Raw genomic sequence first — 72,089 nt, 5'->3', positions numbered from 1 at the left:
TTCTTCTTCCTTTGCATTATGATATGGATTTGTTCCACTGTAATTACTGTAATGTTCAGATGGCGAGTAATTACGATAATGTTGCTGTGGTTTACCATGATAATAGCTTGTGTTTGTGTCTGCACGTCGTGGTATGTGTTGTAGTCGTGGTGTGTTTTGTTCTTGTGTGTTTGTCGTGTGCGGTATGTGTGCGTCATACTCGAATGTATATTGGTTTCTGAACTGTACATTTTGACTGATATTTTCGTTACATTCAGACTGTGGTTGATCGGTGAATTTTCTCATGGGTGCAGTGACGGATTGTACCGCGTCACTAATCAGCTGTTTGTTATTAGTGATGTATTCCGCTACGGAGTCGTGCACAATTGTTGGTAAATTTTCACGTATGCATCTATCAAAATGTTTGTCTTTGCTCTCTACCCAATCATGAAATTCTTTATTAATATTTTGAAAATGAGCTGTGGCATCAGATTGTAATATGCCAGTCAGTTGTTGTTCAACATCGCCAAATTTATTCTGCACGTCAGTAATTCCTTTTTCAAGGTTGTCATGTACTGAAGGATATGTTTGAATTTGTTCAGTAAGAGCTTCACACGTGACAATAAGGTTTTTTACTTGTGTCTGTAAAAGTGCCACGTCATTTGTAGTCTTTTCTTGTCTCGTATTAAGCTTGGAAAATTTCGTACTGAGTTCAGTCATCTGTTTGGTCAGTGTGGCGTCTATAAGTTCCACACGTTTACATAAAGTGTCATTACATGCCTTGATTGCTATGAGGTCAGATTTAATTTCGTCATTTTGTGCCTTTAACTGTTCATTTTGAGTCTTTAAGGTTGTCAGGTTTTCCGCGTTCTGCATCCTTAAGGTTGCCATCTTTTCTGCGTTTTGTTTCATTAGCATTTGTAACATGTTGGCAATGTTTACTGTTTGCAAGGTCTCTGCCCCCGCCGCGTCATTAGACGTGACGTCATGTATTAACATGGGCTCTGACTGAGACTTTGAAATTTTTGTGGTGAACGGCCTATTGTTAAAATTTCCGTTAACACTTGCGTCAATATTTGATGAATCGTCATTACCGGTTGCTGTCGTAAAATCATTTTCTAACATTTGTCTCTCGTCCGAGTCGGATTGCGCCTGAATAGTATGTCTTTGCTGTTCCATCTTTGCGTATTGTTTTCTAGTTATGACCATGCCACACGTATGGTATACATCAAGAAAATAAAGTTTGACACTGGTTTTAAAATAAAATGCAGTTGAACATGAATCGCTCGTAGCAACAATGGCTGTTTGTTAATTAAAAAATGTAAACTGAATATCGGATTATTCTTAATGACTGCTGGCCATGTTACAACGCATCTTACGGAAGTCGGCCATATTGTACACTCGTGTATTGGTATTGTTGCGGAAGTTATTGCTTAAGGAAAAGCACTGAGAATGAAATTTATCACTGAAAACTGCTACGCGCGAAAGAAATACTACAGAATCTACTGAAGAGCTAATACACTGAATTATGCGTCTGGTCAAGCCTGCCAATGCAAAGATGCTGCGTCTTACCTTATTTTGCTGGAAGCTTCGTTGCGTCTTCCCGCAAAATTTTAGAATTGGAAAATACCTTCAGATTTTTGTTATTTCTCGTACATTCACGTCCAGGTCCAGAAAGTTGATTTTTTACATGAAACAGAGAGAACAATGTAACAAATGACAAAATAACAAGTCCGACACGCAGTCGCCAATATAAAATAAATAAAATATTAATTATTGTATATGTATGATAGTGATTGGATGTAATTAATAATTGCTTATCTGGAACGTGGACGTTTAATTATTTGGTATCAGACGCTTGACAATGGCTTTTTCGTAAATGCAATGTTATTCGTAGTTGACCGTGAAATGTGATTCAAATAATCGGACTTCGTATTTAAATCGTTTCCAAAGACTGCTGCGGTAGGTGCGGACTCAAAATCTAAATCTCAATATTAGAATAATTTGCCAGCCATGTCAATACGTCGTACAGAGGTGACTGTCTACTAAACATAAAAAAGTTTACACAGTTAGTTAAATCAGATATATTCAACGAATAAGCCTACAGTTAAATAATTCTACTTACTTTCATAAATATAAATTCTTTACAGAATCGAGTGCCTAGTAAGACTGCAACTCGCAGTGTACTTATATAACATCAAATATGGCGGTGTGCCAGTTAATAAAATATACGTGCTTCCAGCCTCGGCTATTCTACAAGACCTCCCTTCTTAATCAAACATAAGAGTGTCCAAATTGTATTTTGTTTTATCAGCGACATAGCACTGCAGTTCTGTGCCATAGGCTTTATTTATTTGTCAGAGATTAATTATTTAATTAAGATTTCGCGTTTCCGAGGAAACTCACGCACGGCATGCAAATGTGCCTTTATAGGTTCAATCCCGTCTCCGGCCATCGTGATTTAGGTTTTCCGTGATTTCCCTAAATCGCTTCAGGCAAATGCCGGGATGGTTCCTTTGAAAGGTCACAGCCGATTTCCTTCCCCATCCTTCCCTCACCCGAGCTTGCGCTCCGTCTCTAATGACCTCGTTGTCGACGGGACGTTAAACACTAAGCTCCCCCCCCCCCCCCCCCAAGTCAACTCCACAACCGAGATGACCGCCCTCTGCTTGTTTATTTCGCGCCGCATCGTCTGCTTCTAGCGGGGCACACCAGCCCGTCTTCAGTGTAAATTATAGTGGAACAAGAACTGTTTGCTATCCAGGCTTTGCTTCTGAATGGTAGTTGCAATTCAGTATCTGATGCCTGAGTCAAATTGTAAAAAGTCGGGAATTCGTCAATAAATGTGTATGTTCTTGTCATTAATCATAATCAGGATTTCAGTGTTCTTATCGCTCTCCTCTCATAGTGCTTATTTGTGTGGCCGTAGTGTCCGTGGTTGCTTTAATTCTTAAGGGTATTTTGCTCTCTCGTTGCAACTACAAAAATGAGTGATTTCTTTTTTCCACCAGACGCGTTTCTCTTTATTGAAGCAAAGCATCATCAGTGGCCTGTAATTAAGTTATTTACATTTTGATTCGCTTTTAGATCCAAAAACAGTACGTTAAGAGTAAGTTGATTTGTACTTATGGTGATTTTCGGTTGATTTCTCGCTTACATCGGAAAAAAAAGTTGAGCGCCAAAGACAAAGTAGTGGAAAGGTTATGTTGGCAACACTACAAAACACAAACCATAACACATACATAGACGTACAAAAACAAACAGAATACAGTGGTGTGCATAAAAGTGTGTTGTGAAAAACATAAGAAATGCATAGTGCTGCAGAACAACTAAAAATTAGGCCAAATTTATCAGTCTCTAACGCAGAAAAAAGACGATGTGCTAGCAGACGGCATTTCTCGACCTAAGCGAGAAATCAACCGAAAGCACCCTAAGTACAAATCAAGTTACTCTTAACGAACTGTTTTTCGATCTAAAAACAAATCAAAATTTAAATAATTGAATTACAGACCACTGTTGATGCTTTACTTCAATAAAGCGAAACGCGTCTAGTGAAAAAAAATCACGTATTTTTGTAGTTGCAACGAGAGAACAAAACATCCTTTCATAGCGTTTCCCTCAGCGGATTATAAACAATTGAGGATGGTGACGAGTAAAATCTCCTTTTATTGTTCTATCAAAAATACGATGCAACAGATCAGCCTCAAAGAAACTTCTGCAGTTAGCTCCACCAACGTACAACTGCCACAGCTCGGTTACTGCCTGTGTTCAAGACGCATCTGTGTTATGCAGAAACGTGTCTCCCTCCACGTACACTGACGGAAAAAAATCGCAACAGTATATTGTAATTCATGTGGAGTAATTAAATTTAGGGGAAACATTTGTCTATGTAACATATTTAAGTGATCAACATTGCAAAATCACAGTTTAATGTAAGCGCGAGATAAGCCATTGCGAATATGAAGCGCTGGTACGTTAATAGCCACTGTGACCGCCAGAATGTTGCATGTAAGCATGCAAACGTGCATGCATTGTGTTTCACAGGTGCCGGGTGTTAGTTTGTGGACTTCCTTGCGCGTTGCACTTGATTAGTCAACACAAGGATGGTCAATGCTTTTTGTAGGTGACGCTCAAGTTGCCGTCGATGATGTCCTGTACGTGCTCGGTTGGAGATAGAGCTGATGTTGGCGCAGGTCAAGGCAACATATCGACACTCTGTAGAGAATGCTGTGTTACAACAGCGGTTTGTGGGGGAGCATTATCCTGTTGAAAGACACTCCATGGAATACTTCCGTGTCTGGAATCACAACAGATTGAATCACCTGATTGAAGTACAAACATGCAGTCAGGATGGGTGGGATAATCGCGAGTGTGTTCCCCCTTGGTGACGCTATTTTTTTCTGTCAGTGTAGATAGTGCTGGACAGCTGCATTTAAACTCACAGCCCAGCCGAGTATATCATCGGCGTAGGAGGGTCACGCAGGGTACCTGCCATGTGCAAGCAGTCGCCACAAGATCTACTGACAGAGCCTTGGAGTCTACGCCGTACCGATAATTCTGCTGGTCTGCCAATGGACCAGAGTTCCTGCACGACGCTGTCACCTGCCGCAACTCAAGAAGATGGAACTGGCTGCCTCGTGCGAACAGCAGAACCGTGTGAAGTGCTTTGGCTGCATCCGCCGAGTCTGCACCCACCGATTCAGCATTCTCGTTGTGAGCTGCCTGCCATCCGGACACAAGTCGCATGCCGCGTGCTGTTTTCCTACATCTACCACGTCTGCCGCGCCGAGCGGAAATATTACATCAGGCTGCACCAGAGAAGAGGGCTCACCTAAATGTTTGTCCAATGATATAGAGCTGTTTTGTTCACGCTCATGTGTCCCTCCGGTCACCTCCCTACGCCGCTATGTTCTAGAGTGACTCCTGTCTCCCTCGCCGTCATATGAACCCAGGATGCCCACAGGTGGGTGTCGAGCACATCCTGACGCACATTAGAGATGGGTAAACTCGTTCATCCTTGGGAACTAGTTCACTGGTTATCGCTCTTTTTTGGGAACCGTTCATTTTTACTCGTTCGCCGTTCATTTGTGCTTGGTATCCGGTTTTTATGAAAAATTGAAAATTAGTAGCATAGGTGATTGATGATGGATGGCGCCAAGAGGGGGCACTTGCCTCCGCCCTGGAGTACATTTTTTTTCCTACCGGAATTCTCACACACTTGTAATTTTAGTGATTCTGCAAAACCTGTTGTTTAGCCAGCTGTAGCGTTATGTGGCTGAGCGCAGCGATATAATATGAGGCGGCGCACGAAAAACCAGCCCCGAGTACAGACTGCTCGCTAATTACGCAGGATTTTTGACTCCTACGAGCTGAATAGATAAACATGTAATAATTAGGCAGTGAAGAAATAATAAATAAGCTAATGCAAACAATAACTTCGAAACGAAAGATGACGATTGGTAGGCGACAATGAGCAGTCTAGTATTAGGGGCCAATTTTTCGTGCGCCACCCTGTACCACTGAAGTAATATTGTAGAAGTTATCATATTCTCTTCACAAAAAGTGACACTAGACACTCGATTATGGAACTCGGACTTTATTCGGTTGTTTTTTTAAATCGGTCTGCCTTCCATAACAATGGTTCAAATGGCTCTGAGCACTATGGGACTTAACATCTTAGGTCATCAGTCCACTAGAACTTAGAACTACTTAAACCTAACTAACCTAAGGACATCACACACATCCATGCCCGAGGCAGGATTCGAACCCGCGACCGTAGCAGTCCCGCGGTTCCGGACTGCAGCGCCTAGAACCGCACGACTACCGCGGCCGGCTCCATAACAATGAACATGCTCTTTTACCTTGGATCAAAAAGACGGAAAATGGGCACTCGTGTGTGCCGTGCCGACTTCCTTTGCATGTGTAATAACAAAAAAATCTTGCCTTTTTAGAATTATTTCTTATGTTGTTTATCGAAATAGTGAAGTAAGCTGATATTCCATTTTGTTAGCTGAAAAAATGTATGTATTACATACCACGTAATTTTATGTAATTTACGTAATTATAAAATACATTTTAATTACCGGTCATGGACGCTGAAGAGAATACGAAAAGAACCAAAAGTTCAGAGTTCAAAAAAGATTTGAAACAGACCTAGAATGGGCGCGCGCAGCGAACGAAACGAACAACTCTATACTGAACTAACTATGAGCAGTCAGCAGTGGAGCTGCAACGAGTGGCCACGCGAAGAAGGACGAGTCCGGACGAGTGAGACCGAGACGGATGGGATCGTGACCGAGGGTGGAACGAGAACGGCCGACGTGCCGTTGCGAGGACGAGACCGACCGTTTCCCGTTCCCGGGAACTATAAGTAGAAATCCGCGAGCGAAGTGAACTATGGAAGACCGTTCCTTAGAATTCGTTCATCGCTCGTTCCGTTCATTTTGATGGACCGTTCCTTTGAACCCCTTAGTTCGCGAACGACCAATCTCTAACGCACATGCAGATGGCTCCCGCCAACTAGACATTCAACTCTCACACTGTCTAACGAAACTTCTCGAAAATTCTACTTCTGTAAAGAGGTTTACCTTTCATCATACTTACCTAAGTTGATAACATGACAGCATGCCTGCACGAAATGAACAAAGCATTAACATTTTTCTGTTCTACACAGCTTGCGTAGAGCACAGTTTATGATCAATGACAGAGGAGTTCAGTAAGCGAACGGATAACCAGAATCAGGTCATGAGCATTGCAAAGTCGTCTTAAGCCAGGGAGCGATCCAAATCAGAAACATAAATCAGGAAAAGTCAAGACTCTACTATATAATGGCACGTAACTGAAGGCTTCAGAAGCCAGCGAGGGACTGAGTGGAAAGAACCGGGCAGTGATACTTAGCGGTAAATGTTCGTCAGAGGCGACACCTGACGTGTTTGCTGCGGCTGCTGCGCCTTATACTGGCGCAAGCTGTGTCTTTAGTCTGGAGCCCGTGTTATCTCTGACCCGTTCTCCTTATCGATACTTGAGTTGGGCTGTGAATGTCGATCATGGAAACTTACATGATAATCCAGCCAGATAAGTGCTGATCGTTATAGCAATAAAACAGTTTAACGCAATCACATTTCATTTGACGGAAACATTTATCTTGCTATATAAAAGAGAAAGTCATTATGCAACAAAACTGCTCAACCATTACTTACATTGTTCCTCATTCTAGGCAATAAATCAAACTAGAAGTAAAAGAAGAAAAAAGTTTTCAATGTAACTAGGAATAAATTAACAGGTAAAGTGTGTACCCAAGGAATTTTGAGAAAAAAGAAGCATGCAAATTTTCCTATTTCCAAGGTCGCAGTATACCTCGAGTATAAATTTCTCTTGTTTTTCTATAAATCTTGGGGTGAGTGAGGAAATCTAAAAAGATTTTCTATTTATTAGTAGGATATCGAAATCTAAGTATTCATATGTGTATGATAAGCACACGCTTTCTCAAAGCACCTATGGACAGTCTTCCATCTGCCAAAGTGGCTCTATCTTTGGTTGACAGCTGAAGTGGCATGTCGTAACCACGCTATTGAAATTTTAAGTCAAGCGAGCCAAAGTATTGCTTTGCGTGGAGATCAGATAGCGTGGCCCCACGTGGCTTCTGGGCCAGAGACGCCACTTCTCATTTCCGCCCATTGCCGAGCTCTGCTTTCCCGTTGGTTGAATACGCCGAACTATTGAGTACAGGCAATTGTCTTGTGATACTGAAATGGGAACACTGAAGCGACATCATCCAAGGTTTTGGTGAGATGGTTGCTTGCTTGCACTTCCTTTGCGTAATTATCCATTACGTAATTTTCATATTTATTCCCACGAGCTGCTTTTAAACTGTATTTCATACGCGTATTAGAAGCGGCTTACCAGACCACCTGACATTACCATACCGCATATTGAAGGACATCTTGTCTACAGACTGTTAAAATGGTCCACAGTTTTAATTCGTTATTTTTGACTTGCGAACGAAGAAGTTTCGACACTGCTTCCGGCTCTACTGGTGAATTGTGTAGCACTATCCAGTAACAGTAAGCACTCAGATTTCAACGGTCAGCGTGAAGGGACAATCCACAGTCTAATGAAAACGCAGCGACATTTCCAAATTTGTGCCAGCCTCGGACTCGAAGCCAGATTTTCCGCTTATTGTGAATAGTCGCCATAAGCGTCAGCCCATTTGAGAATGCTTCTAGGCCCTGATTCAGACTTTCATTTTCAATGATGTTGAGACCTACGATTTGAGCATACTGCTGCCAGAGGGTCACCTTTGACGTATGTGAAAATAGTACCACTGTGGATACGCAGTCGGTGGAGGACTCTGGCTTCTCTTACGTAACGACACAGTAATAACACGTACCTATTTGTAACAAAAAAGTTTCATTATCTCTTTCATTTATCTTATTTAAGGATTATTCTTTCACTTCTTTGCCGGCAGCGGTGGTCTAGCGGTTCTAGGTGCTCAGTCCGGAACCGCGCGACTGCTACGGTCGCAGGTTCGAATCCTGCCTCGGGCATGGATGTGTGTGATGTCTTTAGGTTAGTTAGGTTTAAGTAGTTCTAAGTTCTAGGGGACTGATGACCACAAATGTTAAGTCCCATAGTGCTCAGAGCCATTTGAACCATTTTTTTTCACTTCTTTGTACAACAATTCCATATTTAACGTTCAGTAAAAAGTAAACTCTTTGTTTTCTGCTGATTTCTTTCATTTATGTGCCTTAAAGTTCAAATCTGTTAAACATATGTACTTTCTGTGCGGAACACATTTAGTTTTGATCATGGCAGTACCAACTGCAATAAAAGGTGACGGCAGCATCCCGTAGGTCAGGCTCTGAATACTATCACTTCTGGAAAAGTTTTCTGGAACTACTAGCAATAACTTTAGGAATATTCAATAAGCTAAGAACTAAACTCCTTCGGAATGGGCCTCAAAGCCTAATGGTACTGAACGACCGCCATGTCATCCCCAGCCAATAGCCGTTAATGGATGTGGATTTGGAGGGCATATGGTCAGCACACAGTTTTCCCAGACGTTGTCAGTTTTCATGACCAGAAGGTATATTCAACAGAACTTTGTATATCAACATACATGGCTTACCAAATAAAATGAAACATTCAAAAGGAGAGGGGGAAACGAAGTGAAACTTCACGTGTCAAGAGGATATGTGATGTTATTTCATTGATTACGGCAATTACAAAATTAACAAAGAACTTGGCAGTATGAGCCCCTTATTAGATGATGTTACAATCTGCTTCGTCTGGGCTCATGCACTGATTCTGTTGGAAGCGGTGTCGAAAAGCCGTTGTGTCTCCACTTGAGACAAGCTGGCGCACAACATCCTGTAGTCTGGCTGGCTCTGAGCACTATGGGACTTAACATCTATGGTCATCAGTCCCCTAGAACTTAGAACTACTTAAACCTAACTAACCTAAGGACAGCACACAACACCCAGCCATCACGAGGCAGAGAAAATCCCTGACCCCGCCGGGAATCGAACCCGGGAACCCGGGCGTGGGAAGCGAGAACGCTACCGCACGACCACGAGATGCGGGCTGTAGTCTGGCTGTGGGATGGACGTGATATGTGAGTTGGTCCCACACATGCTCTATCAGGGATAATTCTGGGTATCTTGCTGGTCACAGCAGTACCCCTTCATCCAGAAAGTTCATAGAGACACATACCATATGTGGACCAGCACTGTACTGCTCATAAATGACATCACAGTAATGTTGTATGAACTGTCGTGCCGTCAGAGATCCCTCAATCATTACCTGTCATGACATCAATTCACTTCCTCCAGGAGTAACGCTACAATGCCTCTCCAAAATTATGGAGGAGTGTGAGCCCTCGGCCGGCCGGAGTGGCCGTGCGGTTCTAGGCGCTACAGCCTGGAACCGAGCGACCGCTACGATCGCAGGTTCGAATCCTGCCTCGGGCATGGATGTGTGTGATGTCCTTAGGTTAGTTAGGTTTAATTAGTTCTAGGCTACTGATGACCTAAGTAGTTAAGTCGCATAGTGCTCAGAGCCATTTGTGAGCCCTCCCCAGTTCACCGCCATACTCTCCGCCGGTGGTCATCCATGATAGCACAGAACCGAGATTCATCACGAACACAATACCAATCCATTCATCAGCAGTCCATGTCTCCACAGCGACGACACCAGTAACAAAAAGCAGTGTTGAAGTGTTAACGCGAGCCTTCGCAAGGGGCGATTAGTCCTAATTTGGCTGTTGCTGGTCTCTGACCAATGACGCAGGATGCCACAGAATGTTGCGATGAGTCCATTATTTTGAAGTGTTACTACCTGGTTCTTAGTGAGATTAGTAAGAGGACATACGAAAGGCTCAGAAGACCATTGTAGTGGCGACCGTGAGCTGGTAAGTGCACTGAGGCGACATGCGGTTTAGAATAGTACATACGCAAATGGAGTGTGAGATAAACTAGCTGTGCTCAGCGGGAGCTTGCAGCAACCGGAAGTAATGGCCGAGACCGGCAGGGCGATGTTTCCGCACCAGTCAATGTCCCTGTTATGACTGGGAGCTTGAATAGTAATGCAACAAAAGCGCCTGCGAGCAGTATAAATGGGTATGAATTTTGAGGCAGGTCCATTCAAAGTCCAGCAGCACCATCAGGACTCCAGATCCATGCTAGACAATGAGACAACTGAGCACTTTCAGCTGTAGCCATGGGCTCGATCGGGTTGGACACATCGCCACCTGCACTGAATCACCTCGTTGGAGTTGGTGCCACAGCGCCGCTGACCTGCTGTCCATGCCGGTCGTTGCCAGACTCTTGCCCAGGGACAGCAGGTCGTATATCTTGCGTAGTAATCTCAATATACCTACACGGAGGGTGATTTAAGGTGCTTGAGTTGCCGAGAGCAGCCGTTACACAGAAGAACATCATTGCAGCAGAAGTAGAGGAACGCTGCTGTCGTCAAGGTCGTAGCCTGCTGTAGGGTTGTCAGTTGTCATTCTGCCTGACGTCAGCAGTCAGCCACTGTGAGCCGACGACAATCATGGTCGCCAAAGTGAAGTGTGTCTGTCTCACATTTATAACGGTGTGATGTATGTTTACATTTGAATAAAACATTTCTTTGGTCAGCAGTGTGTGTATGGGCTCACCAGCCCCCCCCCCCCCCCCCCCCACTCACCCTGTCGCCTATCGAGTGTCAGCAGAGTGTTTGCAAGCTTATCGTCACGCCATTTGGTGATTTGGTGACAGCAGAGGGAGTCGAAACTCCAACGACCACTATCCATGGATGATGGCGGTGAGTGCAGTCTTTTTATTTTGTTTCTTTCTCAGTTACGAGGTCATGGCAAGTCAGTGGATTGTTCGAGGGGTTAAGTTAAGCTTGTAAATTCTGTAAGTATCAGGCGAATGCAGACAGTATTTTCAGGAAGAGTAAATATAAGATTTAGTTTTTGTGTGTGATATGCAAGAGGTGTGGCCAATTGTCTAGTAGTATATTGTATCGGTGTGTAGTTGTAATTATGAGCATCCACTAAGGTGATAGTAATTAAGCTGTAGTAAGAAGTAATATGATAGTGTTATGGTTAAGTGTTCTCGTAATTTGATTTTGTTTTCTGCCAAGCAAGGAATATGAATTGGTATTTGAGCATGTGAGATTTTGAGAAGTGTCAAGATAGTGGTATGGTTATCTGTCTTTTTTTTCGTTTGTGTCTTTGTAATTTATAAGAGCTAATCATGTCGAGGTCAGTACAACAGTGAGCAGGTTTTTCAGTGCCACAAGGAACAACCGAAAGGGAGATATTGAGAATGTTAAGGGGAGAAGTAGATAAGGTGTGACCGTACAATGAAAAATCTTCTAAGAAATCAGAGGCAAATAGATTATTGCAAAACTGGGGAGTGTAGAGAGAGATTGTGCACGGAACAAGATGACTGGTTGATCGAAAACACACCTCGGGATGTGAAGAATATGTTGATTATGGGGAGAATGAAAAGAAGGGAAAGAGAGCAAGCAGAGAGAAGGGAGGAGAGAGAAGAAGGAAACTGGATGGGAGAGGGTGAGGCTTATGTATGGTGTACTTGTTCCTGCAATATGTCCTACTGTCGTTAAAGCAGTTACATCTGTGGGTTCTGTGAAGATTAAGGAAGAACGTCGGGGTGGGACTGACGATCTTTTGAGCGTGAAAACTGAATTAGCTGTAGATGGTGTCGTGGTTAATGTCCCTGAGAATTTACGTAAGGCACAGAATGATGACATAGTTGAATTTAAGGAGAGTCATATAGAAATACCAGGTCTGATATCCAGCACAATTGTGAAGTCAGAGAGAGCAGGAAATAGTATAGAGTGTACCAAAGACATTAAGTGTGGTGATAGCAACGTGTGACTTAACAGCAGTAGTACCCGCCCCATCGGGTGATAATTGGTGATTTGTTGAGGCTGGAGAGCCGGATCCAGATGCACAGGGAAGTGCATGAGTCAGGGATTTTTGTGTCGTGCAGAGTGGAACTGCAAACGATGCCGTTGTTGTAAATACTACAAGGGGTGCACAAGGGGGTTTGACAGTTGTATGGCACATAGGGTGGTGGGAACGGTACAGGCACATACATTTCCTGACAAGCAAGGCGATTAGAGGAAAGGGAGGAGGAGTGGATAGTCAAATCGGCGGGGCTGAATCTGTTTAACAACGCACGCCAGGCGTTCAGAATGCAGCACAAGCGCAAGTATTTGGTCACAGCCTTGCATGATGAGCAGCTGAAACGCTCAGCAAGCCAAAGTCTGATTAGCACATCAGGTATGATGTGGGTGAAGGGTACAATGTGAGCCTGAAAGTAATCGTTCTGACTGAATATTTCTGATTGAATATTTAGCGACAGAAAGCTGTAGCCAGTGCAGACCTGTCACGTCTGTTGTGCAAGACAAACCTATTAAACTGCGTGTGATTAAACTAAGGAGTAATTCGTATGATATTGTGACACCAGGCATAGGAAGTTATTTTGGGTGAACGGGAGTACCATAAAACCAAGCATTTATAGTGGAATTCAGTTTGTAACGAGCGTTGCATTAGGAAAAATAAGCGGGACTACTTTCTGGAGTGTTGTGAATTGTAGTGCTATATGTGGCTTTCTCGTGAGGATAGTTCTGTAGATATGTGTCCTTGGGAACCATAGGGTGTTAGATACCACCAGACAGACAGACGAAATACCAATCATAAGAATTTAATAAAGCCAGACCATGCTTTGTTAAAGTTCATACATCAAGGACAGATGCTTTGTTAAAGTTCATACATCAAGGATAGTTTATTAAGGAAAAAAATATTGTCATTCTCATATTGTATGTGTGGACAGAGAGTTGTTGGGTTGGTGCATAAGTTCGAAGTGTTCCTCCATAAGTTTTATAAACACAACAGATTAATTTAGTCATCGATAATATATTCTTCTTCACTATTTACAATAGTCTGCCAACGCTGGGGAAACTTCGATTGTGCTATTGTAGAAGTCATGTGCTTTTGAGGGAAAGAGGTCGTCGAGCCGTGTTCGGAGCGCATTTTAATCTGGAGCGAAAGTTCTTTGAAGGTTTTCGATAGAGAACGGACAAAGGGAAAACTGAGGGCACAAGATCAGGTGAATAATGTGGGTGGGGAATGACTTCCCAAACTAAGGCGATTATCTTGGAATAGCTTCACTTTACTCAGTCTTGTTGGTCGTTGTTCTAGGATTTCATATGGAAGACGTCTCAGTTGTTGACAATAAATGTCAGCAGTGATAGTTACAACTCAGCGAAGCAATTTGTAGTACACTACATCATCGTGTTCCGCAAGATGCAAAACATTATATTTTGTGGATGAGTGCAGGGCATTGTGCAGGGAACTTATGCTTAGTTTGGCCTCAACCATTCCTTTCTATATCTTCTGTTACCATAAAGACACCATTTCTCGTCACCAGTAACGTTGGCGTTGCTCATGAGCCAATTGATCACGAGCAAGCAGAGACAGATGCATGTATGACCACCCACTGATTTTTGTGATTTTGGCATAGAGCATGCGGTGCCCACACACTCGATTTTTCAACCTTTCCCATTGCATGCAAATATCGTACGATGGTGGAATGATCACAGTTCATCACACGTGTCAGTTCTCGAGACAATGACGTGGCTCACTGTGCGTTTAAACGATGCTCATCAAACGGCGAAGGTCTTCCTGAGTGTGGAGTCACTAATGTCAAAACGATCGTCCTTAAACCGAAAAAGAAAACATTTTCTTGCCATGCTCTATCCAGTGACATTAATCCCATATATCGAACAAAAGCTTCTGGCTGTCACCTCTGCCGTCACCCCTCTATTGAACTCAAACAAAAGAGTATGTCGGAAATTCTCCGATTCTTCCACTTGGCACTGCTTTTCTGGCGTCCACAGCTCCACTCACTATCCCCAAATGAAAAAAAAGTGATAATATGTAGGTTCAAATAGCAAGAGTGAACAACAAGTAAAAATGATAACGGGTAAATAAACCCATAACAACCAGAATACCAACATGCAAAACAAAAACGCTGCGAACTTTTGCACCAAACTGATAGAAGTTGTTCGTGCGTAAGCGAGGCCTGGCAGTGTAATGTGTTTCGTGTTATTTGTGTTAATGAGCAGGAAAAGTGAAATGCAAGAGGAAAACTGAAATTAAGCAACTTGAGGTGAGATGCCAAGGTGGTGATGACCACGGTAACTGTATGAAGAACATTGCAGTATAAATATCGGAACAAAGTGAATTTACTTGAGCTTAGGGAAGATGGAAAGTTCCTGAAATGTTTAATGTTGTAAGCATATAGCCTTTACGATTTGCCAGTCAAGTGGCGTGTACTTACTTTATAGACCAAAGATGGAAGTAGTCACAGTGAAGAAAGGCTGCGGGCTGGGTCTTCTCTATATTGAGGGGCAGTGTAGGGTCGCTACCCAATTTTTAGTGAGATAAGTAATAAGTTCCCAGAATGAGATTTTCACTCTGCAGCGGAGTGTGCGCTGATATGAAATTTCCTGGCAGATTAAAACTGTGTGCCCGACCGAGACTCGAACTCGGGACCTTTGTCTTTCGCGGGCAAGTGCTCTACCATCTGAGCTACCGAAGCACGACTCACGCCCGGTCCTCACAGCTTCTGTAAAGTTTGGAAGGTAGGAGACGAGATACTGGCAGAAGTAAAGCTGTGAGGACCGGGCGTGAGTCGTGCTTCTGTAGCTCAGATGGTAGAGCACTTGCCCGCGAAAGGCAAAGGTCCCGAGTTCGAGTCTCGGTCGGGCACACAGTTTTAATCTGCCAGGAAATTTCAAGTAATAAGTTGTGGGAAAACCGCTACGGATTACTGCAGTGGCACCTGCAGAACGGTGAGCGCAGTGTGGCGATATGTAAGTTAGGATAACATCGGATTGAAAAATGGGCTAGCGGTACTCAGTGGAAAATTACACCACGCATTAGCCGGCCGAGGTGGCCGAGCGGTTGTAGGCGCTACAACCTAGAACCGCGCGACCGCTACGGTGGCAGGTTCGAATCCTGCCTCGGTCATGGATGTGTGTGATGTCCTTAGGTTAGATAGGTTTAAGTAGTTCTAAGTTCTAGGGGACTGTTAACCACAGAAGTTAAGTCCCATAGTGCTCAGAGCCATTTGAACACCACTCATTGATAACATATATATGGCTCTGAGCACTATGGGACTTAACTGCTGTGGTCATCAGTCCCCTAGAACTTAGAACTACTTAAACCTAACTAACCTAAGGACATCACACACATCCATGCCCGAGGCAGGATTCGAACCTGCGACCGTAGCGGTCGCGCGGCTCCAGACTGTAGCGCCTAGAACCGCTCGGCCACGCATTGATAACAGCTGAAGCGGGCAGGGCGATGTCACCACACTAAGGCTAGGCCTATGTTGTGGGCTAGGTGACTGGTGGCTGGCAAGTAATGCATAAAGGCTCCTCCGAACCATGTAAATAGGTTTTAATTTGAGGCACATTCATTCAGAACCAGAAGCACCACCCTGACGGCAGATCTATGCTAGATAATGAGAGGACTGGGTACCGTCAGCTGCAGTCTTGGGCTCGACCGGGTTGGTCTTTTGGGGACTTGATGCCACAGCACCTGACCTGTCGTGCGCACCTGTTGTCACGTTGCGTGGGGCAACGGGTGGTGTCCTATGCATGGCAGTCTTCACTCGCCTCTGCAGTGAACACATGTGTAGCTTGAGACGCCAGGAACAGCCATGCAGAAGAGGAAAGCTGTCGCAGCAGAAGTAGGAAAACACCACTGACGTCAAGGCCATGGTCTACAGTTGGGACCTACGCTGGGCGGAAATAGTGCAGCGAACCGACGACACCAAATGCCGTCTGTGCTCTAAAATTTGGTCTCGGATAGCAGGCATAAATATGAAGGGGTTTCATTGTGCATCCCTACGGTGGCCCTCCCTTGTCGTGGTCAGACATGGTCGATGCAAAACTTCATGACCAGTGTCCTTGCCCTCACTTTCCGATGCAGTTCACACCCAAATGTCCAATGTATCTGGATATCGCATGATTTGACCAGACAGCCAAATAGTAGCCCACAATGAGCCTCCTTTCAAACTCTGATACGGTTGTCTCATATGAATATGTGACGTCAGTATCCTTCACAGTGACTAAATTCTGACGATGTTCATTCCTCTTAAATGCCCTACGTGGTGTGTAACAATACCAACCATGGACAACAATAACGCACTCTGGTTGTCATTCTGTTTTTCACAGACTTGAGACTCTATAATCATTTGCATATCCGCCTATAGCGTTTATGAGTATGGAAAAACATTGACATTCGACAATGTCTTGTACATGCTTCACTTTTCTTTATGAGGCAGGATAATTTTATTCTTTACTTAATTCATGATGACATATGTTCTATTTTGTATGATTTGTACTCCTTCGTGATAAGTAGGAAGTTTATAGGTATTTAAACAGAGCATAGTTGCAAACACATTCTTTTCTAATTCGGAAAGTGTAATGCTAGGACCGGCACGTTGTAAGATCAATTAAGTACGCCATAGATGATAAAAAATGTGTATTATTCCGTCTTTTTATACAGTTTTCTGGACAGTGAAATGGAGAGAAGTACACTTGTCGAATGACTGTCGACGTAGTTGGTTGGAAACATAAGTGCTGCTTTATTGGAAGCATCGGCAGAAGTATGTAACCTAGAGTAATATACAACCTTGTTAGAAGGAGAATTTGTACGAGAGGAGTAGGAACACGATGCAAATCAGTAGCTGATAGTTTGGAGATTGAGTAGAAGAAAGCCTGTGACGTGTCATTTTTTTCGAGTGAGCTATGAGGTGGTCAAGGACACTGGTTATAGTGTCCTTCAAATTAACAACTGCGTTCTATTATAATCTGTAAAATTGAAATCTGTATCATTTTCTGGTTTTTAGTTTAGTAATAATTTGTTAAGAATTTCTTTGTAGATTTCTGTTGGTTCTTTCTAGTACCTGACGATCATTTCCACAAGTACATTTTCATTTCACAAAATTCGTAAAATTCAACGGCTAACAGTCATAGCCCGATGAATCTGAAAAGTGTATTTGCTTCTGGAGATAGTAGATGTTCCTGAAACTGAATAATGTGCAATTTAACTTGTAGCGTGCTCTGGTATGACGATGAGGTTTCATCTAAAAGGTAAGTTTTTCAGAGGTAAGGTGCAGTGATTTTAAACCGTGGTGTAGCTAAATTAAATCTTAGAGCCTTACTGAAACGAGTCAACAACATAAGACTGTGGAATTTAACTTTTCTCACCTTTTTTGAGACTACAAGTAAGTAACTAATGTGGAACAAGATGATGCTTTTACGAATATTCATTGTCGATTATTGTGTTTTCACAGAGAAAGTATCTATCACTATTACTGGGACGAGGCCGGCCGGGTTGGCCGAGCGGTTCTAGGCACTACAGTCTCGAACCACGCGACCGCTACGGTCGCAGGTTCGAATCCTGCCTCGGGCATGGGTGTGTGTGATGTCCTTAGGTTAGTTAGGTTTAAGTAGTTCTAAGTTCTAGGGGACTGATGACCTTAGAAGTTAAGTCCCATAGTGCTCAGAACCATTTTTTTTTTTTTTTAACTGGGACGAGTTAATTTTGTTAAATGCTCCACATATTTCAGTTTTTCTTTGAATACAGAATCACCATTTCAGGGTTTAATAATCAGCCACAGGAGTCAATTTACAAATTCTCAGTACATTTTTCCTACTTTTATTGAGTAAACCATATTATTATGTATTCGTGATGTATGGATCGACTTATTACTGGCGCGAATGTGTCCTCGTTGTACTACCAGTATTATTTTCAATTATGAATGTGAAAACAGTTTTTCGCTCATCTTCTCATCATACATATGTCAAAGAAGTAATCAGGAGATACGTAATTAATCTAAACAATGTGGCAGTTAATTATCCCTCATTTCAGCGCATGTGGGTTCAGTAAATTACAATGGCATGCAAAACTTAGGGATGAAAGTAACATTTGCATGATGTGTCAGTGCCAAGTAACATAGCTCGAAAAAACTTGGACCATACGTAAAAGAACAGCTACAGTATAACACAGAAAGTAACTGAAAGAAATACGCAGTGAAACAACAAGAAATGACACTGTTATTCAAAGACGTTAATTACACCGACGTCGTGGGGATTGAGGATGGCCCCCTGGACATAGCAAAAGACGAGATGTAGTTCTGAATGACGCGTGTGATCACGAAGGACGACAATTGATGCTCTGCAACGTATTGTCTTCCTGTCCAAAATGTTAATAGCTAGTTCTTCCTGTGGAGTGTTAAAATTCCTCCGCCAGCGAGATTGACAACTGTTGGATGGCCGTTAGTGCATGTGGCGTGTCTCCAACGCATTGCACTTATGCTCGATGGGATTTAAGTCGGGGAAACGGATAAGGTATTCCTTTCGCCGAATAAACTATTGTTTCAACGGCACCTCCACATGTGCTGTACGATATGGTTGCGGATCCTCACCTGTTAAAATCAAGTCATGGCCGACTATATCCCTGAAAAAGACCTTACATGGTGTGGGATCACAGTGTCACATTAATGCTGACCTGTGAGTATACCGTACTCAAAGATTTAGTAAGCCGGTACAACATAAAGCCTACCTAACCATTACACCTGGACGACCGTTGAGTTCATCAGTAGCGGGGAGACTTGAGACTGACTGGGATGGTCACCTTTACAAAGTGCTACCGTTCAACAAAATGCGGCAATATCTTGGAAGAAATTTTGCCCGCTCCCTTACTCGATGCCATAAATTCTTCGCTAAAAGAAGATCCCCAGTCCTTACCGAGACACGCCACCCGTGGCCGTTATATCTGCAGACCTTCCGTCTGCGTGCGAAGCAAGTGCTATTAATCGCCTAACTTCAGTTTCTTTTAAGAGTGTCACGATCAGTTTCTTCAGGGAGGAAGTCATTCATCGAGCAAACCACTGCGCCTCCTCGCTCGGTAATATAAATATAATCGGTACCATTTTCTCTAACAACAATTTAAGCTGTGCCCTGTGCCCTCAGGTTCCACCATAGCCATAACCTCATACATTACGACATATTTTTAATAAACAGCACAATTTACAAACATCGTAGTTTATACCGGTTAATGGGACAACCACAGGTAATAATAATAGGCGGCTTACATTCATCACATCGCAAACTCAAGGCATCATACAGGACGTCATGGGTCAAAGCAGACGGGTGGAGACGGACTATGCCCTTGGTCTCCCCCAAACGTAAAACATGTACTATAAAGTACTCTATGACACAGCAGATAGCTCCAAATAACTATTCTCACAGACTACGAAGTAAGATGCTCACCAGACAAGTCCAGCAAGCACCGATGATTACGGCTCCATAGGGGTAAGCTATAGGGAGAGACGGGTCATATACAATATGTACAACAACCAAGAGGGAATAATAAGAGTGGACGATCAAGAACGAAGTGCTCGTTTTAAGAAGGGTGTAAGACAAGGCTGTAGCCTTTCGCCCCTACTCTTCAATCTGTACATCGAGGAAGCAATGATGGAAATAAAAGAAAGGTTCAGGAGTGGAATTAAAATACAAGGTGAAAGGATATCAATGATACGATTCGCTGATGACATTGCTATCCTGAGTGAAAGTGAAGAAGAATTAAATGATCTGCTGAACGGAATGAACAGTCTAATAAGTACACAGTATGGTTTGAGAGTAAATCGGAGAAAGACGAAGGTAATGAGAAGTAGTAGAAATGAGAACAGCGAGAAACTTAACATCAGGATTGATGGTCACGAAGTCAATGAAGTTAAGGAATTCTGCTACCTAGGCAGTAAAATAACCAATGACGGACGGAGCAAGGAGGACATCAAAAGCAGACTCGCTATGGCAAAAAAGGCATTTCTGGCCAAGAGAAGTCTACTAATATCAAATACCGGCCTTAATTTGAGGAAGAAATTTCTGAGGATGTACGTCTGGAGTACAGCATTGTATGGTAGTGAAACATGGACTGTGGGAAAACCGGAACAGAAGAGAATCGAAGCATTTGAGATGTGGTGCTATAGACGAATGTTGAAAATTAGGTGGACTGATAAGGTAAGGAATGAGGAGGTTCTACGCAGAATCGGAGAGGAAAGAATATGTGGAAAACACTGATAAGGAGAAGGGACAGGATGATAGGACATCTGCTAAGACATGAGGGAATGGCTTCCATGGTACTAGAGGGAGCTGTAGAGGGCAAAAACTGTAGAGGAAGACAGAGATTGGAATACGTCAAGCAAATAATTGAGGACGTAGGTTGCAAGTGCTACTCTGAGATGAAGAGGTTAGGACAGGAAAGGAATTCGTGGCGGGCCGCATCAAACCAGTCAGTAGACTGATGACCAAAAAAAATCCTGTTTTGCCTACGAATTCTGTAAACATCAACTAGCAGACCAAGTACTAAGACTCCCACCATCTCCGAGGAAAGTGCCTCTCGTGCATGCATGTTGATAGAATATAGCGCCTCAGACTTTCGCTCAAAATTCAGTTTCGGCAATTTCTCATAGCTCCCATGTTCCAAATGACCTTGGTCGGTCACCCTCCAGTTACCGGTGGTAAACGACAGAGAGCGAGCTCATGCACATCGCCGTTGTGTCGGCGCGGTAGAGAGCGCGCATGCCCCTTGGCGGGACACAAACGAGACGGTTGCTTACCTAAACAGCAAAGGGATTTACTGCGCTTTCCATTTATTATCAAAGCAGTGCACGGGTCAGTTATTTTCCTCAAGTTGTGTCCCTTGTACAGACTGCCTTTCAGTTTTAAACTGTCCTTTCTTCGCTTAGTACTGGCTAGTCGTCCGAGCTCTTGATATTCCTTTAGTTGGTCGTCTTCTCTGTAAATGTTTATTTACTTTATATATAACCAGCGTCTAACCGTAGTCGTACATGCTTTCAGAGCCTTGAATTTGTTCTGCAGCCATTCCTGCTTATCCATTTAGCATTTCCTATCTGTCTCCAGTTTCATTTTTAGACGTCTGTATTTTCATTCATTTGCTGCACTCTTATATTTTCTCCTTTCGGCAGTTAAATACAGTGTCTCCTGTATTATTCTGGGATGTCTACTAGGCCTTTCCCCTTCCTTCTATATTTCGTCTCTCGAGGTTACCAGTTCATCTTATGTTTTACTCCTCTCCCCTGTTTCAAGCCAACGTCGTCCAATGCTCCCTCTGAAACTCTTGGATACTTGTGGTTCCTTCAATTTATCCACATCTTACCTTCTTAATTTCATAGCTTTCTGCAGTTTTTTTCAGTTTTAATCTACATTTCATACCCAATAAATTATGGACATTTTAAAACCTGGTTTTAAAATTATGTCTTACCGTGATATAATGAATCTGAAACCTACCAGTGTCCTCGGCTTTCTTCCACGCACGAAACTTCCTCTAAAGATTCTTAAACAAAGTGTGGTGATGATTATACGCTGTGTAAAATTCCACCAGGCAGCTTCCTCTTTCATTTCTTTTCTCCGTTGCATGTCTTCCTATTACACTGCTTTAAAAAGATTAGTACACCTTTTTCGAGATTTCCAGTTTGCTCAGCTATTGTTGCAACAGTACAGATGCAGTACATGACATGATTACATTTACGGAGCACTAGCACAAGCAGCTCTGAGATATCAGGTGTCGACCCATCCTGAACCATATTAGTATGTGGCGTAGTCTCCATGGGCGGCAGTGCAGGTACTTACTCTGAAATCCAGCCGATCGTAAAGATGGCCAACATTGTCCTGGGATTCGTTGTGCCACGCCAGCTCGACATGTTCACGTAGTTCTATGTTGGCTGACGAATCTCACGAGTCACTTCTCGTCCCATCACATCACACACGTGCTCGATTGGAGACATGTACGCTGACTGTGGAAGCAAGGAAAGTTGCTGCACGTCTTGCAGAGTACGTTGAGTTTCACGGGCACTGTGTGGACCTTCACTATCCTGTTGAACAATACATCACCTTCCAGTTGCAAGACCAGCGAAAGAAGGCGTCAAACAACATCCTACCCGTACCGAGAGCTGGTTAGCGTCCCCTCCAGGATCACCAAAAGTGAACGAGAGTTGTTGATTATCGCATCCCAGACCATAAGGCCTGTGGTGGAGCCAGGGTGTCTCGGACGAATGCCCTCTATGAGATAGCGCACACCAGCCCTACGTCGGATGTCCAAACGACCATCATTTGCGTATAGACAGAATCTGCTTTCATCTTTGAAGACCGCGGCACGCCATTCCATCTTCCAAGTGATCCTCTGACGGCACCAGCCTAACAGTGCACGTCGACTCTATGGCGTGAGTAGAAGACGGGGTAGAAGAGCGCGTGCCCATAGTCCCACTACTAATTACCGGTTCGCAACAGTTCGTATTAACCCGTCTGGGCTCGCAAAACATTCTGCCTGTGCTGTGGTAGCTGTGCTATGTGCCACTCCTGCCCTTAAAATACGACAATCCTGGAAGGTGTGTGGACTTCCAGAGCCTCGTCTTCGGTCATGAGAGTGTTCACGTGACCACTGATATCAATATAGTTACACAAATGACGCAGCACAGCCAACTTGTGGGGTAATTGTTCGAGTGGACCATCCCACCACTCGGAAGAGCACAATTTGACAACTTCCAATTTTTTCTAATTAGCTGTAGGAAGCATGAGTGTATTTCCATGGAATGGTTGCTTGCTTGCTTCACACACTTGCACTACACTGACCCTTCTGGCTGTGACCGTATCTTATTTAATGATAGATGCATATGGCCCTTCGGCAACTATGTCATTAAGCTACGTGTTGTTGGACGACGTTGAAACTATTACCAGTACATCTACTGTCCCCCAGGAGGCATAAGGCGTCACCGGATTAAAATCTACATCGTCTTTCCAGGCGTAATTGTTTTCCGGCAGTGTATTTTTCTTTATGTTGTTTTCCTGCCTTCGAATTGCAGTCACCCATTGTAATTTAATTTTCATCTCTTAACTATATGAAAAACTTTCTTTATGTCATCTTACAATCTTTATGTTTCTTCATCATCTGTTGAGTTAGTTGCCATATACAATTGTACTGCTGCAATGAGGATTGGATCCATACCTATTTTTAATACGATAATAGGTTCACTATGCTATTCGTGGTAGCTTACCTGGTTTCATATTTTCCAATTAATTGTTAGACTCACTCCTATTTTATCCCAATCTGACGTTGTGTTGATAACCTGACCTGACCAGAAGTCCTTTTCTTCCTACCATCTCACTTTACTCTTTGTCACTGTATCTAGCTGAAACCTATGCCTTTCCCATTTTCAGCTCTTTCCCGTTGAAGGGATCTAACTTTCCGTGCTCTGACCCGTAGAATGCTGATTTTTTTATCTAATGACGACGTCCTTGAGTAGTCCCCACCAGGAGATCCAAATGAGTGACTATTTTACCCAAGAGGATGCCATCATTACTAGGCCATACAGTGGAGCTGAATGCCCTCGGAAAAAACATATTGGCTTTAGTTTTTTCTTCCTTTCAGATAAATTGCAGTAACAGCACAGCAAGGTCATGTTGCATAATGTTACAAGACCAGATCACCCATTCGTCCAGACTGTCGTCCCTTCAACGACTGAAATGCGTGGTTAAATACTAGTCTGTCACAAATTTTCACTTGTCAGTTCTTCATAATCTTGTGTTATGATAGCCGGCCGCGGTGGCCATGCGGTTCTGGACGCGTCAGTCCGGAACCGCGCGATTGCTACGGTCGCAGGTTCGAATCCTGCCTCGGGCGTGGATGTGTGTGATGTCCTTAGGTTAGTTAGGTTTAACTAGTTCTAAGTTCTAGGGGACTGATGACCTAAGATGTTAAGTCCCATAGTGCTCAGAGCAATTTGAACCATTTTGTATTATGTTACATTACAATTTCAGCATATTTGAATAGTTTACACTGACATCATTTTATATCATTGCATTTTATATCCTCATCTTCCTATTCATTTGATTTGAATGCAATGAATGAATTTCAAAATATCTTGCAAGCGAGTCTCGCTACATCAACCCCTTCGCTGTGGTTATGGTGGACTAGTGGTAGTGGGCTAATATTCGTGATACGAGGCGCACCGAGCAGCGCTCTGTGGGCACGTTTTGTTTACGCGTGGTGCTACGTGATGCTATAGTCCTTCAAGTTCAATTACGGTGGCTTTATCTTACCACAGTGCAACTACGAAGATGACCTTTGAAGCGCACCAAGTCGGACAGTTCATACAAGACGAACCTCATCTGACACCTTAAGATGTTGTAGGCATTCACTTCCCCATCACGAGCAACATTGTGCACCTCAAACTGTGGATCGATTACGTTTGCGCTGATGTGTCACGTTCCACCCAGGGATTGAAATTCGAACACCCTGATGGCCACGTCGGAGGTGTTTCGGTTAATTACACAGGGTTTGGCCTCCACACCCTGCATGTTTTCAAGCTTCCTTTTGAGATACAGCCTTCTATTCTCACGGAAATGTCATCAGTGACATCGCTGACAAACAGCAAACCTTGGAGACGTACCACATCTTAAATGCCGTGCATCAGTTCAAACTTGAACTGACGAAACGCGTGCCTTCTTGTTTGAAGACTGGCAGCGGCTGGGTGATTGTGATGTAGAGTGGTCAGCCGCGAACTTGTGCGCTCTGGGGCCAGGAGGACCATGTCCGGCGGGATTGCCTATCGCACCTCCCGTGACACCTACAGTGCTCCCTGTCGCCTCTGTTGCTGTTGCGACGGTATATGATGCACTGGCCCAGATTCTTTCCGATCTGCCTTCGTTCCCGGACGCTAATGGGGAGGCAAATATTAAGATTCCCTCTCTGTCACCTCCGGTGGAAACGATGCCCTCAGAACCTGGGAAGCGACGTTAGAGTAGCGATGGATTCCCACTCGGGCGTCGTACCAACCTCTGTTTTCCTTCCACATGGAGCGATGGAGCGACGTCGGATGACGGCCTATCCCAACAAATACGGAACACACACTCGGAAGCATAAGTCAGCAAGGAAGCACAAGAAACACAGTCGTACGTCATGCGACGATTTTCCCCTCAGGATGGCTGCATGGGATGGAGAGCCGAAGTCTGACAGTGGATTGTTCTCAGTAAGCCTGCTGTTTAACGAGCCTCGGTGCTTTTCCTGGACAGCCTGTGACGCCTTACCCTCCGCCGCCTGCCCCTCTGACAAGCCGTATCCGGAGGTCACCAATATGTGGCAGCGTCCTGATGATTCTACCTCTGGACGACGCACTAATGCTGCTTCTGCTCCTTGGGATGACGAATTAGAGGAGGAACTGGAACGACATGTGAATACCATAAGTGGGCGCATTCCACCGATTGTGCCCCAAGATATATTCATGATACTGAACTCCGAGACTTAAAACTTCTTGAGCAGTTTGTCCCGGCCGGATGCCACTGGTGGGCTCCATGTTTCGACAGCAGGGCTGCTTGCACAGACATATCGCCTAGCTACAATCAACGTCAACGCTATCCGTATTCCACATAAACTAGCAATGCTCCAGGATACACTTCGTGCAGTGGATATACACGTGACCCTCTTACAAGAAGTGCGTATCCCTTTCATCTTCCACATATCGGATACTGGTTGCAAAGTGGCAATCCTCTTCTGTGAAGGGTTATCCGTTGACGACGTCCAAAGTCTTCTGAATGCGAGGGGGACGACCCTCACTCTCTTCGGTGTCTGAACTATTAACATCTACGCTCCTTCAGCATTGCGGGGACGAAAGAAATGGCCTGCCTTCTTTTCGGAGGCGGTGTTATCTCTTTTCGTGTGACAAGATGCATTAGTACTGGACGGTGATTTTAATTCCACCCTCCACCCCAAAGATCAGCTGCCATGTCATTCGCATTGCGGAGAGCTTGTCACGATCGTCGATAGTCTACAGCTTGTGAACACGTGGGAACACGTTCATGGCGACAGCCCCGATTTCACTCACTGCACCGCACATTCTTGCAGTCGCGTTGATCGCTTTTAAATCTCGCGATCGCTAGTGGGACGAACCCGACTGCCTGAGATTTGGCCTGTCGCTTTTTCCGACGCACACGACCGCCTGAAGGCGTGGCATGGAAGGTGTGTTTGGAAGCTGAGTGTGGCCCTGCTAGCATCTCCTGAACGTCGGCAGCTTATCGAGGTGGCTTGGGATTCAGTCGCCGCCGCCGTGGCACTTATGCATTTACATTGTCGTGGTGGCTATCCGTGAAAAACCTGCCCTCCGCCAGGCCATGATAGCGTATCACAGAGACTCGGCAGCTTGGAGACTTTTATTACCAACAGTTGAAGGACTGCTCTACAGTGTAGTTTCCCCATCAACCCTATACAACAGTGAACCACAGATCAAAGCGCCACCACCTAGAAGGGATGATGGTAAGAGTCTGCACATGGGATTACATGGCTTTTGAAGCTCTGTCAATATGCCACTTTGTAACAGACAGGCGATGTCAGCGCCCAGGCCGGCCGCTGTGGCCGAGTGTTTCTAGGCGCTTCAGTCCGCAACCGTGCTGGTGCTAAGGTCGCAGGTTCGATTCCTGCCTCGGGCATGGATGTGTGTGATGTCCTTAGTTAGGTTTAAGTAGTTGTTAAGTCAAGGGGACTGATGACCTCAGATGTTAAGTCCCATAGTGCTTAGAGCCATCTAAACCATTTGAACGGCGCCCGGCCCTGATTCTGTCATTGGTGGCAAAGGCAGTCAAATGACATCATATGTGGTAATGGACGCACTCTTCACGTTCATTATGCTAGGTGGTACGCTAACCATCACCGTTCACCACCTGTCACTGAAGAGGTTTCTCGGCTCATGTTCGACACGATACCAGAGGAGGCGGCATTGGCATTGGAGGCACCAGCAATAGAAGATAAAGTCCTCGACGCAATCTTAGCGGGAGCTGCTAACAAGTCTTCTGGCTCTGACAGTATTGAAAGTTATCCTGGCAGGGGACGCCACAATGAAAGTTAACCCGTGGTGCTGACTATATAAAATCCTTGAGAATGTTGTAAAAATTACTAACAACATTTATTTCTTAAAAGAAAAACATAAATTATAGTTATTGATTGAATACACTAAACAACTAACAGTTGGGCTCCCCGCCAATTGCTTTCAACTTCCAACATGTCTTTTCTATGAACTAAGAACCATAAAAATACCTCATGCTTTTAGCGCCCTAGCAGACTCCATCAACGTCTGCTCAGGCTGTTAGCTTTCTAGAGTCTCGCTCAAGGTGCATAAGGTTTTAAGAAAATCTTTAATAATTTTCCATACACGAAAAATAGGTGAGAGAGTAACGTGTCCTCTCTCAGTATCTTATTCGAATTTTATCGTGTTTTCTGACATCTCTTAGCGCACATGTGGACTGTAATCTGTGGAGAACTCATGTGAGAGCCCCTATACATTTCTAGAGGGCCTCATTGTCCCTATTCACAAACCACAAATGGTCCGCACATCAGTGACCATCAGCAGAAGATGAAGAAGATTAAGAAAAAGGGATTGGATGGAAGGACCTTATGTTGGGAAGGGCGCGCGTATCTATGGAATGGGTTCATGTGGAGATTCGGATTGGACTCTGTTGAGAATCAGTTCCATTAAACTTACCTTTTCCAGATGCAGAGACACTTGTTTCGTGTTTTTGGCTACTGTATGAAGCCATTCTCGTTAGGGCAAGTTTCCAACACAGAGAAAGCCTGGAGAATAATCTAAGTTTGATGTTAAGTTTCTTTGATCTGCAACGTAACAATGAAAAGGGGAACAGCGTTACTGCCGCAAGTAAAGCATCTCTGGATTGTCTGTCATTTGATGTTTTGAATTTATAATACATAGAATTTTTTTTATTTCATTGTAAAGTCATGTTGATCTCAATAAACAGTGAAAGAAGCGATTAGTATTAAACAAAGATTTGGCAGATACGAGTACGACTCGCGCCCTGAGGGTTTTGTACAAACTTAACTATACCCATAGACTATTCGTCCGTCCCTGGAATTGAGAATGTCAACGAGTTTTGTTTGTTATCGACATTGATACTGGCAAGATATTGGTCCTAGAAATTCCAAGACTTCCGAGAATGCTATTATTTCAAATGTGAAGTCAGCTAATAAATGAAGAAACAATTTTTTTCGTGTGATATATGAGTAACTACAAGCTACAATTATCTAATTCTTTCCTTTACTTGTATGCGAAACCTTCCTTGTCATCTAATTTCATGATTATAGGTCACTTTTCATGAGTGAGTTTCCGAGTATCAAAAATGTGACATTAATGACAGTATATTTTGATTGCTTTGACTTATAAGCTTAAGTTCAATATGCCGCCAAGGTACGATGGACCTTAGTACGCGATGTAAATGTCAACTTGCCACCCTACCCGTTCGTCACGAGGAGGAGGAGATTAGTGTTTAACGTCCCGTCGACAACGAAGTCATTAGAGACGGAGCACAAGCTCGGATTAGGGAAGGATGGGGAAGGAAACCGACCGTGCCCTTCCAAAGGAACCAAACCGGCATTCGCCTGAAATGACTTAGGGAAATCACGGAAAACACAAATCAGGATGACCGGAGACGGGTTTGAACCGTCGTCCTCCCGAATGCGAGTCTAGTGTGCCATCCACTACGCCCCGTTCAGCCTGACCGGGGTGCCTCCAAACACGTCTCCGACGATTGTCTGGTTGAAAGCATATGAGACACTCATCGGTGAAGAGAACGTGATGCCAATCCTGAGGGCTTCATTTGGCATGTTGTTGAGCCCATCTGTACAGCGCTGCATGGTGTCTTGGTTGCAAAGATGGGCCTCGCCATGGACGTCGGGAGTGAAGTTGCACATCATGCAGCCTCCTGGGCATAGTTTGAGTCGTATCAAGACGTCCTATAGCTGGACGAAACGTATTATTCAACATGGTGGCGTTGCTGTCAGGGTTCCTCCGAGCCATAATACGGAGATAGCGGTCATCCACTGCAGTAGTAGCCCTTGGGTGGCGTGAGCGAGGCATGTCATCGACATGTGTGTATCTCCTCCAAGTCCGAACAATATCGCTTTGGTTCACTCTGAGACGCCTGGACACTTCCCTTGTTTAGAACCCTTCCTGGCACAAAGTAACAATGCGGACGCGGTCGAACCGCGGTATTGACCATCTAGGGATGGTTGAACTACAGACAACACGAGCCTTGTACCTCCTTTCTGGTGGAATAACTGCACTGTTCGGCTGTCCGACCTCCTCCATCTAATAGGCGCTGCTCAAGCATGGTTGTTTACATCTTTGGGCGGGTTTAGCGAAATCTCTGAACAGTCAAAGGGACTGTGTCGGTGATACAGTATCCACAGTCAACGTCTATCTGCAGGAGTTCTGGGAACCAGGGTGATGCAATTTTTTTTTTGTGAATGGGGGGTCGCTGGCGCCAGTGATTCTCTTATCTAGTAGGGGCAGTAAGTCCTTTCGTTCTGCCGGCCGAAGTGGCCAAGCGGTTCTAGGCGCTTCAGTCTGGAACCGCGCGACCGCTACGGTCGCAGGTTCGAATCCTGCCTCGGGCATGGATGTGTGTGATGTCCTTAGGTTAGTTAGGTTTAAGTAGTTCTAAGTTCTAGGGGACTGATGACTTCAGAGGAAAAGTCCCATAGTGCTCAGAGCCATTTGAACCCCTTTCGTTCTGGCATTCGTATTTTCTCTTTGGTTTTCCTCTCTTGGCCGCTATTTAAGAGGGCGCTTCCGGCTATGGTTCTCTTGGTTTTCCGCTCCAGGGCCCTAGTGGTCGTGCTTGCCCATTGCTTGGGCGTCTGTTGTGTTGGCGAGTGTTGGAGTGACCGTTACGGAGGAGCGTTGGTTGCTCGCAGCACTGTGTTACGATTTATGATTTGAGGAGTGTGTCGTCGGTGGGGCTGGTGGTGATGGCTTCCAATTCATCAGCAAGTGTGTATATTGTACTACTTCATGCTGGATGCCTGTGTGTGCTATGTGGATTCTCGTCGTTTGCTACTACTAACGGTGGGCATCTGCTATTTCTTTGGGGTTGTGTTTTGTGATCAATCTGATCGTAATTTGTGTTCACAGCCGAAAACAGCCAAACTTTCAGGAAACATTCCTCACACACAAAGAAACAAAATATGTTATGTGGACATGTGTGCGGAAACGCTTACTTTCCATGTTAGAGCTCATTTTATTACTTCTCTTCAAATCACATTAATCATGGAATGGAAACAAACAGCAACAGAACGTATCAGCGTGACTTCAAACACTTTGTTACAGGAAATGTTCAAAATGTCCTTCGTTAGCGAGGATACATGCATCCACCCTCTGTCGCATGGAATCCCTGATGCGCTGATGCCGCCCTGGAGAATGGTGTATTGTATCACAGCCATCCACAAACGAGCACGAAGAGTCTCTACATTTGGTACCGGGGTTGCGTAGACAAGAGCTTTCAAATGCCCAAATGGCTAAATGGTTCAAATGGCTCTGAGCACTATGGGACTGAACTGCTGTGGTCATCAGTCCCCTAGAACTTAGAACTACTTAAACCTAAATAACCTAAGGACATCACACACATCCATGCCAGAGGCAGGATTCGAACCTGCGACCGTAGCAGTCGCACGGTTCCGGACTGCGCGCCTAGAACCGCGAGACCACCGCGGCCGGCTTCAAATGCCCCCATAAATGAAAGTCAAGAGGGTTGAGATCAGGAGAGCGTGGAGGTCATGGAATTGGTCCGCCTCTACCAATCCATCGGTACCGAATCTGTTGTTGAGAAGCGTACGAACACTTCGACTGAAATGTGCAGGAGCTCCATCCTGCATGAACCACATGTTGTGTCGTACTAGTAAAGGCACATGTTCTATCAGCACAGGTAGAGTATCCCGTATGAAATCATGATAACGTGCTCCATTGAGCGTAGGTGGAAGAACATAGGGCCTAATCAAGACATCACCAACAACGCCTGCCCAACCGTTCACAGAAAATCTGTGTTGATGACGTGATTGCACAATTGTGTGCGGATTCTCGTCAGCCCACACATGTTGATTGTAAAAATTTACAATTTGATCACGTTGGAATGAAGCCTCATCTGTAAAGAGAACATTTTACTGAAATGAGGATTGACACATTGTTGGATGAACCATTCGCAGAAGTGTACCCGTGGAGGCCAATCAGCTGCTGATAGTGCCTGCACACGCTGTACATGGTATGGAAACAACTGGTTCTCCCGTAGCACTCTCCATACAGTGACGTGGTCAACGTTACCTTGTACAGCAGCAACTTCTCTGACGCTGACATTAGGGTTATCGTCAACTGCACGAAGAATTGCCTCGTCCATTGCAGGTGTCCTCGTCGTTCTAGGTCTTCCCCAGTCGCGAGTCATAGGCTGGAATGTTCCGTGCTCCCTAAGACGCCGGTCAATTGCTTCGAACGTCTTCCTGCCGGGACACCTTCGTTCTGGAAATCTGTCTTGATACAAACGTACCGCGCCAGGACTATTGCCCCGTGTTAATCCATACATCAAACGGGCATATGCCAACTTCGCGTTTGTAAACATTGCACTGACTGCAAAACCATGTTCGTGATGAACACTAACCTATTGATGCTACGTACTGATGTGCTTGATGCTAGTACTGTAGAGCATTGAGTCGCATGTCAACACAAGCACCGAAGTCAACATTACCTTCCTCCGATTGGGCCAACTGGCGGTGAATCGAGGAAGTACAGTACATACTGACGAAACTAAAATGGGCTCTAACATGGAAATTAAGCGTTTCCAGATACATGTCCACATAACATCTTTTCTTTGTGTGTGAGGAATGTTTCCTGAAAGCTTGGCCGTACCTTTTTGTAACACCGTATATATATATATATATATATATATATATATATATATATATATATATATATATATATATATATATATAATATTGAGTGTTGGTGGTAAGAGGGTAGAACACTGCTCAGTGACTGGTGCACTAAGCGTGAGTACTGTGAAGGCTGCATGAGTCATTCTAGGATAGTGCGCAAGCCATGTTTAGTGTTAAGACAGAGTGCTTGTAATGTTACTTGAGTATGTTATGATTTATTCTTTGTTCTCCTCTTGAAGGGGCCGTGACTTTGGTGTCTTGTATTATGGGTTTTTATGCTCTTCGTTCGGCAGACTGTTAACTTTTCCAGACTTTATGCTTGTTATTGGTGTCTGCCTGTAAGAGTAAAGAATTATGAGCTGTAAGAAGTGAGTAATTATCCACGCTATTTGTCTGCGGTCTTGCATGTATTAAGGGTATTAAATTTAAAGAGAGGGGCGTAACTCTGAATTATCAGGGGTTGGATGTCTGTCTTTTTTTTTTTTTTTTTTTTTTTTTTTTTAATGTTTCAGTGTGATACGTGCAGAGAGGACAATCAGTTCCGGAATGACCAAAACAGAGGGCGGCGCCTTGATTGAAATATGTTGGGACGCCGTTAGCTCTGCCAGCTACGTTTTGGTGACGCTCGGCGCTACTTGGCTGTGTCCTGTCAGAGTCGCTGCTCGACCCAGTAATTGACAGGAGCTGAGTATTCTCTCTCGTAATTATTTGAAGATTACTCTGGTTAATATGTTCGGGCTACGCTAAGGTGCGTCCCCTGTTTCTAGTAGTTTGTTCACTCTTGTATTGGGGTGGGGCATCCGTTGGGGTGTGTCCGCTGTTGTGTGGAACTTAAACTAGTCAAGTTATCTGTCTTTTCTGCCTAAATATTGTTGTTATACTAGAAAGGGATTTCACGAGTGAGTTCAGTGGAATAAGTCACTATATAATTGGTGGAATTCCATTGTTCTATGATCTGTTTATTGGTTCGCGTTGGTGAATTTGCTGTTTTACTTAAAATTTCTTATTTTATATTCTGTACTGTTGCCCTGCCCCCCCCCCCCCCCTCACCGCCGTTGAACCATGGAACTTGCCGTTGGTGGGGAGGCTTGTGTGCCTCAGCGATACAGATAGCCGTACCGTAAGTGCAACCACAACGGAAGGATATCTGTTGAGAGGCCAGACAAACGTGTGGTTCCTGAAGAGGGGCAACAGCCTTTTCAGTAGTTGCATGGGCAACAGTCTGGATGATTGACTGATCTGGCCTTGTAACACTAACCAAAACGGCCTTGCTGTTCTGGTACTGCGAACGGCTGAAAGAAAGGGGAAACTACAGCCGTAATTTTTCCCGATGGCGTGCAGCTTTACTGTATGGTTAAATGATGATGGCGTTCTCTTGGGTAAAATATTCCGGAGGTAAAATAGTCCCCCATTCGGATCTCCGGGCAAGGACTACTCGGGAGGACGTTGTTATCAGGGTCAGAGCGTAGCATGTCAGATCCCTAAATAGGGCAGGTAGGTTAGAAAATTTAAAAAGGGAAATGGATAGGTTAAAGTTAGATATAGTGGGAATTAGTGAAGTTCGGTGGCAGGAGGAACTAGAATTCTGGTAAGATGAATACAGGGTTATAAAAACAAAATCAAGTAGGGGTAATGCAGGAGTAGGTTTAATAATGAATAAAAAAAAATAGGAGTGCGGGTAAGCTACTACTAACGTCATAGTGAACGTATTATTGCGGCCAAGATAGATACGAAACCCACGCGTACCATGGTAGTACACGTTTATATGCCAACTAGCTCCGCAGATGAAGAAGAGTTAGATGAAATGTATGATGAGATAAAAGAAATTATTCAGATAGTGAAGGGAGACGAAAATTTAATGGTGATGGGTGACTGGAGTGACTGGAATTCGATAGTAAGAAAAGGAAGAGAAGGAAACGTAGTAGGTGGATATGGAATGGGGGTAAGGAATGAAAGAGCAAGCGGCCTGGTAGAATTTTGCACAGAGCATATCTAACACTTGGTTCAAGAATTAGGAAAGAAGGTTGTATACGTCGAAGAAGCCTGGAGATACTGGAGGGTTTCATATAGACTATATAATGGTAATGCAGAGATTTACAAACCAGGTTTTAAATTGTAACACATTTCCACGGGCAGATGTGGACTCTGACCACAATCTATTGGTTATGAACTGTAGATTAAAAGTGAAGAAACTGCAAAAAGGTGGGAATTATAGGAGATGGGACCTAGATAAATTCAAAGAACTAGAGGTTGTAGAGAGTTTCAGGGAGAGAATTAGGGAACGATTGACAAGAATGGGGGAAAGAAATACAGTAGAAGAGGAATGGGTAGCTTTGAGAGATGAAATAGTGAAAGCAGCAGAGGATCAAGTAGGTAAAAAGACGAGGGCTAATAGAAATCCTTGGGTAACAGAAGAGATATTGAATTTAATTGATGGAAAACACAAAAATGCAGTAAATGAAGCAGGCAAAAAGGAATACAAAAGTCTCAAAAATGGGAGTGCAAAATCGCTAAGCAGGGATGGCTAGTGGACAAATGTTAGGATGTAGAGGGGTACATCACTAGAGGTAGGATAGATACCACCTACAGGAAAATTAAAGAGACCAATGGAGAAACGAGAACCACTTGCATGAATATCAAGAGCTCAGATGGAAACCCAGTTCTAAGCAAAGAAGGGACAGCAGAGAGGTGGAAGGAGTATATAGAGGGTCTATACAAGGGCGATGTTCTTGAGGACAATATTATGAAAATGGAAGAGGTGGTAGATGAAGATGAAATGGGAGATTTGATACTGAGTGAAGAGTTTGACAGAGTACTGAAAGACCTAAGTCGAAACAAGGCCCCGGGAGTAGACAACATTCCATTTAGAACTACTGATAACCTTGGGAGAGCCAGTCCTGATAAAACTCTACCATCTGGTGAGCAAGACGTATGAGACAGGCGAAATACCCTCAGATTTCAAGAAGAATATAATAATTCCAATCCCAAAGAAAGCAGGTGTTGACGGATGTGACAATTACCGAACTATCAGTTTAATAAGCCACGGCTGCAAAATACTAACATGAATTCTTTACAGACGAATGGAAAACTGGTATAAGCAGACCTCAGGAAAGATCAGTTTGGATTCCGTACAAATGTTGGAACACGCAAGGCAATACTCACCCTACGACTTATCTTAGAAGATAGATTAAGGAATGGCAATCCAACGTTTCTAGGATTTGTAGACTTAGAGAAAGCTTTTGACAATGTTGACTGGATTACTCCCTTTCAAATTCTGAAGGTGGCAGGTGTAAATACAGGGAGCGAAAGGCTATTTACAATCTGTACTGAAACCAGATGGCAGTTGTAAGAGTCGAGAGACAAGAAAGGGAAGCAGTGGTTGGGAAGAGAGTGAGACAGGGTTGTAGCCTATCCCCGATGTTATTCAATCTGTATATTGAGCAAGCAGTAAAGGAAACAAAAGAAAAATTCGGAGTAGGAATTAAAAGCCGTGGAGGAGAAATAAAAATTTTGAGGTTCGTCGATGACATTGTAATTCTCTCAGAGACAGCAACAGAATGAACAGTGGTATGAAAGGATGATATAAGATGAGCATCAACAAAAGCAATACGAGGATAATAGAATGTATTCGAATTAAACAAGTTGATGCTGTGGGAATTAGATTAGGAAATGACACACTTAAAGTAATGGATGAGTTTTGCTATTTGGGGAGCAAAATAACTGATGATGGTCGAAGTAGAGAGGATATAAAATGTAGACTGGCAATGGTGTTTCTGAAGAAGTGAAATTTATTAAAATCGAGTGTAGATTTAAGTGCCAGGAAGACTTCTCTCAAAGTGTTTGTATTGAGTGTAGCCAAGCATTTCAGTGAAACGAGGATGATAAATAGTTTAGACAAGAATAGAAGCTTTCCAAATGTGGTGCTACAGACCAATGCTGAAGATTAGATGGGTAGACCACATAACTAATGAGGAGGTGTTGAATAGAATTGGGGAGAAGAGAAATTTGTGGTACAACTTGACTAGAAGAAGGGATTGGTTGGCTGGAGCTATTCTGAGGCATCAAGGTATCACCAATTTAGTATTGGAGGGCAGCGTGGAGGGAAAATATCGTAGAGGGAGATCTAGAGATGAATACTCTAAACAGATTCAGAAGGATGTATGTTGCAGTAGGTACTGGGAGATGAAAGACCTTGCACTGGATAGAGTAGCATGGAGATCTGCATCAAACCAGTCTCTGACTAAAGACCACAACAACAACAACAACAACAACTGTTGCTTGTTTTACCAATGGGTATTTAGTCCCGGGTAATTCCTGTTAAATATGTGGGCAGTTATGCTTGTCATCTATATCAGAGGTTATTTGTTATTTAGTTAAAAGGAAGGATCTTTACTTAACTTGATTCATTCCATATACTCTTGTAGAGGCTGTATAAGGTTTTTTAATTATATTCGTTACTGGTGGCTATTGGAAGGCCGGTTTTGTAAAAGATTTTGTAAAACTGTTTTTTGGGATTGTATAATAAACCTTCGTGAACTACAAACCTTTGTTTGCGTTTTCTTGTGATAGCCCTCTCTGACTGGTTTGAGGATTGCAAATTTCACTTGGCATATACTACTGGCCATTAAAATTGCTGCACCACGGAGATGAAGTGCTACAGACGCGAAATTAAACCGACAGGAAGAAGATGCTGTAATATGCAAATGATTAGCTTTTCCGAGCATTCACACAAGGATGGCGCCGGTGGCGACACGTACAACGTGGTGACATGAGGAAAGTTTCCAACCGATTTCTCATTCAGAAACAGCAGTTGACCGGCGTTGCCTAGTGAAATGTTGTTGTGATGCCTCGTGTAAGGAGGAGAAATGCTTACCATCACGTTTCCGACTTTGGTAAAGGTCAGATTGTAGCCTGTCGCGATTGCGGTTTATCGTATCGCGACAGTGCTGCTCGCGTTGGTCGAGATCCAATGATTGTTAGCGGAATATGTAATCGGTGGGTTCAGGAGGGTAATACGGAACGCCCTGCTGGATCCCAGCGGCCTCGTATCACTTAACAGTCGAGATGACAGGCATCTTATCCTCATGGCTGTAACGGATCGTGCAGCCACTTGTCGATGCCTCAGTCAACAGGTGGGGACGTTTGCAAGACAACAACCATTTGCACGAGGAGTTCGACGACGTTTGCAGCAGCATGGACTATCAGCTCGGGGACCATTGCTGCGGTTACCCTTGACGCTGCATCACAGACAGGAGCGCCTGCGATGGTGTACTCAGCGACGAACCTGGGAGCACGAATGGCAAAACGTCATTTTTTTTTGTTGAATCCAGGTTCTGTTTACAGCATCATGATGGTCGCATCCGTGTTTGGCGACATCGCGGTGAACGCACATAGGAAGCGTGCATTCGTCATCGCCATACTGGCATATCACCCGGCGTGATGGTATGGGGTGCCATTGCTTACACGTCTCGTTCACCTCTTGTTCGCATTGACGGCATTTCGAACGGTGGACGTTTCATTTCAGATGTGTTACGACCCGTGGCTCTACCCTTCATTCGATCCCTGCGAAACCCTACATTTCAGCAGGATGATGCACTACCGCATGTTGCAGGCCCTGTACAGGCCTTTCGGGATACATAAAATGTTCTACTGCTGTCCTGGCCAGCACATTCTCAAGATCTCTCACCAATTGAAAACGTCTGGTCAATGGTGGCCGAGCAGCTGGCTCGCCACAATACGCCAGTCACTACTCTTGATGAACTGTGGTATTGTGATGAAGCCGTATGGGCAGCTGTACCTGTACACGCCATCCAAGCTGTGTTTGATTTATTGCCCAGGCGTATCGAGGCCGTTATTACGGCTAGAGGTGGTTGATCTGTTTACTCAAAAAAATGGCTCTGAACACTATGGGCTTACAGACTTCTGAGGTCATCAGTCCCCTACAACTTAGAACTACTTAAACCTAACTAAGCTAAGGACATCACACACATCCATGCACCAGGCAGGATTCGAACCTGTGACCGTAGCTGTCGCGCGGTTCCAGACTGTAGCGTCCAGAACCGCTCGGCCACCCGGCCCGGCTTTTCTCGTTCTGATTTCCCAGGATCTATGCACCCAAATTGCGTGAAAATGTAATCACATGTCAGTTGTAGTAGAATATATTTGTCCAATGAATACCCGTTTATCATCTGCATTTCTTCTTAGTGTAGCAATTTTAATGGCCAGTAGTGTATATATATGTGTTGTTGTACGTCTGTCTGTCTCTCCGTCCAACTATTATAAACCCTTTTTCTCGTATCTGCTTAGAAGTCATGTCACATATTAAATCTATAGTTCCTTGGCAATGAAAAAATTGAAGTACGAAAGCTAATGCAATCAAAAGATACGGCAATTTACTATACGTCACATATTTTGATATATGTAAACTTATTCATTAAACTTCCTGTTGGCCTAGGATCAGAAATTTCGCTAGAAACAAATTTTGACAGTACAAGTAAAGGAAGAAATCCGAAAAATGTTATTTGTAATTAAATCAATATATATTGATTTAATTAGAATAATATCGCTATGCCATGAGTTTTGTCACGACTGTATATAATGCAAAGAATTGTTGAAATGTGTACCTTTTTGCTTCGCTGTAAATTTGTGTTGATCCCAATAAACGGATCAAGAAGCGATTACAATTCAAGAAAAAATGTTATAGATTTTGGCAACGTCGGCATACGAGTCGATGTTTGCACTGGGCACCAGTTGTACTGTTTACGCTACTGATTGGCTAACATGTGCGGATTCTACGTATTGTCATTTAAAGCTGTTGTGCTCTTCGTGGTGCAGTAATTCTCGCAAGCGTTAGCGTCCGTCGCTGTCCGGTCGTTGGCTGCGCGGTGTGGTTCCATCAGCTCAGCAGCGGCTGGCTGCGAGCACGTTGGCGTGCGGTGCGGCCATCGCGCCTCCATCCGCCGTTCCGGGCCGGGCCGGGGCTTAGCACGTCGTTGCCTTTGGCGACCCGCGGCCGGCCGCAGACAGATGGCACCGCAGCGCCGGGCGGCGCCTGGGGTCCCGACGCCGCGACTAAATACTGCGCACACACCGCTAACGCCCGCTGCCCGCGACACGCTAACCCCATTACCGCCGCTGTCGTTAATTCGCCACTTTACTCCTGCGGTGGCGGCCAGACTTTTTGTGTCGCGGCGGCAGTCCTAGAGGGCGCAGGCACGTGGAACGTATAGTCTGGAAGGGCACACGAGCTTCAATAGTGAGCACCACAATAATGTCCACGAGTACACTGCACTGTTCTGCTGTGCGTGTGTGCGTAAGTCCGAGCGCCCGCCCACGTGTGTGTGTGTGTGTGTGTGTGTGTGTTTCTGTGAGCGCGCGTTTGCGCATGTATGTGCTCAATATGAAGAGGCCAAGCACACGCAACGGACAATTAGCGAGATCAAACATGTTGGGAGAGATAACTTTTTAACGAGAGGTCCCCTAATTAACTGGAAATTCTATGCTTTAGTATGCGCGTGTTCTAGCATTTGTGTGTGTGTGTGTGTGTATTTTGCAGCACATGCAGGCGGCTCGCGAGTGTTTACGCGTGCGCAGCGAAACGACGCCCTTTAGCCCACCTCCCCCTCCGCCATCACTCCCCCCCCCCCCTCCTCTTCCCGAACACCAGTCACCCCAGCCGCGCCACGCCGCACACTCCAACACGCGCTTACGGTCGAACATAACGTTGGCGTGGTCCTGCCCCTGCCAAACTGCCCACTCGCTGCTCTAGTGATTGTCTGGTACAGTCGGGAACGCGAAGTTATAGTGCCGTGCCCTGCTAACGTAGCTGCAATGTCAACTTGCCGACTGGTTGCCTCTCTATTCCTGCAGTATTTTTCCATCGGAGATAATGATGGTCGAATCTTGCAAACGAAAGTATACTGCTCGCCATTCAATTTGTAGCACCAGCATATGTGCACGATCCGTCCGGCGTAATGTGACCACCACTTATGTTCGACGTCAACATAGAATAACCACTCATAGACGGCAGCTGGCAGCACTAGCAGTGATGGGAACTTCAAGCTTGTCAGGCGGAATGCGAACAACAGTGCAGTCGTTGTCGTAATGCGGAAACGGAGCGATTTGTTTTACGTTCAAATGGCTTGATCATTGGCTTTCGGGCAAAGGGTGTAAGGATTTCCGAAACGGCTAAGGCTGTACACTGTTCACGTGCCACCTTGGTTAAAGTATACCATGCATGGCAAAATGGAGCTAACCAAAACAGGCAACTTTAGTGCACCACAGGCCATATACGATATGAGTGTACGACGGCAGCAGAGATGTGTACGTGCGAATAGAAGTGCAACTGTAGAGCAACTGACCGCAGAGATGAGCAAAGGAGCTACAATTATGGTCTCCTCAACGTGCGTTCAGCGAACGTTGCTGCATATGGGTCTCCACAGCATGTTCACGGTGTGTTGACCCACGGTAACAGCTGTTAATTAGCGGCGAAGGCTGCAGTTTGGACACCAGTAGCGCAGCTACACGCCGACTGGGAGTCGAGAGGTGGCCTTTAGAGATGAACTCCGTTTTATGGCGAGTACTATGTGAAACGCGTGCAAGCAAACAACCTGCAACAGTCGTCGGTAGGCTCCAGGTTGGAGCAGAGAGCGTTATGGTCTGAGGAAAGTCTCTTACCATTATATCAGAAACTATCAGCCTCGATTGCGGTAATGAAACCAACCTTTACCTAAGTTTCAGCCAAAATAATTGAGCCTTCTTCAGAAGATATACCTGAATCTATAATTTGTCTAAGACAGCATGGTCTAGAAATAAAACCAAAACAGGCTGAATAGGCGTAGTCACATTTTAAAAATGCGGTACATAAGTGAAATGTGACTCCGCCTATTCAGGCTGTTTGAGTTTTATTTCTAAACCATGCCCTCTTAGACAAATTATAAATGCACGTATATCTTCTGAAGAAGGCTCAATTATTTGGACTGAAATCGAGGTAAAGGTTGGTTTCATTAACGCAGTCGAGGCTGATAATTTCTTATATATTAGATGATCACGATTACTGAGTGTGCTGCAACGTTGAATGTACAAAAAAATTTCCTTACCATTCCTTGGGTGATCTCGTGGAAGAAACGACGGATCAACAAGTTTATGCATCTATCCTGGCCGACGAAGTGCCCGCCCCCCTCCCTCCCGCACCTACTGTCTCCTCTCTTATGGTTTGTTTTTCTCGGCACGATGACGTCTACCAGCAGGACAATGCTAAGTTCCCACAGCTCGCAGTGCACAAGTGCGGCTATAAGAGCACACAGATCACCTTGTGAGCATACAGATCATTTTATCGTACCCCCTTGGACACAACACTTCCCAGACTTAAAGCCAATCAAGAACCTGCTGGACCACTTCAATCGGGCTGTTTACGCCATGGATCCTCTGTCGGTAAACCTGGAACAGCAGACCACGAAACTTTACTCGGCATGGTTCCACATCCATGTCAGTACATTCGAGAATCTGGTTAACTTACTTACTGCACCTCTCGCGGCTGTCTGCTCCGATAAAGACGGTAATTCCGGCTTTTGACAGCTGGTCACATTAATACGACTGAACAGGTAGAAAGTAGCGAAATTTTATTTATTCTGTGCATACAGTATGATTGGAAGAACGTGTGATTAAATTTCAGGTAGTGTGTTGGATGCGAAATTTAGCAAATTGATCTGCCATCTGATTCCATCCAGGCTAAGTTTTGAATTGAACTGAGCATTAATGACTCGTACGACGGATGCGTTATTCCATGCTGCTTCAGTTCTGTGCCGGTATTCATCCGTAGCAGTGCATGCCACTTGAACCAGTCTCTTGGCAGCTCATGACCAGATGTTTTCAGTGGGCGAGAGATCTAAAGAGTGTGCCTGCCGTGTCAATATTCCAACACTCTCTCTTTCGTGATAGGTAAGGTCAACACGAGCAACGTGCAGCTTCGCGTGAACTTGTTGGCATTGAAAGCCTCCTGTTTCCTATTTCAGTTAAATAAAAGCACATAAATGGTGTGAATTCCATATCAATTCCCGAATCTTAGCCCCCTTTTACACAATGCTAGCTGAGAGTCTGCCGTTGCCGAGGTACACTATGTGATCAAAAGAAACCGGACACCTCCAAAAACATACGTTTTTCATTTTAGGTGGATTGTGTCACCTAGTGCCAGGCACACCGTATCAGCGACCTCACTAATCATTAGACAACGTGAGAGAGCAGAATGGGGTGCTCCGCGGAACTCACGGATTTCGAACGTGGTCAGGTGACTAGGTATCTATTGTGTCATACGTCTGTACGCGAGATTTCCACACTCCTAAGCATCGCTAGGTCCATTGTTTCCGATGTGATAGTAAAGTGGAAACGTGAAGGGACACGTACAACACAAAATCGTACAGGCCGACCTCGTCTGTTGACTGACAGAGACCGCCGACAGTTGGAGAGGGTCGTAATGTGTAATAGGCAGATATCTATCCAGATCATCACACAGGAAATCCAGACTGCTTCAGGATCCAATGGAAATACTATGACAGCTAGGCGGGAGGTGAGGAAACTTGGATTTCATGGTCCAGCGGCTGCTCATAAGCCACACATCACGCCGGTAAATGCCAAACGACGACTCACTTGGTGTAAGGAGTGTAAACATTGGACGATTGAACACTGGAAAAACGTTGTGTGAAGTGACGAATCACTGTACACAATGTGGCGAACTGATGGGAGGGTGTGGGTATGGCAAATGCCCGGTGAACATCTGCCAGCGTGTGTAGTGCCAACAGCAAAATTCAGAGGCGGTGGTGTTATGGTATGGTCGTGTTTTTCATGGAGGATCTTGCAACCCTTTTTGTTTTGCGTGGCACAAGAAGGTGCATGAAACATCAATATAGGCCTATGACGTGGCATAGACCTATATTTATGTTTTATGCACCTTCTTGTTTCCCAGTGTTGAAGAGCAATTCAGTGATGGCGACTGCATCTTTCAACACGATGGAGCACCTGTTCATAATGCACGGTCTGTGGCTGAGTGGTTACACGACAATAATATCCCTGTAATGGACTGACCTGCACAGAGTCCTGACCTGAGTCCTATAGAACACTTTTGGGATGTTTTGGAACGTCGACTTCATGCCAGGCCTCATCGTCCAACACTGATACCTCTCCTCAGTACAGCACTCCGTGAAGAATGGGCTGCCATTCCCCAAGAAACCGTCCAGCACCTCACTGAACGTATGACTGCGAGAGTGGAAGCTGTCATCAAGGCCAACACCATACTGAATTCCAGCGTTACCGCATTATCGATGGAGGGCACCACGAACTTGTAAGTCAGGTGTCCAGATACTCTTGATCACATACTGTATGTACGTCTCCCCTTCCCTCCTCGTCACCTGTCTCAATCTCCTCCTCCTCTCTCTATCCGTCTCTCTCTCTTTGTCCGTCTCCTCCACCCCCCCCCTCTCTGTCCATCTCCTCTACCCTAGTTCGGTCCATCTCTCTCTTCATCTCTTCCTCTCCTCTCTCTGCCTATCCATCTCCTGTCTCTCTCTCTCTCTCTGTCCGTACCATCCTCTTCCATTTGCGTCAGTTCCCCCCATCACCTCCATGAGTACATCCCCTTCTCCCCTATCTATGTACATCTCCTCCTTGCCTCTGTCTTTCTTCTCCTACTCCTTCCTCTCTGCACGTTATCACCTCCACCCCGATAGAAAGTTTCTAGTTATTACCTCCATAGTATTTCTTTACATATAGTAGGCAGTATGCGCAGCAAGTTTGCTTGAAATCGAGCAAGGGTTTCAGAGGAACATTTTCCACGTGGCTTTGCCTGCGTACACACTATTCACCTATATCTTTAGCGAATTTCGCCCTTTAGTTTCGTTTTCATGCAGCTCAATATTTATGCTGTCGTATCCTGAACTATTTGTCTTTTGCATCCCGCCTGGAAGGCGGCGCGTGGGTCTGTTCCTGTGATCTGAAAAATAGGCTGAATGAAGGAAATGAGTAGGAGCAGGAGAGGTAAAGCACTTTGGTACTGCGTGTAAATTTAAAGGTGTTTACTATAGGCAAAAAGAAGTTAGTAAATGGTTACATAACATTGCGATGGTGAGCACGTAGGTGCGAAGCCGTATTGCCGTCGTAAGTAGTACAAAGTCTCAATAGCAAGCCAACACACTCTGAAGTTGAAGCGATGTTTCCAGGCCGTCTGCTCTTGATGAAATGGGCAGAGAGCAGAGCGGCGCTCGTTCAGCTCCACAGCGTCGGCTAGAGGGCGCTGTGGTCGGCGTAGTTCGTCCACTCTCGTAGTGCCAACCAGTGAGCGTGCGCCTACGCTGTGGCATCGGAACTATAGATTGTCCTTCAGTGGTATAATTTTGTACGTATTGTCAATGTCATACGCTGATCAGCCAGAACATGGCAACGAACGATATACTATCGACATAATCCTGTCCAGGCGAGTAATGACAGGTAGTTAGACACACGTGCGATGCATGTAGTATCAGCGGGCGTGCTGTCCATATATAGAATGGGGAAGGCGCGCGGTCTATTTGAACTTGATAGAGAGCAGATTGTGATGGCCCGGATGTGATGGCTCGGCACGAGCATTTCGGGCACTGTACGACTTGTCGGGTGTTCGAGGAGTGCTGCGGTGGGTGTCTTCAACATGTGGCGAATCTAAGGTGAAACCACGTCATTACAAATGTTGGACGTCGTCGACTGGGCAGGCTGGTAAAACAGGACTGGCGGTGAATTATGGCGGAACTAACATCAGGCTTTAGTGCTGGGCAGAGTACAAGTGTGTCTCAACACATAATGCACCGAACGCTTCTAACGATGGACCTCCGCAGCCGACGACCGATGCATGTGCCAATGTTAACATATTGGCAACTGTGACTGAAATGGGCACGTGACCATCGACACTGGACGCTAGCGCAGTGACAGTGCGTTGCATTGTCTGATGAAATCCGGTATCTCCATCATGCCGATGGGAGGACGCGAATCTGTTGTCTTTCAGTGTAACAGTTCCTTGACGCCTTTACTGCGTGAAGGAGACAGGCAGTCGGTGGCTCCATTATGTTCTGAGAAAGACTCATGCGGGCATCCATTGGTCCAGTAGAACTCGTACGAGGCACCCTGACGTCCAAGGACGATCATACACTGGTTGGAGATCACGTACACCCCTTCATGACGATCATGTTGCTCGACGGCAGCGGTATTTTTCAGCAAGATAAGGAGCCCTGTCACAAGGTGAGGAGTGTGATGGAGAGATTCGAGGAAACACTGACGAGGTCCAATTGATGTGCGTCCCCCCCCCCCCCCCCCCTCCTACGAACTCTTCAGATCTGATCCCTATCGAACACGTCTGGGATGTGACTGAACTTGGCGTCAGAGCTCATCGGCCCTCTCCCCGGAATTTAGGGGAACTAGGTGACTTGAATGTGCAGATGCGGCGCCAGCTCCAGCCAGCGGTCTACCAAGGCCTCATTGCTTCCATGCCTCCACGCGTCGCCGCTGTTTTATCCATGCCAAAGGTGGATATACTGGCTATTAGGTAGATGGTCATAATTTTTTGGCTGATCAGTGTATCTGGATGCTGTGTCCGAAAAGAATGGAGATAGTAGCAACGAAGTAGTAAATTTAAAAGTCATGCAGATTGCAGACTATGTGCAACGGAAAATCTCCTGAAGTATGTGTCATACCGGTTGATCAAAAAGTCAGTTGAAACGTCCCCTTTTGAACAATATACACGACTGTCCTTAACCTGACACACAATATTTATAGCGCAACGCAATCTGACTTTCCACACACAATATTTTGTTAACGCAACGCAATCTGACTTTCAAAATTCTCTACAAGAGAATGGCCCTGACTAACATTAACCTGTACTTTCCAGAAATCACTTACCTCACAAAAATCTTGGTTACTCCCACTACTGCAATACAGCAAGCGCCACTACTGCCAGCTAAATAAAAGATTCAAACTATGGAAGGCACTAACTACTGATAGGGATAGTTAGCAAATGAAAGATATTAATAGAGAACAAACAATGTATTTACCTTGATATCATGACAAATTACAAAACTCCGCCATCTCTCTCCCCACATCCACCACTGCTGGCGGCTCACCTCCAACTGCGCAACGCTACGCGCTGTTCACAGCCAGCTGCCTAGCACTACAATGGTTGAGTATTACAACAATGCAAAGCAGCCACAGACTGCACACGGCACAGCCGGTGATTTTCATACTGAGGTGGCGTTACCAATAAAAAAACCTAAACAGCCTACTTACATAGCCCCCATGCTCCCCACAAAAAATTTTACAGGTCGCCATATGAAACGTCCCCTTTTGAACAATATACACGACTGTCCTTAACCTGACACACAATATTTATAGCGCAACGCAATCTGACTTTCCACACACAATATTTTGTTAACGCAACGCAATCTGACTTTCAAAATTCTCTACAAGAGAATGGCCCTGACTAACATTAACCTGTACTTTTCAGAAATCACTTACCTCACAAAAATCTTGGTTACTCCCACTACTGCAATACAGCAAGCGCCACTACTGCCAGCTAAATAAAAGATTCAAACTATGGAAGGCACTAACTACTGATAGGGATAGTTAGCAAATGAAAGATATTAATAGAGAACAAACAATGTATTTACCTTGATATCATGACAAATTACAAAACTCCGCCATCTCTCTCCCCACATCCACCACTGCTGGCGGCTCACCTCCAACTGCGCAACGCTACGCGCTGTTCACAGCCAGCTGCCTAGCACTACAATGGTTGAGTATTACAACAATGCAAAGCAGCCACAGACTGCACACGGCACAGCCGGTGATTTTCATACTGAGGTGGCGTTACCAATAAAAAAACCTAAACAGCCTACTTACACAGTATAAATTTGAAAACTGATTAAATCACGGAATAATGTAGGTAGAGAGGTACAAATTGACACACATGCTTGGAATGACATGGGGTTTTTATTAGAACCAAAAAATACAAAAGTTCAAAAAATGTCCGACAGATGGCGCTTCATCTGATCAGCCATCTGCCGGACATTTTTTGAACTTTTGAAAATTTTTTTTTGTTCTTATAAAACCACCATGTCATTCCAAGCATGTGTGTGAATTTGTACTTCTCTATCTACATTATTCCGTGGTTTATTAAGTTTTCAAATTTATACCGACTTTTTGATCACCCTGTATATCTGTATAACGTACATTTAGCGGCGTATGTGAATATGGTCCATGAAATGTGTTGCGAATGGAGTTAATAGAAAAGAATTAACATGTGAAAACGTCAAACCTTATGCGGCAGTTTTACTGCATGAACGACGAAAATGCAGTAACGCATTAATTTTTTTCTTTCGTCATTTTGTGGGGGTTGTAAGTGATAAAAAGATTCGTAAATGCCTCAAATTATGAGTTTGTTGCAAGTCTCCTAAGAGTCTTCAGGCGCATTTCCTCTGGTGTTTCAGCAGATAATTGCAACGTCGTTTTTCCGTTGGGTAACTGGAACCAATCCAAATGAGGGTTGCTCATCACTTCTTTTTCACGTGACGCCTAATGTTAACGGAAAGCGTCTCTTTGTTTCCCGTTATATACTAAATGAGCATTAAAGAGGAAATTCGCGTGACCGTTCGATCGAGCGGTTCTAGACAAGTCTAGTGCGATATTTGTTTTATCGATATGTGTTAACAGGGCCTACAAAACTCTAATCATAACCAGTACACCAGCAGCGGCTGCACTGCCCTAGCTCGCGCTGACTACTACCGCCCAGCATCCTACTGAGTCGCTGCTGGACTGCTGTTTATTCGTCGAGTCTCACTGCTAATGCATATCGATGAGAGAAATACCACACTAGATCAATAGCCATATATATAAATGATGTGAGAGGATTCCGTACCTGGAATTTTATTAAATGTTGAAATGTGAAGATTTGGGCCAGACTAGGACCCAAATTGTACGCTTTAATGCTTGAGATTACGTTAACCACTTCCGCTATCCCAACACGCATCCCATACAGCCAAACTCTCAACTTGTTCCACCCTAGGCACGTAGCGTTCACTGTCCATTAGCTCATTACTCGCAGTTTAGCTTTTCTTTATTCATATTTAACACGTTCCGTAAAGGTGGGCTGGCAGCAGCACACTGCGCTGTTTTTCAGCCACAAGTGTTACAAAGAAAATATAATGGAGACACAGAGTATACAGAACAAAGTGGGGGGCAAAAAACAGTAGACACAGAGAACAAATAACACGTACCCATTCACCCTCGAAGGCACCTAAAGAAACTGATGGCACTGTACACAGACACTGATGATGGAGACGACACGTGAACGATGGAGCGTGGGCGGCGAAAAACACTGAGGCACAAACACGACGGCACATACACTAAAACGATGGCGATGATCTCCGGCGCGCGAATGTCCACTGAAACGTGTGCGAGTCCGGGGACCTGCCAAGAGGGGAAGAAGGTGGTGGGGGAGGGAGAGGGGAGAGCAAAGAAGCCAATGGCAGAGGAGATGGTGGGAGGAATGAAGGCATGGGGGTTGGGGAATCCCGGGGGAGGAGGGGGGAAAGGGCGGAGGGAGGGAAGGGGGATAGAAGGGAGAGAGGGTGCCCATAGGAACAAACAAACGAAGTGGGAGGGGAGTAGCAAAGTTGGTACGAGGGGTAGATGGAGGGGAGGAGGGCATCATCAGGGAGGGGGAGCTGGCAGAAGCCCCCTTGGTAAGGAGAGTGGAGAGATGGAGAGCAGGTAGGACGTGTAGATACAGGTGCGGCAGCAGGTGGGGGCGGGAGAGGATTGGAGAGACAAGCAGGTGAGGAGGATCGAGTTTACGGGAGGTGTAGAGGATCTGTATCCGTTCGAGGAAAAGGAGGAGGTGGGGGAACAGAATAAGGTCGTACAGGATCCGCATTGGGGATGGGAGACAATGCGGTAGGCGAGGCGAAGAGCATGGCGTTCAAGGATCTGAAGGTATCTGTAAAAGGTAGGAGGAGTGGAGATCCAGGCAGGGTGGGCATAGCAGAGGATAGGGCAGATGAGGGATTTATAGGTGTGGAGGATGGTGGAGGGGTCCAGACCCCATGTACGGCCGGAAAGAAGTTTGAGGAGACGGAGTCGGGAGTGTGCCTTGGCTTGGATTGACCGGAAGTGGGGGATCCAGGAGAGGCGATGGTCTAGGCTGACGCCAAGGTACTTAAGGGTGTGGGGTGAGGGCGATAGGACGGCCATAGATGGTGACATAAAAGTCGAGGAGGCGGAAGGAAGGCGTGGTTTTGCCTACAATGATCGCCTGGGTTTTGGAAGGATTGACCTTAAGCAACCACTGGTTGCACCAAGTGGTGAATCGGTCAAGATGGGACTGGAGAAGGTGGTGGGAGCGCTGCAGGGTGGGGGCGAGGGCAAGGATGGCGGTGTCATCGGCATACTGGAGAAGGTGGATGGGGGGGGTGAAGGCGGTGGCATGTCTGCCGTATACAAAAGGTACAGAAGAGGGGAGAGGACGGAACCTTGGGGCACACCGGCGGAGGGGAAGAAGGTTTAGGAATCCGTGTTATGGATGGTGATGTAGGAAGGACATTGGAAGAGAAAGGACCTGATCAGACGGAGATAGTTAATAGGAAGGGCGAAGGTTTGGAGCTTGAAGAGGAGACCGGAATGCCACACATGGTCATAGGTGCGTTTAAGGTCAAGGGAGAGGAAGATAGCAGAGCGATGGGAATTAAGCTGTTCGGAGAGGAGATGAGTAAAGTGAAGGAGAAGGTCATTGGTAGAGAAGGACGGCCGAAAGCCACATTGGGTAACGGGAAGGAGACGGTGCTGGCAGAGATGCTGGTGCATGCTTCGGGTAAGGATGGATTCCAGGACCTTGCTGGAGACCGAGGTAAGGCTGATGGGACGATAGGAGGAGACAACAAGCGGCAGTTTGTCGGGTTTAAGGAACATCAGGTTGCAGGAGGTTTCCCACAGGTCGGGGTAGTAGCCGGTGGCCAGGACCACAATATAGCGCCTGGCCAGACTGGAGAGGAAGGAGACAGGAGCTTCATGAAGATGGCGATAGGTGACTCAATCATGACCAGGAGATGTGTTGCGTTTCGTGCGGAGTGTAGGATGAGATCCTGAGTAGTGATGGGGGCATTGAGTTCAGTGTGTGCAACGTAGTCCAAGTACTGGAAACCAGGGGTGAGGGGAGGGTCAGAAGTGTCAGTTCGATCGTGGACATCTGGGAAGAGGGATTAATCGAACTGGGGATCGTCATGGATGGTAAAGACATTGGAAAGGTAGGGGCAAAGTGATTGGCCTTACTAAGGTTATCAGGGAAGGGGTGATCAGTATGAAGGTGAGGGTAGTAAGTAGGGGGCTTAGATCTGGTAAGGCGGCGGAAGCCTGACCAGTACTTGGACGAGTTGACAGGAAGTGTAGCATTAAGATGAGTGCATGTCTGTCACCAGTCCTGGCGTTTCTAAGCAGTGAGTAAAGTATCTGATGTGTCGTTCTAGTTGCCGGTGGCGTCGTAGTGTGTCCGGGTCATGCGTGTAAAGGAAGGCATGGTAGAGACGGTGGGATTTGCAGAAAAGGAGGATGGCCTGTGGAGGGAAAGTAGGATGGTGAGGGTGGATGGCGATGGAAGGGACGTGGGCCTCCACGGCCTCAAACAAGATCTGCTGGAGAAAGGAGGCAGCACGGATAATATCATCAGGGTGGTGGTAGGTGAGGGGGTGGCTATCAACCTGGGTAGAGAGGGTATCCCGTTAGGCATTCCTGTCATCACAGGAATAATCATGGATGTATTTTGGGGGAGGGTCAGTACGAGGGTCGGGATGGGGGCGACGACCGTCTGAAACGGAGAGGAGGACAGGGAGATGGTCACTAACAGTGGGGTTTAGGACATCCACCACTATGCGGCCAAGGAGGTTAGGGGAGGAGAGGATGACATCGGGAGTGGATTCAAGGCGGTTGTGCTGGGGAATGGGGACGAGGTCGCCTTGGAGGGAGGAGAGGAACCGATGCCACCACCGTAACTGGGCGGCGGAACGACTATGGATGTTAAAGTCAGCGGCGATAATGTAGGAGGAGAAGGTATGGTCAATGTGGGAGAGGAAGTCAAAAGGAATAGGGGCGTTGGGGCAGACATAGGTGGTGGTGCAGGTGGTGGTAAGACCAGGGAAGAAGAGACTAAGGATCAGGTGTTCTGCGGGGTCGTGAAGGAGAGGTTGAAGCTGAAAAAGGGTTGGGTTGGGTTGTTTGGGGGAAGATACCAAACAGCGAGGTCATCGGTCTCATCGGATTAGGGAAGGACGGGGAAGGAAGTCGGCCATGCCCTTTCAAAAGAACCATCCCGGCATTTGCCTGGATCGATTTAGGGAAATCATGGAAAACCTAAATCAGGATGGCCGGACGCGGGATTGAACTGTCGTCGTCCCGAATGCGAGTGCTGAACAGGGATCTGGCGGTGGTGACCAATGGCTACTCCACCACGCGCTATCAGGAGGGGATTATCGAAGTGGTGAAGGGGGTAGGGCGAGGTGTGTACAGTGTGTTGGGGCTGAAGAAAGGTTTCATTGAGGAGAAAGGCATTCATGTGGTGCGTTGTGAGGGTGTGCAGGAACAGGTTCTTGTTGGCAGGAAGGGAACAGATGTTATTGAACAAGATACGGTGCTGTCGCGCCATGACAGGAAATTAAACGAGGGTGTCGAAATGGGAGAAGGTGAAATGGGGCTGATTACGGGAGTAGGTGGCATACATGTTGAGGTGGAAGATGGATCGGGCAGTGAGGGATATCTGCTGGAGGGTGTGGGGGCGCTGGAAAGGGTGGACATTTTGGAGGACGATGGCGAGGAACCTGGTGATTGATGATGTCCTCAGTGGGGGGTGGGGGACGAAGGAATTGCCAGGAGGGGTGGGCGTCGAGAGGGCGGACAGGGACAGTGAGTTCAGGAGTGGTGGGAAGGCGTCGGGCCTTACATTTCTGGGAGTAGGTGGGATGTGGGAGATTATAGGTATTGCTGGAGGGAGGGGACTGCAGGTTAGGGCACTTCCGGAGGAAATGCACCCGTTTAGAGTGCGGTTAGACAGGGGCCTCGCGGCACTCAGATGTAGTATGTGCGTTATAGCGCAGACACCTCTGGCAGTGGAGGGATTGAGGAGGGGAACGGGAGGGGTCGACCTTGTAACATTGGTGGAAAAGGAGGGAACCCTCCTTCAGGAGACGGTCAATGGATGAGGCATGCTCCTAGCACCTACATAAGGCAGGTGGGGCAGGCCGGGTTAAAGATGCGGCGGACTGCCCATATCTCCAATGAGGGGCGCACCTTGAGCTCCGCCAACACCTCCTCCTCCGCAATCGTCAGAGTAAGCTGACTGATCACGGCAGTGAGGGTCAGTGTTCGACGTGGGGGTTGGAGTTGGCAGGAGGGGGACGGGGAAGGAGCAGGGGTGAGGGAGGAATTGGGGCCAAACCGGGTAATGGGGATGCAGGAGAGGATGTCTGTGTGAAGGGTGGGGCTGTGGGAGGAGATGAGAACGGAGTCTCTTCGGGGAGTGAGGCGGGAGATGGGGGCTCCAGGAAAGTGTTGGCGGAGGAGAAGCGAGAGGTTTCGGGCCTCGAGGAGGGAAGGATCAGGACGAGAGAGGAGGTATTTGTAGGAGGAGGGGGAGGAGGAGGAGGAGGAGGAGGTAGCAGGGCCAGGCGGGGAGACATCCATGGCATCCTGGGGAGGGACCGAGGATGGGGCAGGGCCTTTTTGGAAGCAGAGGAGGCAGGGGTGCCACTAGGGCGTTTGAGGGTGACGGAAGGGTCAAAGGAGGTGTGTGGGACAGGAGCAACAGGTAGGTGGCGGGAAGTGGCAGGTCCAGGCATGGACACTGAAGCTGGCGCCGGAGATGGGGATGGCGACGGTGAAGGCGATGGCAATGATGTAGATGACGGCGATGGTGAAGGCGAGGGCGAGAACGGGGCATGGGCCATGGACCTCCGGGCCAGCACCCTAGCGGGGGCTGCAGTAACAGGCTGAGGGAGAGGAAGCAAAGGATGAGAGGTGGATGTGCGGGAGGAAGAAGCTGGTGATGGGGCGACAAAGAGTGGGGTTGAAGGGAGAGTGAGAAGTGTAGGGATGGAATGAGGGGGGGGGGGCGATTGGGCACACCACATAATGGTAGTGGTGGCGGCGGAGGGAGAGGTATATACAGGGTGATTCAAAAAGAATGCCACAACTTCAGGAATTTAAAACTCTGCAACGACAAAAGGCAGAGCTAAGCACTATCTGTCGGCGAATTAAGGGAGCTATAAAGTTACATTTAGTTGTACATTTGTTCGCTTGAGGCGCTGTTGACTAGGCGTCAGCGTCAGTTGATGCTAAGATGGCGACCGCTCAACAGAAAGCTTTTTGTGTTATTGAGTACGGCAGAAGTGAATCGACGACAGTTGTTCAGCGTGCATTTCGAACGAAGTATGGTGTTAAACCTCCTGATAGGTGATGTATTAAACGTTGGTATAAACAGTTTACAGAGAATGGGTGTTTGTGCAAAGGGAAAAGTTCTGGACGGCCGAGAACGAGTGATGAAAAAATGGCTCTGAGCACTATGGGACTCAACTGCTGAGGTCATTAGTTCCCTAGAACTTAGAACTAGTTAAACCTAACTAACCTAAGGACATCACACACATCCATGCCCGAGGCAGGATTCGAACCTGCGACCGTAACGGTCTCGCGGTTCCAGACTGCAGCGCCAGAACCGCGCGGCCACTTCGGCCGGCAGTGATGAAAATGTAGCACGCATCCAGCAAGCATTTGTTCACAGCCCAGGAAAATCGACTCGCAGAGCTAGCAGAGAGCTGCAAATTCCACAATCAACTGTATGGAGAGTCCTACGAAAAAGGTTAGTTATGAAACCTTATCGTCTGAAATTGGTTCAAGCACTGTCTGCAGCTGATAAGATTAAACGAATCGATTTCTGTGATTTTATCCTTGCTCAAATGGAATCAGATGAATCTTTCCTTTCAAAGATTGTGTTTAGTGATGAAGCAACTTTCCACACTAACGGGAAAGTCAACCGTCACAATGTCTGTATATGGGGCACTGAGAATCCGCGGGAAACAACTCAGTACGAACGTGACTTGCCTAAGGTGAACGTTTTCTGTGCCATTTCAGCCAATAAAGTTTTTGGTCCCCTTTTCTTCGAAGGTGCTACTGTAACTGGACTACAGTATCTGGAGATGTTAGAGAATTGGCTGTTCCCTCAGCTCGAACAAGAAGCACAATAATTCATATGTCAGCAGGATGGAGCGCCACCACATTGGCACTTATCTGTCCGTAACTACCTGAACGTCAACTACCCGAGGCGATGGATCGGCCGCTAGGCAGCCCGTGACAGAGCACTTCATCACTGGCCTCCAAGAAGCCCTGATCTTACCCCATGCGATTTTTTCTTATGGGGGTATGTTAAGGATATGGTGTTTCGGCCACCTCTCCCAGCCTCCATTGATGATTTGAAACGAGAAATAGCAGCAGCTATCCAAACTGTTACGCCTGATATGCTACAGAGAGTGTGGAACGAGTTGGAGTATCGGGTTGATATTGCTCGAGTGTCTGGAGGGGGCCATATTGAACATCTCTGAACTTGTTTTTGAGTGAAAAAAAAACCTTTTTAAATACTCTTTGTAATGATGTATAACAGAAGGTTATATTATGTTTCTTTCATTAAATACACATTTTTAAAGTTGTGGTATTCTTTTTGAATCACCCTGTACTATTGCGGTGGTGGTGGTAGTGGTAGTGGTGGTGGGGGCTCACATGACGATAAGGAGGCAAGAGAGAGGACAGGACGGAAAGTACAGAAGAACAGGGGACGGACGAAGAGGGACGAAGACCGGCGGAACGCTGACTGGGGCCAAACCCCACTCCGCTGACGCTGGCGGGAGGCGACCGCAGGCAGGAACGCTTGCAGGAACGCTGGCTGGCTTGCAGGAACGGTGGCTGGCTGGCAGGAACGCTGCAGCTGCTGCTGCTGCCATGGGCTGGACCGCCGCTGCTGCTGCTGCTGCTGGCTGGACCGCTGCTGGCTGACTGGACTGCTGCTGGCTGGCTGGACTGCTGCTGGCTGGCTGGCTGGCTGGACCTCTGCTGGCTAGCTGGACCTCTAAAAGCCGTAACACGTCAATGAGAGACGAATGCCACTATCGAAGGGCGGTACTCATTACGAGGTACCGCCGGAGATCGTTTAGCCTGATTCCCGTAAGAGTATATACAGGGTGGTTCATCTGAAGTTTTGTATGAGATTCTCTAGAAAATAGGGGATAAGACAAGTTCGTAAGCTAAAAGGGGGCAATGAAATGTTACTGCACACAACTTTTAATTCTTAAAGGGAAACCCCCATTTTTTATCGCAGACTCGAATTCTCGATAAAAAAGTAATTCAAGTTTTGTCTGAAACCTTTTTTAAACCATTGACAGATGGCGCTGAAATCGAGAAAAAATATAATTGGGGAAGAAATCTGCTTTATTTAGAATGATCCAGGAAGGACGCATCAAATCGATACAAAATGTGCATCAATTCTTTCATTACTCCAAATGAAGCTATTTTTTTACAAAATATATCCTAACCACCACAGTTTTTGATGGAGGGAGGCGGAATGGTACTTAAAATCTCGTTAGGGAGCTCTTCCAAATTGCATTACTCACCCGACTGTGGCGCTACTAGGGCCAAATTGCGAACTATGGCTCAGTATAAAGGTCGGTGCAATGCGATCAGACGTCACTTAACTTTCAGATTGTGAACCGTAAACATCAACTGACGAAACTAAATTATTCTTTAGCGGAACATGGCTCACTATCCTCCTACAGAGATTGTTAATATGATGTTAATTTTAGTTGAATGCCGTAACAATTACGCTGCAGCTGCGCAATTGTATGCGGCTCGTTTCCCTAACAGACGACATCCACGCGAAAACATCATTCGAAATTACACTCAACGAGCTCGAAATGGATACATGCACCGTCCACCTCGTCATCGCGAATACAATGAAAATGACGCTCGTACTCTTACCGTTCCTCTCCTGTGTTCCACTGGATCCCGAAATGAGTAGTCGTGCGATTCAGAGACAAACTGGAATACCGAAATCATCTGTTCTGAGGATTTTGAAGGCACATAAATATCATGCGTATCATATCACATTGACACAGGCATTAACGCCGAAAGATATGCAAATACGCATGCATTTCTGCCAATGGGACTTGGAAATGAGGTGACAATGATGTTTTTAGATACGCTATGTTCACCAATGAAGTCACATTCAAAAACAATGGCAAATGAAATTGTCATGATTGTTATTATTGGTCCCCTGTCAATCCACACTGGCACAGACCCGTTGACAACCAACACAAATGGTCGTTAATGGTCTGGTGTGTAATTTTAAACGGTTACTTGACAGGACCGTATTTTTTGATCGAAATGTTACTGGGGAATCTTATTTACAACTTCTCCGCAATGATTTGTTGGAGCTAATGGAAGATGTTGATATAGAAACTAGGCAACGAATGTGGTTCCAACAGGACGGAGCAGCTCCCCATTATGCTAAAAATGTGTGGAACGTTTTAAATTTACGGTACCCTGGTCGGTGGATAGGACGCGGCGGACCAATTCAGTGGACTCCACGTTCGCCAGACCTAACATTTCTTGATTTTTTCTTATGGGGTTATTTAAAAAATATTTCTTATGAAAGACAGCCCACAACCCGAAAGGATACGGAGCAACGCATTCGAAGAGCGTTTGCACGTTTGCAGCTACACCACGGGATGTGCTGCTCAAAACTGTGGACAACTTTCGCAGACGATTGACTTTATGCATTGAAGCAAATGGGGATAATTTTGAACAATTTCTTCGTGGCTAATTTTATTAAATAAGCACCCCAAATTGTAAGAGGCAAGGGGACTCACACTAATGAAGCACCCCATGGGAAAATCATTCTACTACGTTCATGTTGTTACTGGGTAACGCAAAAAGTAGGATACAGTACATTTTCTACAAAAATAGCTTAATTTGGCGTAACGAAAGAATTGGTGCACATTTTTTATCGATTTGATGCGTTTTTCTCGGATATTTCTAAATAAATCAGAGTTCTTCCCCAATTTTACTTTTTCTCGATTTCAGCACCATCTGTCAATGGTTTAAATAAATGTTTCAGACAAAACTTGATTACTTTTTTATGGAGAATCCGAATCTGCAATAAGAAATATGAGCTTCCACTTAAGATTAAAAAGTTGCACCCTGCCCCACCCAAGGGGTTGGGGGGTGGAGGTGACATGTATTATCATTTGATGTCCCCCTTTGAGCTTACGAACTTGTCTTATCCACTATTTTTACCCGATGTATAGTTTTCGAGATAATCTCATCCGAAACTTCAGATGGACCACCCTGTATATAAAGTCACTCAGGAAGGTCTCGAGTTTTGTGCTAATTACGTTTCTCTTTTATGTAGTGTATTTCCATGTGCCACACATATAGCCCGGATATGTTTGAATGTTTATGTCAGTATCGTATAAAAATACGAAGTTAATCTCTTAAGAGCTTTCCTAGATTTTTGCTAAAAACGTTTCCCTTCCATACAGTATATATATTTCTGTACCATATACATGGTTATGTACGTCCGAACGTTTATTAAACTATCGAGTAAAAACCTGAAGAAAATTGCTCATGAATTTTTTGAGACTTTTGGCAACAACGTTCAAATACATCTTCATACAGGATGAGGAAAAAAAGTCACACTTTAAGCTCGTCATGCGATTCCTTACCCAGATTCAAGACAAAAGTTTGTGCAGCAAAAACAGACTGGTTGGATTGTGAAAGCAGACGTATGAAAACGAGGAGCTGGAAAGACTGTCACACTGTGCAGCGTATGACTGTTGTACTAGTCATAGTAGCTTCGCTGAGTAGACTGCTTGGACATCAAACCCACTTCAACCATGGAGCTGCGCCTCGAACCCTCGTCAAAACACTTTTTTTGTGTTTTTCTAGACGTCCGTTCCGTAGTTGTCGTTGATTATAAGCAGGACTTCACTTTGTCACGTGACAATAACCTATCATATGACAGTGGGATCCATTACATTACATGCGTGTGTCTACAAACGGCGGGATGCACGGCATTAAGTTCATGTAGGGCGGCTTCGTGATGGAGTACACAAACGATGAAAACGTCGATAAACTTTTGATTCTGAGTACCTTCAATAACAGAGCTGCTGTTGCTGCTTCTTATACGTATGCTGCACGGTATCCTGAAAGACGCCATACCGATAAGGTTGTTTCTCGTCGCCTAGAGGAACGCCTTAGAGAAACCGGTAATCATCGTCCACAAGTAGGACAGAGGTTGTTCATCGACTAGACGTATTCCACAAACGGAGTACGTGATTCTTGAGGCCATTCACCAACCAGCTCGGTGAAGTACTTGTGCTATTGCAAGGCAGTTCCGGAATCTCAAAGACTGTTGGAGCGTTGAACGATGAAGAACTGCATTCATTACACGTTAACACTAACGGCCAGAAGACCGCCTTCGACAATTACAGTTTTGCCAAGTGGAAGATAACGAAAATTTCATAAATAAAGTGGTATGTACTGATGAATCTAGCTTCAATCGTGAACGTATTTTTAACCTGTACACAGTCATTATTGGTCGGAACACAACCCACATTCCACCCCTCAACGTGGCTTTCAGGTACGCTTTGGCATAAATCTGTGGGCTTGAATCGTGGAAAGAGTGCTTTAGGGTCTTGCCTCTCGTCACATTTTTTTAAATTGTATTTTTGGATCCATAAAAGTGTTTAGAATCCACCCCTGAAACGGTTTTTCCGAATGCGGAACGGAAATGTTTGTTATTTGCGGTTGACCAAAAAAATTCACCTGCCTGAAATCGGCCTTTCTCACGCACCAGTTTTTTTTGCTTTCGGAGGACGAGTTATTGTACCGGTGCTTGGGAGAAGCACACAAAATTCAAATCAAAGTTTGAAGGCGTGTGTTTGGAAGTTAGCCCCCAAGCATTTGCATTCTGGTGCGAAGACTGTGGAGATGGGGACTTTACTGGCAGTGAGCAGCTTCAACGAAGGCTATTGAGAAATTCTGAAGACCATGACAACGATGGACGTCACCCTGGGACTATTCGTCGCAGTTCGCCAAGCATTCGGACGCCCACTGGACTCGAGCGGCCGAAACCGCTTGTCACCGGCCGTACGAGCGGCTCTGGAGCAGCGCAGGATGGCCTAGATGGAGCAGAACGCCCTCTATGAGGAAGAGGAAGGACTAGTTTATGGACTCGGAATAGCAGATTGAACGTACGTTGCATAATATTACGTTTATATGTAGTCAAAACTTCAAACGCGTTTTTCGCGAAATGACGTTTCCTTTCTCTCGCGGTATGGTAACTTCAAATCTACTGAACCTATTGGCATGATTCTTTGTTTCCAACGAAGCTAACTAAATTGTCTAGGAGTTGAACCCCTTTTTATTTCGATCCATCAACTATAAATATTTTTACTTGGCCGACGAAATCAAAAATCGATGAAAGAATCCTATTTTTTTTCAAATGGCCGCCATTTTGTTTCCTATGGTCCAAATAACTTAAACGAGGTACAACTCCTAAAGAATCTTATGTACTACGCTAACGTCAACTCAATTTTGATTTCAGACTAGCCGGCTGACCTGTGACATACCGCGCATGGAGGTCTACATCGAAATATTGTTTCGTTCCGACGGTACTTCCGCCGTTTATCTTTGACAATTCCAGTTTGTAGAAGAAATATGAGTAAACATTTTGAGCAGATTTGACATTGATATCTATGATACATCCGGAGAAAAGATAGTAAATCTCCTCTTAAGCAGGTTCAGACTTGTATAGCCGTTCGTGGACATCATTTTCAACTACGTTGTAACCGCACTGGAAATATCCGAAAACCCTGCAAGAAGCATAGAGATGACGCAATGTGGGATGAGGTAACGGTGACAGATGTTAGATTCGGTACCATTCCCGTGAGAAAGACAGCCTGCATTATGCTGCAACTCTGTGATTGGCTGCTGTGTTCGGCGGTAGGGCGCCAAAACGTTAAACTTTAAGTTGCTATTATTAATTAAACCTGTCATCCAAATTCCTTCATTTTTTTAAATAAACATCTCTCAACAGCCAGCTATCAATCAGTCATTTCAAAATTATTAAAATCAAAGTATTACTAAAACAAATACTGACAATATTACTGCCGACGCACTTCGGTGGCGTTCGGGTCACGCCTTGCTGGCTTGGCGCGCGAAGTGTCTCGGGAAGTCCGGCTCTCCAGTTCTGACCGTTCCAGTAGACAGACATGTTGTCTGTTATAGCAATATTTGTTTCATGCAATTTTATTTACTACAGTTCCGACCGTCGCTAGGTACAGACATGTTGTCTGTAATTGTAGTATTTGATTCATGTAATTTTATTCTCCAGTTCTGACGGTTCCAGTAGACAGACATGTTGTCTGTGGCAAGATGTATTTAATGTTATTTTAGCCAGAGATAATGACTGTGGAAAGATATGTTCAATACGTTGTGATCAAGAATAGTTTCTCGTTTCTGCATCAATAAAAACGTGAGTGGCATGCCAAATGAGTTATAGTTTATTCGTAGCAGCAGTTCCTTGCAAAGTTAATTTTAGCCTCATGAAAAAGAATCCACGACCTGCGTGCTGTTTTCTGCGCTGGGGACATCATCATCATGAAGACAGCAGGTCAGTGAAGTGTACAAGAACTTATGTATTCCACACAGGGCAGTGGGAACAACAAGGCACCTCACGTGTACTGCATGCACAGTACAAATGTGCTCAGTGACACGTCATCTGCAGTAATGCAGAGGAGGTAAAGAAGGATGAAAGTATTAACACTATCTCACTTTTATTCCTTTTTATTGCCGTAATCATCGTGGTGTGCAGTGGATTCATGTTTAGGCCTATCTGCGTGTACGCAGACTGTGTACTAATGTGCGACCTAACCACTCAGTCCTTGTCTCATTTTACTTGGTAAATTTTGACTTCCTCTTCTTTGTTTAAAAATACAAAAGAAACAAACACCGTCAGAACAGCCCAACGGTACCTATCGGTACGCCCTTCTGCGTCACCGGATGCAGATACAGGGGGGGGGGGGGATGTGTTCAATCAGCGCTCTTCCTACCTTTATGTTTTCGTGCCCGGCACCGCTACTTCTCAGTCAAGTAGTTCCTCAGCTGGTCTCACAAGGCTTAATTTCGGTGATATGACGTCAAGCAGTATTACCACTGCGGCAAGGCGGTTGGCGTTAAAAAAACACACTTTGCCATAACCTGGCAGTTGGTTGGGTGAGCGAAGGAAGGCTCTGGTGCCGCGGCCTCCACCGGCTGACGTCACAGCAGTGCAGGGCAGGGCAGGCCAGGCCAGGGAAGAGCGCTGGCTGGGCGCGCTCGCTCGTTCATAATGCAGCGGCCGGCGTGTCGCTGCGCGCACTGCTCTGCCAGTCAGGCTCGTCTGACGCGCCGCTGCCGGATCTGCGCCGTGGCGGCCTTCAATAATAAACGAACCAGGCCTGCGACACTCCCGCCCAAAATTCACCCGAAACTGAGGCTGCCGAGGGAGGCTGAGGTTCGTACAACTGCATACGACTTGCTTCCATATTTCTCAACAACATAGATCGCCAGTAAAACAAATTGTCAGTATTAAGTTATGAGTATCAGCTGAGTACCAGGCGCTGCCTGGTTATTTATTTATTCCAGTCTTCTATTAGTCCATCTCCTCCTTCCCCCTCTCTCTGTGCATCATCTCTTTCACCTCCTGCTACACCATCTCTCTCTCTGTCCACCACCTTCAGCCCCCACTCTGTATACATCTCCTCCAGCTGGTCTCTTAGTCCATCTCCTTTTCCCCCTCTCTCTACCAGTCTGCTCCTCCTCCCTCTGTACATCTGCTGCTTCCCCTTCTCTTTTTCCCTCACCTCTAATTCCATCCCGTTTCCCCCATCTCTTTGTCCATCTCCTCCTCCTCTCTCTCTTTGCCCATCTTCTCCTTCCGCCTCCCTCTATCTCCTCCTCTTTCTCTGTCCACTTACTCCTCCCCTCTGTTTCTCTCCCCCTGTCCCTGTCTCCTCTTCCCCATGTCTCTATGCTTCCCCGCCTCTTTTCTTTCAGTCAGTTTCCTTTTCTGTCCTCTGTTCATTTCCCCCTCCCCCTCTACGTCATCTCATCCTCCCCTTTCTGTCTCCACATTATCATGCTCACCTCACTACGAGGCTAGGCGGTTCTCACCACCACAGTATTAATTTTCAAATTGCAACTAATATGTGTCCCAAATGTGGTTGAAATCCTACTGCGGCTTTAGGATCAGCTTTATACCCGTGCTTTTCCCACATAAACACATGTCAAATATATTTCACCTATATTTAACGTCTTTCTCACGTATTTGTACAAATATTTCACCTGTATCTCTAGCGAATTGATCCCTGTAGTTTATTTCCACACAATCAATTTTTATTGGCTCAAAATGGCTCTGAGAACCATGGGACTTAACTTCTAAGGTCATCAGTCCCATAGAACTTAGAACTACTTAAACCTAACTAACTAAGGACATCACACACATCCATGCCCGAGGCAGGATTCGAACCTGAGACCGTAGCGGTCGCGCGGTTCCAGACTGTAGCGCCTAGAACCGTTCGGCCACCCAGGCCGGCTCAATTTTTATGATATCATGTCTTCTGATCTATGTGTTGTACAAATATATAATTTTGCGGGGTACATTCTGTGGTGTATTTTGAAACTTTATGCGAAAGGTGTTGTGAATAATATCATGAGGAAAGACGTAATCATGCATGATGCGGCAGGTTTTCGTGCAACTCAGTGTTTTGACACGAAATCTCCTGAAATATGTGCTGTAAAGTGATATGTTTTTCTAGTTACGTTCAGCGGCATATGTGGAATACTGTCGGAGAATAGTACTGCCAATAGAGTTAGCAGTAACAAAGTAATAAATTAAAACATTATACACGACGCCGCACTTTTTAACAGAATCCGACGGCATATCTCCTAAACTATGCGTCGTACAGTGACGTATTTTTGTAAGTACATTCGATGCAAAGCGAGGATACTGTCTGTGAGACGTGTTGCGAGTAAATTTAGTAGCGAGGAATTAATAAATTTAAACATCGTACATGATGCGGCAGTTTTCACGTATCTCAGTGTTTATGACATAAATTAAAACGTCACACTTTGTGTGGGAGTATTACTGCATGAAGACCGACAATGTAATGAGCTGTAAATTTTTTCCCTTCGCCGGCCGGAGTGGCCGAGCGGTTCTGGGCGCTTCAGTCTGGAACCGCGTGACCACTACGGTCGCAGGTTCGAATCCTGCCTCGGGCATGGATGTGTGTGATGTACTTAGGTTAGTTAGGTTTAAGTAGTTCTAAGTTCTAGGGGACTGATGACCTCAGATGTTGAGTCCCATAGTGCTCAGAGCCATTTTTTCCCCCTTCCATAAATTTTCTTCTTTTTTGGCGGGGGGGGGGGGGCGGTGTTCAACGCAGAAACGTTTCGTAAAGTTTTGAAATTATGTGTAAAATTTTGTTGTAAGTCTCTAAGCGCTCATCCGCGCGGTGTAGCCGAGCGGTCTAAGAAGCCTTGTCATGGATGTGTGTGTTTGTGTTGTCCTTAGCGTAAATCAGTTTAAGTTAGGTTTAGTGTGTAAGCTTAGGGACCGATGACCTTAGCAGTTCGGTTCCATAAGACCTTACCACAAATTTTCAATTTTCTAAGCGCTCACATTCTCACATACTGGATGCCTAAAGTATGACTATTACCAAATCGTGGACTACTCTGAATTTTCACCTCCACCACTGTCTCTTTAATAGGTAGGCGCTTGTTACCCTTCACTGATGACTGTCGGTACACTGATACGTGTACGAAGTTTGGTTGAAATCGGTCCAGTGGTTTAGGAGGAGACGTGTTACACATATACATGTATTATATATGTGTACATCTATTTTTAATATGTATCAATTTTTGGCGAACTGAGGACATAGTTTTTATCTGCTACAAACGGTCGGCGTACGAACAGACGCAGACAGTTTTACATATTTTCGCACTCGGATTGCCACGTGACCGTGACTTGAATAGTTTCACCATCGAAAAAGGTCTTTCACAATAATCTGTTTCTCGAAATGTTGTATCAATTTTGTAACCCTGTTATGGGGATATGTAAACTATAAACGAAGAAAAAATGTAGACATCCTGAACAATTTTGAAGTAAAAGGATTTGTCTTTAAAATGCGATTACACTGCAGATAAATCAGTTACGTCAGAACGTGCACAGGAGCGCATTCAAGTGCAAGCGGTCTCGAAAACAGCTCGAAAAGATTCTAAGATGGGGTTCATTTTCTGAACGTTTAGATATCTATCCTCATAATTCTCTCAACGCCACATTGAATTCGGATCTTGCTTTTTCGCTACTACCAATGACCTCAGGAGAAAGGACGGTACTTCATGTCAGAATTTGTCCCTTCCACAATGCGATTTTCTTTTTAAAATCTATCGCCATCAAATCAGAAATTAGATGTCTCTCACTTTTCACTGTCTGTCTGTGTTCAGTGGGCAGTCAAGTGCGCTTAAAATGCGATGTCAACACTCCATTTTGAATATTCTAACTTCCGTTCCTGCACTCCTTTTTCCTTCATAATTTGAACATTGCTGGTATTAAGTGGAAAAATCGTTCCAGTCATGTCCCTTGACTTAACCAATGTTATTTGCAGTAGCATACTCTTCGTTCGGTTCCATCGAAAACTTTGTAAAGTCAACGCCAATATTTAGTGTCACCAGCGTATGCGACAGTGCTCGAGCTTTATGAAGCGAGGAATATTTTTTCCAGGAAAGACTTTTAAGCCTATACATGAAAACTGAGAAAGGACTTATTATTATAGTGTGACTTATTACTATATTATGAAATGTAAATAATTTCCAACAACAATATGTTTATAATTTTTATAAACACTTTTCTACAAAGAATAATCATATAACAAAAGATAATACCACTAAAAGAATGTATCGGAATTATATTGTCAGGGAATTTTTCTTCCTCTATTCTTCTCTATCATGCATGATGCGGCTGAGATCGAAAATGTGCCGAGGTCTGTTCTTTTAAATATTGTAAAAGTGAGCAAAAGAAAAATATAACGTACAATCTCCTAATGGGTGGTATAGTGTATGGAATTTTATTTGTAACTAGATAACCAACTACGAATGTTTTAAGTTTTGTGTCCGTAGCAGTCCAGACTGTGCTTTGTCAGCCGCCATTACGTGAGCGTATGGATCGGCAATTTCAAACTGCAGAAATAATCAGACATTAATTCTTTCGATCGATATTAAAATATTTGAACTCCGAGGACAAGAACCCACAGGAATTTATTATTTTTCTATTCTAACAGTGAAAATAAAATTCAGTAGAAAAATGTTAGACTTTATGTCTGTTTTTCAACCTGTGGGTCGTGACCCCCTGGGGGGTCGCCAAGCCTTGCTCAGTGAGTCGCTGTCGGAAAGAAACTTGTCCGTTTTATGCTCGCTTACAGCGGAGACAATAATGACTTCAGTACTTGCTGGCTCACTCGGACATTTGATTGTAGTGGCTGAAAACGCGCGACTATGCCCCCGCTGACCCCTTCTTACCCCCACGCCTCTATCGCGGCAAAGAATATAATTATATCTCTGCCCGCAGAGCACTGTGATCTCTTCTCACATTGCATTTGAGTTCTCGATCAGTATAGTATCAATAGAAAGAAAATTAAATACGTTGCCTTTGAAATCACTGGCATACGTTCATTATGGTTCTGGGGGTCACCAGACTATTTTTACTTGGGTCGCGTATCAAAAACACTGCTTTACGTAAGTGAAATAATTTCTGTGGCTGGTGCGTAAGATTAATTTTTCTCAGAGTAATTTATCAATGAATTTAAATAAAAATATTTACGGCACCCGTGTTACGGAAGAGGTTGTGGTGTGATATATTAATTAATTGGTGCATACATTGTAATGTCACTTACTGAATTAGTGAAACAGCATTTCAAAATTGATTTGTACTGATAAGATATGACAAAAATATTCATTACAGTCGGGTTCAGCAGCACGTAAATAAGACTTGTCAGAGAATATTTCTTTCTTTCAAATAATACTGTTATTCTTGCTGCTACATTTTCATATGCTTTATAATAACACGTACAGAAAACTGCAAAAACTTTAAACAGAACAAAAAACATTGGCGCCATGTGACGTGGGGCTCGAGTACGAATATTGTAATTACATTTTTGCTATTTCAATCAGTGTATTTCCTCATGTGTATATATTGCCACTGTGAAGTGTTAATGCTTGTTTTATTTGCCTTTTCATGGCGCCATGTCACGTGGGGCTCGAGTACGAATATTGTAATTACATTTTTGCTATTTTAATCAGTGTATTTCTTCGTGTGTATGGATTGCCACTGTAAAGTGTTAATGCTTGTTCTATTTGCCTTTTCATGTACCAACTGAACGAACAAAGTACTGTTGTAAACATCAAGGTAATACCTTGCAAGATTATTGTTATTACCCAAAGAAACTGGAACTGAGATGGTATATGGTGCGCAATCTTATATCATCGATGGCGTTGCCTGTAGGCTACACATAGGAAGGAATGCACATATTCCTCGAACTCCCAGTTGTAATCAGCTTGAGTGCTACAAAATTTGCCTTTTCATGTACCAACTGAACGAACAAAGTACTGCTGTAAACATCAAGGTAATACCTTGCAAGATTTTATTGTTATTACCCAAAGAAACTGGAACTGAGACAGTATATGGTGCGCAATCTTATATCATCGATGGCGTTGCCTGTAGGCTACACATAGGAAGGAATGCACATATTCCTCGAACTCCCAGTTGTAATCAGCTTGATTGTTACAAAATTTGTGTAACAATTTGGTCAAAACCACTCCAGCAATAACAGGTAGCAGTATCATATTCTAGCTGCGAGAAGCGTTTTTAAATATTTTCTTCTCTCTAATGAATTGTTGTGTACACAAACACACATTTAGTTATAGTGATTATTTCTTGTGTTAGTTATAGAATATTTTTGGGGATTTGAATTTGTTGTAATTGCTTTATTGTGTGAAATTTTTACTGATAAATATAGTTACGCCTAAGAAGCAGGCTAAAACGAATGAGCAAGCTGAAATAGATTTAGTGTCAGATGCTCAAGTGAGCCAAGTTCCGCACACTTCGGTACAGGAGGTAGAGAGCTTAAATGTTGATGATAATATTATTTTACCGGACATGTCAAGTGATATTGAAAATGAAGAGTTGGCATTGTTGAGTGAGACGCCTGTGGTGAAAGCTTTAGAATCAAATGACAGTTATTTCACCGGGCAAGGGGCAGGACCTATCAATGCCCAAGTTACGCTATTGACAGATTGTAATATATTAGCCATGTTACTTCAGAAATTAGAATTGATAGAAAAGAAACGTAGGCAGAAGAATCTCTTAAAGAGCAGCAGCGTTTAGAAGCAAAGTCTATAAAAGTAAAGTGACGTAGGGAAGAAGAAGCCCTTAAAGAAGAGCAATGCGAATTAAAAGGACAGGAAAGAGAAAGAAAATTCTTAGAGCAAATCCTTCAGTTCTTTATCCAGCGAGACAAAGAAATTGTTCAAACTATTAATCAAGTGATAATCAACAGGGATAAAGCGTTGTCAGCACACTTTAGTGCGGATATAAATGCAGTTAAATATACGATCAAACCGTTAGCAAACATTTCCTCCAAAGTAAATGATATGCAGGCTGAAATCAGTAACTTAGAAACTAGTTTTAAAACGCTGACTACTGGCGTAGACAGAATTGAAGGTAAAATAAAAACCGAAGTGAAGAAAGAAGTAAAAACGGGGGTAGCCAGAGTTTTTAATCTAGACAATCGAAACTTAGGGCTAATGTCAGAATCCAGTAATGAAGAATCTGGTCCTGACAGGGAAAGTAAAATTGAACATTTGCCGACTGCTAGTGTGGCAGTGCAGAATAGACCGCAACATTTGCCCACTGGTCATGTTATATATCAGAGTAATACACAAAGTATTCCAGTAACCCCTGTTGCAATTTATTATAAATCAAGCCATGATAGCCAACCGTTATTACCACAGCCACTGACGCATACAAGAAATTCAAAACTGGAAGGAGACTGTACCCGTAGCAAAACGAGTACACCACCTGCTAATGAGTGCCGATCCATGCATTTGAGTACATTGATGCATGAGGAAAGCCTCATTAAACATCGTCAATTTCAGATTTTCAATGAAGAGAGCAAAAAGACTATCGACCCAGTAATATTTATACACTCCTGGAAATTGAAATAAGAACACCGTGAATTCATTGTCCCAGGAAGGGGAAACTTTATTGACACATTCCTGGGGTCAGATACATCACATGATCACACTGACAGAACCACAGGCACATAGACACAGGCAACAGAGCATGCACAATGTCGGCACTAGTACAGTGTATATCCACCTTTCGCAGCAATGCAGGCTGCTATTCTCCCATGGAGACGATCGTAGAGATGCTGGATGTAGTCCTGTGGAACGGCTTGCCATGCCATTTCCAGCTGGCGCCTCAGTTGGACCAGCGTTCGTGCTGGACGTGCAGACCGCGTGAGACGACGCTTCATCCAGTCCCAAACATGCTCAATGGGGGACACATCCGGAGATCTTGCTGGCCAGGGTAGTTGACTTACACCTTCTAGAGCACGTTGGGTGGCACGGGATACATGCGGACGTGCATTGTCCTGTTGGAACAGCAAGTTCCCTTGCCGGTCTAGGAATGGTAGAACGATGGGTTCGATGACGGTTTGGATGTACCGTGCACTATTCAGTGTCCCCTCGACGATCACCAGTGGTGTACGGCCAGTGTAGGAGATCGCTCCCCACACCATGATGCCGGGTGTTGGCCCTGTGTGCCTCGGTCGTATGCAGTCCTGATTGTGGCTCTCACCTGCACGGCGCCAAACACGCATACGACCATCATTGGCACCAAGGCAGAAGCGACTCTCATCGCTGAAGACGACACGTCTACATTCGTCCCTCCATTCACACCTGTCGCGACACCACTGGAGGCGGGCTGCACGATGTTGGGGCGTGAGCGGAAGACGGCCTAACGGTGTGTGGGACCGTAGCCCAGCTTCATGGAGACGGTTGCGAATGGTCCTCGCCGATACCCCAGGAGCAACAGTGTCCCTAATTTGCTGGGAAGTGGCGGTGCGGTCCCCTACGGCACTGCGTAGGATCCTACGGTCTTGGCATGCATCCGTGCGTCGCTGCGGTCCGGTCCCAGGTCGGCGGGCACTTGCACCTTCCGCCGACCACTGGCGACAACATCGATGTACTGTGGAGACCTCACGCCCCACGTGTTGAGCAATTCGGCGGTACGTCCACCCGGCCTCCCGCATGCCCACTATACGCCCTCGCTCAAAGTCCGTCAACTGCACATACAGTTCACGTCCACGCTGTCGCGGCATGCTACCAGTGTTAAAGACTGCGATGGAGCTCCGTATGCCACGGCAAACTGGCTGACACTGACGGCGGCGGTGCACAAATGCTGCGCAGCTAGCGCCATTCGACGGCCAACACCGCGGTTCCTGGTGTGTCCGCTGTGCCGTGCGTGTGATCATTGCTTGTACAGCCCTCTCACAGTGTCCGGAGCAAGTATGGTGGGTCTGACACACTGGTGTCAATGTGTTCTTTTTTCCATTTCCAGGAGTGTATATGACTTCAGAAGTGTCCTTCCGAAATCTTGGACGGAAGAACAGAAGATACAATTCATGGTATCATATATTGAGGGGGATGCTTCGCTTTCGGCATTAAATGCTGCCGAGACTTGCCAAACTTTCATTGATTTTGAGGGGGCATTTCTAGATCAGTTTTGGTCAGCCTCGATACAAGAAAGACTTAGAAAAGTTGTTTACAATGCAAAATTATGTAATCCGAAGAGTGGGTCTCTACGAAAATACTCTGAAAAATACATCAATATGACTCGGTATTGGGACGAGCTGGTCGCTACCTGAGATCTATTGAGAGTATTAAAAGTAAGGTTACCGACTAACATAAGGGAAAAGCTGTTCAATTTACGGACGCTAGCCTTAAAGAATTTCCGTCCGTAATAGACTCACTAGACCTGGTCCAGGAAGATGTACGAAAAAATTATGATACTGAAACGTCCCCTTTGAAAAATTTATACAAGACTGTGCTTAAACTGACACACAATATTTTTTTTTTTTTTAGCGCAACGCAATCTGACTTTAAATAATCTCTACAAGACAATGGCCCTGACTAACATTAACCTGTACTTTTCACAAATCACTTACCTCACAAAAATCTTGGTTACTCCCACTACTGCAATACAGCTGGCGCCACTACTGCCAGCTAAATAAAAGATTCAAACTATGGAAGGCACTAACTACTGATAGGGATAGTTAGCAAATGAAAGATATTAATAGAGAACAAACAATGTATTTACCTTGATATCATATATATATATATATATATATATATATATATATATATATATATATATATATATATATATATATAGCAGTTCATGACAAATTTCAAAACTCCGCCATCTCTCTGCCCACATCCACCACTGCTGGCGGCTCACCTCCAACTGCACAACGCTACACGCTGTTCACAGCCAGCTGCCTAACACTACAATGGCGAGTATTACAACAATGCAAAGCAGCCACAGACTGCACACAGCACAGCCAGTGATTTTCATACAGAGGTGGCGTTACCAAAAAAACCTAAACAGCCTACTTACATAGCCCCCATGCTCCCCACAAAAAAATTTTACAAATTTTTTTGGGCACTGGCCAATACATATTTGTTAAAATTTTTCATAATCGTAATTACAATAACAAAGAAATCAAATGCACACACTTATTGATACAATGTTGGTCAAAAGTTAAAATTTTCTTACAGTCCATAAAGACAGTCCTGATCATTCACACATTGCAGTGTTTTTCTCAAAGTCTGAGCAGTAAAAGAAAATGCACACGGAAGTAGTGGATTTCCATGCAGTCTTGAAGAAGTATCGTTGTCCTTCCAACGGAAAGACAGTGCTGACTCTCGACATGCAGACAGGTCATGGGCCACAACAGAGCAAACCCACAGCGGAGTCAGTCGAAGTTTTGAAGAGTATTGGTGGGTAGGTCATCACAGAGCAGACCCACTGTAGTCCTGGTAGAGATTACGGTATTGGTGGGCTACCAAAGATGCAGACCCACTGTAGTCCTTGTAGAGATGGCCAGCAGCCATCTGTTGTGACTATGCAGGTGCACAATCACCATTGAAGAGTCTTACGGATAATAGAGCAAGTCCATAACCACCACTTGTGCACTCACAAAGTTTTTGAATTGTCCTGAGAACCAGCAATGCTGTTAACCAGTCCCTTGCTGAGTTATTAACACACGTGCAAACACTAACAGTCCCTACTTCTCACATATTGTCCATATGCTATGACCAATAGAAATGTGTGCAGTGAAATGTAACTTACAAGTTCCTTAATTTGATGACCTGGTGTCAATTACAATTTTATAACAGAAGAATACAATTACAAAGGTACAAAATACATCATTAAAGAACATAACAATACAGGTCACATTTGTAGTACAGGTTTTACAATAGAATAGAA

Source organism: Schistocerca nitens, chromosome 7 (genome assembly GCF_023898315.1).
Source record: "Schistocerca nitens isolate TAMUIC-IGC-003100 chromosome 7, iqSchNite1.1, whole genome shotgun sequence".
Lineage (NCBI taxonomy): Eukaryota > Metazoa > Arthropoda > Insecta > Orthoptera > Acrididae > Schistocerca > Schistocerca nitens.
Note: the sequence above shows the minus strand (reverse complement) of the source record.